This window comes from Dicentrarchus labrax, unplaced genomic scaffold, assembly GCF_905237075.1.
Source record: "Dicentrarchus labrax unplaced genomic scaffold, dlabrax2021, whole genome shotgun sequence".
In the NCBI taxonomy this organism is placed as follows: Eukaryota; Metazoa; Chordata; class Actinopteri; family Moronidae; genus Dicentrarchus; species Dicentrarchus labrax.
Genome location: NW_026136719.1, coordinates 13,001,974 through 13,074,062, shown reverse-complemented (window position 1 = coordinate 13,074,062; position 72,089 = coordinate 13,001,974). Strand labels below are relative to the sequence as shown.

Here is a 72,089-nt window from a genome sequence, read left to right as displayed (position 1 = left end):
AACATGTGATATATTCCTTCTGTCTCATGTTGCAGGCTGTATGAGAGGCTGAACCTAAAAAAGAAAATAAAGACAGAAGTCACAATAATTGATTTTCTATTGATATCACACCTGTCCAGAGAAATAACATTAAATCAAAACTAAATTACTCTCCAAGGGGAGAGGGGGGTGAAGGGAATGCAATTTCATAAACATGCACTGAATACATTCAATGTTAGTGTGACAAATTCACTGATTTTTGATGCTCTACATGTTCTTTCTCTCTCTCTCTCTCGCTTTGTCTCCTGCTTTCTCCACGTGTCCATAATAAGACCAGAAAAAAATATCACACCGTGATTTCACCCCTCTTTCTTTCTTGGGTCCTAGCAGAAGACTACAATTACACACAGTGTCCATAAAATACAGTGTTTACTCATGCTTCAAGTATGGCCTTCACCACAGGTTGAGGACTAGGGATGGGAAAAGGGTAGAATAAAAGAGAGAGGATAGACAAGAATACACATTTATAATAAGAATGTACATCTAAATAATAATAATAATAATAATAATAATAATAATAATAATAAATACATTCAAATTCATTATCAGTTCTAACCAAATTTTCGAAGGACATTTTGCTCCTGAATTATCTCTATATTAAATGAATTTGCAAACAAGTTCAGTGGCAAAACAGCATAGAGCTAGGGTTAGCCATTGTGTTGAACTTTTTTTTTTTTGGTAAGGTATAATAACAGTAAAATTAGTTGTTATATCTTTTTCTTACAGCTCAACATGCCTCACAGTCCACTTATATTTATACAAAATCAATATTGTTGTATGTTGGGTTTTGAAATCCTTCCACTTTCCCCATATTTCATATAACACAGTCAAGATATTGGCATTAAAGTCATGCAGACAGGAAGGCTAAAGAGACTTCTTATGAAGACAGCAGGGAGAGAGAGAGAGAGAGAGAGAGAGAGAGAGAGAGATCATCAACCAGTTCTATGAACACAGTCAGAGTCAGTCCGTTAGTCTACTAAAGCAGCCTTTCACTTCTCCCTCATCCTAAAATGGCCTTGGCCTTGAGAATTAACTGAGTTACATCGCATGGCTTATCTTAACCAGCCTTAAAATAACATGACTGAGGCCTTCAACGAAAACACCATCACCACAACTCTAGCTCAAAAGGAAATTAGTGTAATATATTTAACAAAATTGGCAGTTTTTCAGGAAAAAAACAAAACAACTTTGCACTCTTTTCACACTATGCCAACACCACTACAAGTGATAAGTGTTGAGGATAATCTCATTAATTTCCCCCAGAGAACATTGGTATAACCACTACAATAGATTTTTAGCAGTTACTTTACAGTTACTGGCTGGTGTTACAGATGTTTGCTAAACAGAATGAGACCCTGCAATCAGGGGCGGTCCTAGACCATTTGGTGCCCTAGGCGAGCTTTACTGATAGCGCCCCATCCCCACGAGAAAAGAACTCACGTCCAAAGAATTGCACATTTATTTAAACAATGATAATACAAACAATATAACAACATGTGCAAAAGAATAAACCTGTTCAATAATAAATATGCAAAAAATAAACTTTTAAACATATTTTTAACAGTAGTGCAACATTTGATAACAAAAAGTGCACACTAAAGAATCAGAACAAAAAATTAAACTAACAATAAAATATTGTGTGCAAAATTAGATACTGTAAAATGTGATTCATATAACCTATTTATCAAAGTATAATATACAAAATAAACAAATAAGGTTCAAATTCACCCCAAGTGAATAGAATAATATATCTTACTTCACACTAATATCACGCTTCATTCACAATACAATCTTTCAGGCCTTCCTTGCCGCAAAGTCATCAATATAACCTCCTCGTAGGAAATCTGACCACCAACCAAACAAAGAGGTAAAAATGTCAGTCTTATGACAGTCTTATTTTGACAATATTGCGGCCGACTGCATGTTAATAACGACCAACCCTAGCCGAACGAAGCGGGACGTCACACACCCTCATTGCTACTTAACGTTAGCTTACTAGTAAGATGACACGATGCTACTGCTAGCTAGCGTGATTATATCATGAATGCTCGGTGAATTTAAGAAATATATAATCAAAATGACATACCTTTCTCTTTTGCACGTTTCTCCTGCTCTTCTTTTCTGCGCTTTCTAAAGTGTGCCCCGGATGGCTTTTGCCGTTTCATTTTCCATGGACTGTAGCTGTAACCATGGTAACCCGTCGACACACAGCCGACCGACCGACTGCGCATCAGTGTGCGCGCTAGCATGTTGTGAGCCAAAGGTCACGTAAGAATTGTCATTTCTTTTACTTAAGTTTAATTTATTTTTTATGTCAGAGTATTGCTGTAGATAGAAAAAAAAAATAAATAGACATTATAATTTTAATTATAATTTTCTTTCTCGCCGCATATTTGGTGCCCCTCACTAGGTGGCGCCCTAGGCAAGCGCCTATGTTGCCTGTAGGAAGGACCGCCACTGCCCGCAATCACTGAATCCAAATTTGTGTCATATTTTATTTGTCAAAAGAAGTTTCAGGGCTGATTGCTCCTTCTGTGGTCAGAATGAACTTGTATTTAGGGGCAAAAATGGGTAAATGAAGTAAAAATAATTTTGATATATATACTGTAGATACTGTCAATACATTTATTTGTTAAGATAAGAGTATTACGGTAAAATGTAACTTATATGAGATTCATCTGTTTAACTCCTACTTTATACTACACCACTGTACATATTTGTTGGCCTTTGTTAATCTGAGGAAAACACCACTCATCTCAGCACAGAAATTCATCAGTAGATATGCAAGTAAGATTATTCTTAAAACCTAGAAAAATGTACAAAAATAGAAGGACCTCTATAACTTTAAAGATTGTGTCTGTCCACTGGCAAAGGATCTGTAATATTTTACATGTATTCAACTGAATCTCAAGTGCAGTATAAATGTACCTTATATATTGAATAATATCAGGAACAATGGTTTCTCCCTGTATACAACAAATACAAACATGGACATAATTGACTGTCAAAGATACCAACATATAAAAAGAAAACTCTGACATCATTCATATTATTATACAATCAACACTCTGAATTTGTGCGACAGAATCTTCTATAATTAGAGACTATAGGCTACTCTACTACAACTAGAATCACATTAATACCCTAACCATATGTATTTACTCTCCTTAATGGATAAATTGTACTTTTTGCTTCCAATGTAGGTTTCTAACCCTTTAGATTTAAAGTCTTCTACATTCATTAATAGGTACATATTTGGCTGGGTTTCTTCTTCAAACAATAAATGTACAATTAAATATGGATGCCTCAAAACCCAATATATCCAAGAGGGAGTGAGACAGTGGTTCATCCATCCCAGACTGATTCAAACGTACCTTGCCGAGGACTACTGCCACTGGTCCTGCTCTCACAGATACACAGCCAAATTGCAACTAAAGACAAATAAAAACGTACAAGAAAGTAACTGGACCTTTCAAATGGAATTAGACTTCCATTTTAGACATGGAAACAAACATCCACACCATTATCAGTGACACAAATCAGAAAATCCCTACAAATCATATGGTGAGACTACCATGGCATGTGTGTAGACAGGCTGTTTATGTGCATTGACATCTTTGATTTAGATGGCTTGGAGATGGATTCGTGACTTTCATAAGCAAGGCTTATTAGCAGTCTGTAAATGATCCTGCAAATGGGCTGATCTATTGTATACAGCACGAAGCACTGGCACTTTCAAACAGGTAAAGGGGGGTTATAAAAAGAACACATTTGGAGATAATTACATGAACACGCTGGAAGTGAATTCATAATTTACTTGACATTCAGAATTATTTATTATCTGTTTAATTAGCTCTAGTTTGAGATTTCTCTTAATCAGAGCACTTGATCTGCAAGGCACAATGACAGTGTGTCAGTACAATTTACTGCATTTTCCAAGATAGATAGATAGATAGATAGATAGATAGATAGATAGATAGATAGATAGGTAAATAGATAACAATGATATGATGCCCAATAACAATATTCTCACATGAAACACAAAATACATGTGGGATCATTTAATGGACAGAAAGGCTCTTCTAAACTTACCACTAGATGGTGATAATGTGTTTCCCACCCCATTGCTATCAGAAGATGGATGTTATTTTGTAAACCTTGAAGCATTTAAGGTTAAACACATGAATTAAACATATTCATTTAAAAAGTCTTAGATGAAGTTCTGAATGTAGTAAAAAGAATTAAAAAAAAAAATTCATACATTGCATCTTCTGCAGCCACAGGAGAAAGAAGTATGTGGTTGCCATGGACAACCAAACATTAAAGTATGGTGTAAAGTTTTTTTATTTTCTTTTTCTTTTATACAATTGATGAGGACTGTGGGGATGTAAGAAACACTGAGAATAGACAATAGAAACAGAGCAAACTGAATACAACATATCACCGTAAATAAGCTATTACTTCTTAGTTCATTCATCTTATGAGAGTGCAAAGCAGCTCTGATGCTTGTGGAAAATGTACTGAATGTAAGCGCCACATCCCAGATTATTTTACATGTGAAACATTATTGTGAGTAACACCTATCGTCATGGAGTCAGAAGGTTGTCTCCTGCTGTTGTGTACATCTACTGTTGATGAACACAAGCCATATGCATACTTCAAGGCCTTGAGAGTCTACAAAGACTTGCAGCCGCTCTGGGAATCAGGTGCTGCACTCTCACTTCAGCATGATGCACATCTAAGCGCAGGCACTGCACCGCTCTATGTGGATGGGTTGGAGTCTTTGTCTTCTTTTCAACCCCTTTGATATCTCCTGGTGGGAGTGTTGGGGGGCGGGTCGTTTGCATGTAAAAGACAGACAAAAAAAATGCAGAAGTGTGTGTGTGTGTGTGTGTGTGTGTGTGTGTGTTTGTGTGTTGAGAGAGAGAGAGAGAGAGAGAGAGAGAGAGAGAGAGAGAGAGAGAGAGAGAGAGAGAGAGAAAGAGAGGGTAAGAGAGTGAAGGAGACAAGGTGGGTGGAGAATGGGATCATTCCTTCGCTGATGGGAAGCAAAACATTTGCCTCCTGTTTCACCTGTGCTGCCCAGGATCAGAGCACGGAGCTGCCATGGATCACTCAGTACGTTGTTAGCTTGCTGTTATTTATATCCTGTACTGTGAATAAGAAACATCATGAATAAAAAGAGAAGAACCCCATTATGAACCTTGAGACCTTGTAATAACATCTTGTGACATGCGATCCTGATCCCTGCATTACAGTAGTGTGTCCCATGCCATATTGTTAATAGTCTGTCTATTTATTACTTATTTTTTTTACTTCAATCCACTGTACCAATTTTCATTAGTTATATTGTAAAGATGTTGTAAATGTATTACATACTATGGAATATGTTCAACCTAGTGCTTTAAAGCCACTATAATCAAAACTTTTCAATAAATTAAATGACAATGTGTAACGTGAAATGGATCGGCTGCAGTGACAAATTCATAAAGAATTATCTTCAGACTTAAATATTTTGGCATCTTTCAGCTCATTGTTTTGGTTTTCGGACCCCAAACTTTCCTATTTAGGATACGCTCCTCACACTCACGAGCTTAATTTTCAAATGCAGCTAGCAGGCGGCTGCTTAGGGAAAAGGCTCTGATAAACTCAATGTACCCTAACTCTCCAGCCCCAAATGGCAGACTGGCTTGATGCATTTAAGAACTGAAGAGCCAGATTTTTCCACTGTCCAAAGGAGCCTAAAGCTCAGTTTTATTTTATTTTAGGTTAATTTAAAAATTGTTGACCTGTCCTACTGATTTAATAAGCAGAAGAAACATAATATTTTATAAATCATTACATCCTATCCTTCTACTATGTTTTAATGTTTAGATTTTTGAGAAGACATTTGCCGTAGTAAAGTATAAAAGCTTTTCCCATTAAAACCTGGGCTATAATGGTTAATATTTGTTGAGTGTGAACTGAGAATCTGTCATTTAGCTGCTGTATACATAATGGACCTTTTTCTGATTCCTTTTGAGAGCACAGCAGCTTGATGTGTTGAAGGAACCAAGCTGAGTCACTCTGCATTAATCTCCATACCTGTTCACTGAGAGAGAGAGAGAAAGAAAAACATGTCTGGAAATGTTCCCCAAGCCTGGAAAGCTGGTCACCGTGGTACCATGGTGCAGTGTCGCTCCCATCACCTTTAATGGGTGGGGGAAGGTTACTCTGTGTGGGTGTCTGTCTGTCTGTGTGTCTACTCCCTGACATACAAGCTGACCGAAGTGACTGTGGACCAGATGGACCCTGATGTGGATGGCTTGATCAAGTGGAGCGTTATCAGACCACCCACTCTGGTTGACATAAGCTGTGAGGGCTAAGCGTATTAGGAGGCAGGGGGTCCACGGGGACTATGGAGACACTTCAGAGTAATAAACTCATCAGGAGAGAGACAGATACACCTGTTCGCTACAGGGTGACTGAGACAGAGGGCACAGAGAGGAAAGGAGGCAAGGAAGATAGAAGGAGTGGCTGGTATAGAGCACAGACAGAAAGAAGATAGCAGCTGAGGAGGGGGGAGAGAGATAAAGAGGAAGAGACAGAGACACTCAGCTGCAGAGGGTGAGACTGTTACCAGTCCTAGAGTCAAAATCGCCTTAGACAAGACAAACTGAGCTGGCCTAGTTGAGTCCAAGTCAAACAACAAAGAGGGAAACCTAAAATCCTGTTTTCAAATTCCCAATCTTTTGAAATCATAATGACAATGCTCCTCAGTGTTGTTTTGTAAAATAGGACTATTAAGTGTTCCTTTATTTTTATCATTGTTTCCTATCAGGCAAGATTGAGAGTCATTACACGTAATTATAAAAAAAAAAAAGTGATAAGAAGTGATGGTTTTTCAAAATTTACAATGGTTTTGTAGTGGTCCAGCCTTGACAGACATGGTCAGCTAACACAGACAGGCAGCCATGTATTGAGAGAGAGCAAAGACGATAAAGTCCAGATAAAGTGAGATGAAATGTGGAATAGAGAGAGAGAGAGAGCGAGAGAGAGACAAATCCACTCCCTCCACATACAGAAAGCCCAATGAAACCCAAATATAGACACTCTACGAGGTCACCTATATAAAATTGGTTGGTAATTTTCAACAATCCTACAACACTTGTTCTGTCTGAATTTCCAGAAATAATGCAGTGACCCATATGATTCTCTCCTCTGTAGAAAATCACTTTGACCTATTTTGATGTAAAGTAGTCCATGGTCTTATTTCTTCATATAAATGAATGAATTAGATGAAACAGCGGAACTACTTTACACATGCGTCTACAATATAGACATTTTTCAGTGACATCCAAAAAGAAATCTCCCTGCAAGAGTCAAGTGAACTGAAGCAATCTAAAGCATTATTATTCTTATTATGTATCAGGTTACCTTTGTGTTGTGAAAAGGCAGCTTCCTTCTCTTTTCATACGGCCATGTTCTTTAATATTAGCATGTTTATTAAAGTTTAAATCCAGAAATTCTGGATTATACAAACAACAGCACTTGCTTGTTTTTACTTGGGTTTGTGCTGTTACTGCAGATCATCTGCTAATTGAATGATATTGAAAACAGCATCATTGTATCCTATCACAGGAAGTTGTAGTCAGGGTGAAACTGTTCTACAGTACATGACAATTTATTAATGTAGCTCATGTGAGTGGGGGTGCATGCAGATAGCTGAATTTAGATGTCAACAATACCTAAATCTTAAATTACCATTTTATTTTTTATCCAGAATTCTTACAATGCTTGTACTTGAGTTGAGTTTACCCCTTTGCTTACCTGAGCAGATGGATGGTATATTCCAGATTTAGAAGACAATGCCAGTCATTGTCTGTAGTGAGGCTGTCAGTTTCATTAGTAGATTTTACTTCAGCTTGACATTTCCTTTGTCGAACTTATCATTGTGTTTGTTAATAAAACTCATTTTTGAATGGACTCCTGCCTGTTGCATTGCTCATCATCCAAATTTCAGTTTATTTGGAAACAAGTGGGAGAACATACAAATGAAGGGAAAATGTTTTCAGAAACAATTGGGGAGTCAAGAGATTATAGCTTGTGCATATTTTAAATCAGATCTTTCGATCCTCAAAACTGACTGGAGTCTTTCACAGCTTTCGACTGTAAGCCACTATCACCTTCTTAAGACTCTACATTGAGGTATTTCATACATAACTATTTGTCAGGTGCAAACACTTGAATCAAGCTTGTCCTCACTGTCATCCTTAGTGTCATTCCTTGGAAACTATGAGAGAAATGCTTTGGTTCGCATAACTCAAATTTCTAAATGAACATGGGAAAATGAACATTTATTAGTCCGAGTAGTTTTACATTACGAGGCTGATAGAAAAAATAATAATATCCTGCTAATAAGTGTTGATGAAAAGCTACTGTCTGTGTGTTGTTAGTCAGGGAGCCTCGTCTGACACTTTAGCCCTTTATGCAGTCTATTAAACACCTCTGTCTGTTGCTTTGATTAATCTCTCTAATATTAATAAGCAAAACAGAATTACAGGGAAAGATTTATATAAAGGTGCAGCACTTTGTCAGAGTGTTTCTGACTGAAACAAGTCTGAAGAGAGCAGATGGTTGATGGACATTTACAATGCAGTGGATGATCATCATCCCATGCTTGGGGTGTTAGTGTATCATTTGATGTTAGGCTAACATTTACAAACCCACCTATACCAAAGGGAGCTGTTGGTCTCATTTCCTTGTCTCAACATGATGCCTGGCTCCGCAGGTGAGAGGAGAGGTAATTATTTGCACATCAGGGTGAATAAAAGACAGTAGGCATAACTGTGAGCCTTCCACTCATTACTGCACCAGTTTCTTGTGTCCACTCTCAGCTGGACAGACATGACATTTCATAAGGTGATGCTAAAAAGATATAACAGATGATTATAAAACATCTCTCAATCCAAGGAGAAGCCTGTTATTTCACTAAGAGCATGCTGAGAGTTATAATTTATGCACCTAAACTCAGGGCTTCATTCAAGGCGTCAGCGTAAAAGCACAGGCTGTCTATCAGTTTGATTGGGAAAAACAAAAAGAAAAATCTTAATTTCATTGTACAAAGCAGTTCAATATTTCAATGAAGGTTTCACAAAAATAAATAAAAGCCTTTTCACTGTTAAAATTCCTGATCCTGCCGTCCACCTGCTAAAGCCCATTATGGCTCACAATCCAACAGTGAGGATCGTGATGAGGCAGAATCAGTTACACAGTGAGCATCGATTAGGAAATATTCCTTGGAACGTGCAAACTGTGAACATTTGGTTGACACAAACACACAGGCAAATTAACAGAAACAGGCACACAAACAGATGTAGGTTGTGCTTGATCATTAAACACATTCATCCTGTCCAATAAACTCTGTAAGCCTTTATTACCTGTAGCCGGTATAAAGATACATTAGAAATCACACACAAAGTGTACAGAAAACCGCACAATGCACAGGACATGTAGGGTAGCATGTTTTCTATCAACCTTTTGAATAATAATAATAATGTTTTTCTAGAGGCTTCATGAGACTACTAAGCTAGGTAAGGGATTGCAGAGCTGGAAGAAAAGAAACAAACAACAATGCGATACAGTGAACCTACCTTGGTGGCCTATCTTAATGGGTAAATGCATTTACATCTGACTTGGCTTTCCAATCGTCCTCCTGACCTAGTTGTTTAAATGTGGCTTGGACCCTACTCAGCTTTGATGAACAGGTGCCTCTATTAGGAATTACCATTTTTATTTACCGTTCTTAAGGTTTAAATTACATTCACGATATATATATACACGGTCTATCTTCATGGTTTAAATTTCTTTATGGTGGAAGACTGTAACACATCTTTTATTGCTCTAGGGAAGAAGAAGAGAGAAAGAGTGTAAGAAAGGGAGGAAAAGGGAATTCAAAAATGGGTTAAATAGTGTAGGCAGGAAGAGGCCTGCGCTCTCTTATTACCACCTGAAGAAAGGCCATTGCCATTAGATTAAAATTTAATTTACGAAATAGTGTTTTAATGCAGCTGTTCACCAGCAGCCCATTCCAAATACGCTTTCTGTCAGTGCATTTCCTGAGGGCCATTTAATTGGGCTAATGAAGAAAGTTGCTAATGGCTGGGTTTATCTCTGGCAGCACTAGTGACATTTCATCAAGGCAGGTGATTTTCCAGGCATTGTTTAAGCTCAGTGTTTAGCATTTTGTAGTTGAAGAAGAAAAAAAAAGGCAAAACATGTTTGGAGAAAAAAAAAAAAAAAAGCTGTGGTGGGAACAATGCAGTCTGAGGAAAATGGATAATTCAACTTCATTCAAGAACAGATTTAATTATTTTCTAATTATTTTGCACACATGCCGCTAATCATCTTTCTTTTAAAACAGCTGGCTCATTGTTACTCAGCATTTCGTCTTGGGTTTTAGAATTCTGGGTACGCCCACACAACCTGAAGGTACACTTAATGGACACAATATGCATCACATTTGAATAGTCAAACAGTGCACATAGAGACAGTGATGTGACATTTACCTTCATCAGTTATCAACATCTTGACATTAGTACATCAAACCTGCTGTTTAATAATGAGCACTGGTCGCCATCTGACTAACGAATGGTTCTGACACTCTTGTCAGTCCCTCCTGTCAGACGGAAAGGTCAGTGAGAAAGTCAAAGAGGTTGAAACCCATGTTTATACATGGATCGACTACGAGATTATACTGAACAAAGCTGACATGTTGAAATCGCAATACCAAATGAAGGGCATAAACTCTGACAAAACTATATCTCTATGACAACAGTCATGTCAGAAAATGACTAGATCAGGGCATGATCTGACATTTCTATGGATATGGTAATGAGTTATGATATATCTTTAAATGCCAAATATGTGTGGTATGGTGGCTCAGTGATTAGCAATATTGTTTGACAGCAAAATATGTTACAAGCTTTGACTGCTGTTGTGTTCACCCTGGTGCACTGGCAACATGTAGTTCACTGTGTTTTCATACACTCTGCAATTACTAAGTAATCTGAACATTTTTGCAGTTAATTGTGTGGTCCCATTATAATTTCCTAAAGCTCAAGGTGACATCTTCATATTCCTTGTTCCAACAAAAAATCACAAAGGTTTTCATCGCGTAAGACAAAGAAAAGTGATGAATCCTCACCACTAACAAGCTAGAAATGCTCAAAATGTGACGTAAACAATTAATCAATTACTAAAAGAGTTACCAATTATTTTAGTAGTCTTCCTTCCAGTTCTATAATAGACAGAGACATTATGGAATATGGGTTTCAAGCTAATTGTATAGTATAATACTGAACAAGACAATGCAGATTTTCTTTGTCACTTACCTGCTGCTGCAAACATCAACTCCAAATCCCTCATCATTTCACGTCATATAATTTCCCAGGTATTCAACACTTTTAATTACATACAGAAATGTTTAATGCAATTACTGCTGCTTCTCAGGTGGCATAACAGACCTGCATAATAATGCAGAGTACTCTCACAGATACTGTATCTAGGCACTGCAGGGAATATTTTTACAATAAAACTTTTAATTCGGGTTCAAAAGCACATATCTAAAGTAGAGTTGGCTAGAATATGCCAAACACACACTACATGTAGAATGAAACTGAAAAAACGTGACGTTTTTGATGAAAAAAGTGATGTCTGGTACATAAAAACACACACAGTCCAATCAGTCATCATCCCAAGGTTAACCTTCTTAAGTAACTACAATTATTATTTAAGAATACTATTATAGTATACACATTTCTGAATATAAGGTAGAGAACCCACATCTTACATTCAGTTTCTGATTTAATTTCCACAGAATTTAAATCTGCTTGTCCGTTATTGATGAATGGGCTCAACTGAAATTTCAAATCATCTCAGCCTGGTCGCTACGTCCCTTGGCAAGGCTGTCCAACGCACGGTTTCCTTTATTGTAAACAACAATGAAGTGTGATATTTGAAAAAAACAGATGCGTTACCGGTGAACTGCGAGCCACCAATCATTTGTAGTCTGTACCCAAAGCGGCTTTTGAATCCCTCCTTCTCTTCCCTCCTCTTCAAATCCATTGGCTGCCAGAGGAGTAGCGACAATGTTTAATGCACCATGCGGTGTCCAGAGTTCAGTCAGTGAGAGGAAGCGTTCAATGTGCTTAGGGCTGTTTTACGTGCAGAAAATACTAAATAACGACAGTGCGCATATATTCAAGAAAATCACCATTTTTTCTGACTACTACAGAGAGACTTGCGCCAGAATGCGGGGTTGTTGCTGACCACCTCCTCAGCAGCTGTCTCTCTTTTTCTGTGTGTGGACTTTGACGGGTGGGGGGGTGTACGGCGGACAAGGACAAAATGCCACAACGGGAATCAGTCACTCAGCGCTGTTTCGGACGGGTTGAAAAAAAAACACTGATCGCCTTTTAAAATATCCACTTTGGATCTACCTTTCTACACATCTGGATTTTTTCCCCCCCTCTCCACATAGAGTATTTCTTAGAACAGTTTTCCTTCCTGAAGAACGGTGACTCACTGCAGGCAGAAGGCGAGCCGCTGCATCCTAATCAGACAGCGGAGAGGACTTCAGCTCATTGACATTACAGTCATACTTTTCTGGAGCACTTTTTTTTATTTCCACTGCGCTGCACTGTAGCCTGCGTGTGCATCGGAGGCTTGTGGCGTTTTTCCTGCACAGAGAAGGGAGAGAGGATACGGGTGGTACCTACTGAAGTGGCTTGGGGATGAAAGTCTCCCTGAACCCTGCTGGAACTGACTGTTTTGAATTTCACAGTTATGTTTTTTGGACTATTGCAGCAGTTTCTTTTGGTAAGTTTTTTTTTTTAACCTTTTTTATGTTCTTCTTTAGGTCTCTTCTGTTGTGTAATTTCCCCGCTGGAAGTACTGTCTGTTGTTCAAACGGTTGTTATTTTACAACCATCAATGCATGCGGATGCAACAGCTTCTTCCAAGGACCGTTGAATCTTGCGGAGAGAGAGAGAGGGCGAGAGACATAGAGCACCAGTGGGGAGAATTACGTGGCTGTGCTGAGATGTTGGCAGCTCATTTCCGAATTTTTATAAGGCTCATTGCGAATATCCGGATTATGCGGATTTGTTAATGCGTGTAAGAGGCTCATTTTATACACATTTATTTAAATAGCCGTCACAATAGGCCATCTTCAGTTGTATGCCTGCAGTGTTACCATATTATTAAAGTTGCCCTATTACAGTTTCAGTCAGCATTATCACACTAGGGTCAGGTCGTGCATTGCACATTAGATATAGATTAAAACCCGCCTCCTGAGTATTGTGTTAATAATAATACATGTAGTAAATAAGATACAATGGGAATCATTATGTCCCTGTGTGTCAGGGCTGCGCCAAGTGTCTTCCCAAGGTTAACTAATTGACAAGCTTCCCCCATAATTGTGGAGATGAATTACACATGAGCCCTGTTTCATTTTTGGCTCAGTGGTGGATCTGATTTCTTACCGGCAGGATGGCTACAGTGTAGCTTAGTCTATTTTTATTTGGGTGACTAATTGCTACATATACATTATAACAAATGTATCTTTTTCTGTTTCTTTCTTAGGTTGTATGAGTGAACACTTACAATGACTATTCTGTTTGGAGACTGGATTGCGATTATTGCTCAGATGAGTCTGGGCGCTCAGCTGAATATAAATTAGGTGTTCGGCACTACAGATTGCTGGAAGAGGCAGAGGAAGAGAGAGACAATCCACAAAGACAAATGCCAAGGCCTCACATGATGAACAGAACTCTTTATTTGATCCAGAATAATAGAAATACCAAATTTGAACAAAATATCAACAGGTCAAAGGAGGAGTAAACACAACACCGTTTATTGAAGCTTTTACGGAGTGGGGATGTATCTTTCTATTTTCTTTTTCCTCCTCTTATGGGCTCAAGCCCTGACATTGAAAAACTTAAATTACTCTGTCCCGGAAGAACAGGGTCCGGGGACAGTGATTGGGAACATTGCCAAAGATGCTAGACTCGGACTCGAACAAGTTGGACAGGCAGGACAGGGTAAGAAAGCCAACTTCAGGGTGCTGGAGAACTCCGCTCCGCATCTCATAGACGTGGACCCCCAAAGTGGACTGTTGTACACAAAGCAGCGAATTGACAGGGAAACATTGTGTAAGAGAAACCCCAAGTGCCAGCTCTCTATGGAGGTTTTTGCCAATGACAAAGAAATCTGCATGATCAAAATAGATATTCAGGACATTAATGACAACTCACCCACTTTCCCCTCTGATCAGATTGATATTGACATTTCGGAAAACGCAGTGCCAGGGACCCGCTTTCCCCTGACCAGCGCGCATGACCCAGATGCAGGGGAAAACGGCCTGAAAACCTATCAAATAACACGCGACGACTACAATCTCTTTTCTTTGGAGGTAAAGTCCCGTGGGGACGGAACTAAATTCCCAGAATTAGTTATTCAACGACCATTGGACCGAGAAGAACGAAGCCATCACACCCTTATTTTGTCAGCCACTGATGGAGGGGAATATCCTAGGTCAGGTACCATGCAGATAAATGTCAAAGTTATTGATTCTAATGATAACAGCCCTGTGTTTGATCAGGCCTCATATGTTGTGGAAATTCCTGAAAATTCACCTCCTGGTAAAGTTCTGATCGACTTAAATGCTACTGATCCTGATGAGGGTAACAATGGACAAGTAGTCTATTCTTTTAGTGGCTATGCCCCAGAGAGAATCCGGGAGCTCTTCTCCATAGATTCAAGAACAGGGGTCATAAAGATTCAGGGCGAAATTGACTACGAAGAAAGCCCAGTTATTGAGATTGACGTCCAGGCAAAGGATCTAGGTCCCAATCCAATCCCAGGCCATTGTAAAGTCACTGTTAAAGTGCTTGACAGGAATGACAACTGGCCGTCTATAGGCTTTGTGTCTGTGAGACAGGGAGCCATCAGTGAGGCAGCACCTCCAGGCACTGTCATTGCTCTGGTCCGTGTCACAGACAAGGATTCAGGCAGGAATGGGCAGCTTCAGTGTAGAGTACTGGGTAGTGTCCCTTTTAAACTTGAGGAGAACTATGATAACTTCTATACAGTGGTGACAGACAGGCCCTTGGACAGAGAGGTACAGGATGAGTACAATGTCACTATTGTTGCCAAAGACAATGGAATTCCTCCTCTTAACTCCACAAAATCCTTCACTGTAAAGATTCTGGATGAGAATGACAATGTTCCTCGCTTTACTAAGTCAGTTTACCTTCTTCAAATACCTGAGAACAATATCCCAGGGGAGTACCTAGGATCAGTTCTGGCACATGACCCAGACCTTGGCCAGAATGGCACAGTGTACTACAGCATAATCAACTCCAATGTGAGTGGCGGTGATGTCAACACTTATGTCAATGTGAACGCTGCTAATGGAGCAATCTATGCTGTGCGATCTTTTAACTATGAGCAAATTAAGTATTTTGACTTCAAGGTTCTTGCTAAAGATGCTGGATCTCCACACCTGGAGAGCAATGCTACAGTGCGCATCAGTGTTCTGGATGTCAATGACAACATCCCTGTCATAGTTCTGCCCCTACTCCTAAATGACACGGCTGAAATCCATGTGCCGCGTAATGTTGGGGTTGGCTACATTGTCACCACAGTGAGGGCAGTGGACAATGACTATGGTGAGAGTGGAAGGCTCACCTATGAGATCTCAGATGGCAATGAGGAGCACCTCTTTGAGATTGATCCAGTCACTGGGGAGGTGCGAACAGCCCACCCATTCTGGGATGATGTAAGCCCCATTGTGGAGCTGATCATCCGAGTATCGGACCACGGCAAACCAACCCTCACTGCTGCCGCCAGGCTCATCATCAAGGCCTCTGACGGACGTCCTCCTGATGGACTGCCACGCACGAAGGACAATCAGAACTGGGACATGTCCCTGCCTCTTATTGTAACTCTAAGCATCATATCTATCATGCTTCTGGCTGCCATGGTGACCATAGCGATCAAGTGCAAGCGGGAAAACAAGGAGATTCGTACCTATAATTGTCGCATTGCAGAATACTCTCACCCTCAGCTGGGAAAAGGCAAGAAGAAGAAGATTAACAAGAACGACATCATGCTGGTGCAAAGCGAGGTGGAAGAGCGGGATGCCATGAATGTGATGAATGTGGTAAGCAGCCCTTCCTTGGCCACCTCTCCCATGTACTTTGACTACCAGACACGCCTGCCACTCAGCTCACCAAGGTCAGAGGTCATGTACCTCAAGCCCACTGCCAATAACCTCAGCGTGCCCCAAGGCCACGTGGGATGCCACACCAGCTTCACAGGCCCAGTCACCAGCACTACAGACACACCTACTAACCGCATGTCCATAATACAGGTAAGGGAAATTGCACTCTCCTCCTTCACTGTTATGCCACCATTTTCACATCACAACCCTCCGAAAGCTCCCATTTCCTGTATCAACGTTCGCCCCTTGTTTTGTAAAATGAAAGAAAAAGAAGATAAGGACAGGCAGAGGCAGAGAGGCCCAAGAGTACAGAGAGAGACATAGGGGAGGGAGGGGTGAGCATTAAAAGGATTAAACAGTCATTCTGGTGCTCTTATAGAACAGAGCCAGTGACATCAACACAAATCAGTTGTGCTTGAAATATGTCACGGTAGGCTTTTGAAATCAGTTTTTATGTAGAAATTTTTCATTAATCACTCGATCGCTGTCATTTCATTCCTGCGGACTAAAGAGTTTAGCCTGTGGCTGAGTTATAAGCAGGTATGTGGGTTTTCAGGACCGGTTCCATTTTAAACTACCAAATTATCCCACATGCATGTCCTAAGACTAGATTTATTTGAAAATAAAAATCGTTTGTAAATTATTTTAATAGACCTGTACACAGTAATATTAAGACCTATAATATCACATCATTAGAGAAAAGTTACTCCAAAGAGTGACATACATTTTCTGCTGTTTCAAGCCACTGTTTATAACACTTGTGGGTAATTCTAGCCATTTTAATTCTTAGAGATTAGCAGATTGTACTTATTTTCAGCTACTTTATACGTCTTTGTGTGGAGTACTTGGGTATATAAGCCTCTAACGTGATAACTTCTCTGTGTCTTTGGCCTTAAACCCATTTAAAGTCTGTCGTGTCAGACGAGGATTAAGGCCTGCTTAAGACAGTGGTAATGCTGGGGATAATGGGCAGTTGTAGCAAAATGTTGTTTTATTATGATGTTTACCTATTGTGAGCAAATAAAAATTGCTCCCTGTGAGTTTTATTATTATTAAGTTCTGCCTATGACTTTACACTGTTTAGCACAATGGGAGAATTACATTCTTTCCAGTTACGCCCTGATTGACTGTAACCATTGGTGTCACGCTTAGGCTCGCTGCTATCTTTTTTATCCCACTGTTTGCACTGGACATAGATGTGACGATGACTGTGATCAGATGTGATGTGTTCTCACCAGGGAGGAAGGCCACTGTCTGTTGTTCCCACTCTCAGTCTCAGCCCTGCTTCTATTATGAGCCAGCTGTATAGGGCAAGGGTCAACACAGAGACCGTTAAGGCTTCCTAATCAGAGAGACAGAATAATTGCTGGTCCATTCTGCAGGCTGTTTCTCTGCTAATGTAGTGATGATGAATTAGTCTGCGCAGGGCTGTTGCACACCCATTTTGTGCACTTTTCTCTCCCCCCCCCCTTTAGATTGTCAAAAGGGAAAACAAGCAAGAGCGGCAGCAACACATTCCTTAGTGTCTTGTTTACAGAGGGTCCCCTCGATGCATCAGGCGTGCAGGGTGCTCTATTGTATTATTCAACAGAAACCTGTGTAGAGGAAGATGGCCTGAGGCATTAAGTTTCTTCAGAAGCTGTACAGAAGCGTATCACTTTCCTCCCTCCTCTCTGCTTCTGCCTCCTCTCCCTGTTCGTGTGGACAGTAAGTAACCTGAGTCAGAGAAGAGTGGCTATGGGAAAAATGTCAGGAAACAAAGACAGAATTCCCCTTCCATCGATCCCTAGGCCTCTCAGCCCATCTGTCACTACAGTTGCCACGGGAGGAGAGGCTAAATAGGAAAAATAAATAAAGAGATAGATAAAGTGGGAGCATATCGCCTGCTCAGTCAGTTTCACAAGGGCACCTTAGTGCTCCTGTCTTCACATGCATCTAGTAGGGCTACTGTAAATGCCTGCAACTCCCAGTCTCTCTCCACGCTGCTGCTGGCCTCTAATGATGTTTTATAGTGGTGCACTGGCAGACAGGCTGGGCTTGGTCTCTAGCTGGGAGAGGAGAATAATATGAACATATCAGCAGAGCTCTGCTGGCCTTATCATTGTCACCACCGTGCCAGCACCCGGCCCAGTGGAGAGCTTCATTTCATTTCTAAAGAGAATTCCTGGGATAAGGAGATGGATGATACGTAATGATGCCTAATTCCGCTTAAGGCGTTGAAGGGAATTACTTAGTGTGGAATCAAGGTTAAAACCAATCTGCTGCAAAATTCCTCAATGCTCAGGAAGAAGGGATTTCAGTAATTCGCTCCAAAGAGTGAGCATGCGCCCACTCTGTCTTGAATATGTTTTTCGGATTTTGTCCCACATTAGCTTAAGCAGCTGTGCCGGTCTGTGGCCCACTGACTGGTTCATAGGTTTCTCTGCTGCTTTCTTGCTGCCTTTTTCGAGGAGTTGCCCTCATTGTTATCAAACATTCAAAGACTCCTGTTTCATTACTTTTAATTGGACCATAATTTATCATATTGATTTGTTTTGATAAGTTTTGAGTGTTGTAATTTGATTCACCATGAAACTGTAATTAAAAAGAATCCTGTCTCGGTGGGAGACCATCCATGTTAATAAGGTGCAGGTGGTACAGAGGCAAAGGGGGAGTCTGAAAGGCTAAAAAAACTGCCTTTAGGTGGCGGCATTCTGCCTTGTGTAGGGTGACATTAAGATGAGGGTGTCAAGTCAGCAGAGGCTAGAGACCCCCTTCTCCTTGACATTGTCACTCGTCACTTGGTGAGGAGGCTTCTACCACCCTAATGAAAAATGTCAGCCATGAATACGAAACAAATACGTGGAATATAGAATATTTTTATGGAATTGCCTGCATGACAATATTTTGTTTCAGTTGGTTTGAATTGCAAGCACTGAATTTACAAAGCAGACATCTAATGATGCAATCCATGATTGATGATGAAAGACATAGTTTTCACACTTTTACAGCATATAAATTAGAAAAGCAAGGCAAATTGTAACAAAGTATAATAAACCAAAGTCTTTGAATGGATTCTCAAAATGACTGGCAGGCATAACCCTATTGTGTACTTTTAAACAATGCGGAAAAAAACAGTTAAGAGGTGTGACTGAGATCATTTAAGTAGTGTGTATACAATATAGGAGATACAATTTTCACTCCTTTGATCTGTTTAAGTTGAGCATATGCATGCCAACAATGTAGCTGGAGCAGATGTTGAAAATGAATGCTTCCAGGAATGGTCTTACTCTGCATAATTAAGGGAGCCTGTGTGTGTGTGGGTGTAACGTCATTGTGTATTCCAGGCATGTGATTTAAGCCTTTAGCTGGCAGGCTCCGTGACAGAGCCCCTCTCTTTTATGAGCGGGACAATCTTGCATTTGTCCGAACCTTGAAACACCCTTCCTCCAAGAAACACACACACAGTCGTGCACACAAACACACAGATGCACATGTAACCAGGCTTGGGCTGTTTTTAAGGATTCTACCGAAGTCTTATCAAAGCCTCGCTATATATTGTATTGAAATTGCTCCCACACTTCAGTGGCCACTGAGGCAATGAATAGAAAAGCGCTCTTTATTTCATTTCTCTCCCTCTCCCTTCATCTTTAGATAACTGCTTTCCTCTGGAGCTTTCTATGGAATTAGTTTGGTAAACCTGTATGTACTGAAGCTTGCTTGCAGACAGGATTGAGCAGCTCAGCAACTAGATGCATTCATAGGAATGAGAGACAGTTCAAGAAGCCATTTGTAATTTGTTTACTTTTGTCCCCTAGTTGAGCTCTTCTGGGCCACTAGGCCAGATTTGTTATATTTGAGCTTGCCAGTATATAAAAAAAAAATTATTATCAGCTCGCTTTAGGGTGTATCTTCATATTTCCTCAAATAAACCTGCTGCTACTGTACATAACACTACACGCTGAAATTCTGAATTATTAATGGGGAGTTTTATTTTTCTTTATCTCCCTCAAGCTCATGTGATAGATACAACTGATAGGGAGTGCCTTCAGACCACAGAATGTTGCTCTGGGGAACAACAGTAAATTATGTTATCTCTATATATCCAAAATAAAGACATTTTGTCATTGAATGTTTCATTTATTAACTGCCATTACTGGTGTTTCAATTTGCAGAAGTGCTTGTTTCAATACAGATGCGTTTTGAAGCTGTAGCAGCAGTGTAATGTGCAGCACAAAACAGCAGCTATATTTGCATCCTCTTTCATTAATAAATCATAACGTTTAACAAATCAGAGGGTAGCGGAAGATGTCATGATAAACATCAGAGGTCTCTGGCTATTTGTGAACATGGGAGGGAAGTGGGGGGAAGTGCAGGACAGAACACAGGGTAAGTGGGAAAAATAACTTACTTTCTTATAAGCAGAACTGAAGCATTAATTTACTTGCCCTTTGCAATGTGAGGGAGCATGAGAGAAAGTGGAGATGAGTAATAACTTTCAAGTTTTAAAAAGACAGTGCGTGTCTTTATCTTTTTCTCTTGCTTTTAGTGTTTTCCTTGACCACTATTTCCATGGAAAACATTAAACAGACTTTGTAAAAGATTAACACAATTAATAGTTATTTGCAGATGTATATTACAAGTACACAGACAATTTGTTTGTGATTGGATGGAGCTGTGGAAGTTAATGTTTTATTTATTGCAAGTTCTCCAAAATCTAAGTAACCCTGCTAAATAATTGAATATAGATGTCCCTGACTATGCCCACCACTAGACACAATTTCCAGCTGTAACAAACTCCAGTAGTGTAGATAGAAAGATGGATAGATGACTGAAGACAGTATATTGGTCTTATTGGTCAGCCACTAGAAATCCTTTCAGCCAGCTCTTGTGCATTCATGTGGACACAGCACTTGTCTGTGCTGCATAATTTCATTATTTTAACAGACCTCCCGACCCAGCAATGCAGGGCAACAAAGGAATTTTGTTTTTTTTCAAGTGCAGAGAAAGAGACAGGATATGAGAATACAAGTTGACCTTCGTGATAGCCTGATTGGCCGGACACATTAAACCAATTTGCTTGGTTCAATAGGAAGCAGCCTATTGGAGATGACATGGGCATGATAACAAGACTGTGGATTGTCAGTGGACGTTCAGTCTCAAGTTATTGTGTGTGCGTACTTACATCACAGTGTAAGTTGTGATAAATGGGAAGCGGATGATCAGGACTCCTCTGTTTATTTCACTGACACCGGAGCTTTAAAATATTGCATCATGTTGTCATGTCCTAATTGCCCACATTTATGTTGCATTGCAAGTGCATGCCTTCACCGGATGGATCTGTCTGTTTCTTTTTTATCATTTCAATGTATTGTGTTAAGGAAAAAGAAGAGAAAAAGAAGAATATGTGCACGCCCCAGTAGATTTCTGAAACATTTACCTTGGTTCTGCTGGCTTTGTGCACAAACAGCTCCGGCACAAGGAGCCAACATAGCATCAACTGAGGTCACAAAAACAAGAGAACAAAACACAACCTTCACAGTGAAGGAATCTAAGATTCAGCTGCCGTGTATCGATGTGTGTGTGTACGCACATGCACACATGCTCCTGTGCTACCACCAGCTGCGCTCTGAAGCACCGGTCTTGCTGGTTCCTTCAGATTGGAATGGGCTTCCCTGTAGAGGCTGCCTGCCCCCTGAGGGCTCTTAGATATCTCCTGGGTTCTTTAGACTTAACGTTTTGAGCAGCAGGGTGCTGGAGCTGCAGCAATAGATGTATATATATATATATATATATATATATATGAGTGACCTCACTGTAATGTGCACACAGAAGGCTATAGGTGTACATGGCATGGCGATGTATTCTTTGAACTGCCAGCAGCTGGGTCTCCTTGCTGTAAATCAAACACTTTCAAAGTCAAACAAAGTGGAAGTCGCTCTGCTGTGTCTTGGCATGGGTCCAACTTGAGAGAGCTTTTATTTCTGCCACATCTTCCTTCACTCTGCCCCCTAGGCATGTGCTGTAGAAACAACACGCAGTCCAAAGAATGAGTTATGTGAATCTGTTCTCACCTTCTATCTCATTAGTATAAGAGAAATGATTTATCCCCTTCTCCCTGAATCTCTCTCTCCGTGTCCTTGCCTTCTACAGTTCAGCACTTCTTCAGCTTCATCAGTAATGTGATTAATTGATTGGAGGGATATATCATGAATACCATCTCATTTGCTCTAATTTCACCTAACTACATGTCAAAACAAGGCGGTATAAAAGAGGCTTCATCTCTTTTATACAACCACTGAAGTGTACATTACAGTTGTTCACTTCAGAAACTACAGTGTGCTTTGCAATTTGAGCAGTATTTTTCTAAACGGTGTAATCCTGCCAGAGTACGTTTGCATGTTTGTGTGTGTTTGAGAAAGGTCCGACACTCTAATAGGAGAGATCCCACTGTCTTCCTCTGTTCCTGCTTATATCTGTAGCACAGTTTGAAATCTGACTCCCATGTCTAAAGCCCTGTGTGTGTCTGAAGGGAATTGACAGCCACTGTGTTTTGCAGTGGCTGTTATGTGTTTGTGGCAACAGAGGCGAATGAGTCGGCACTCTCAGATGTTATTGCCTAAACAAAAGTCCCACTAAGTGGTGGGCACACAAGATTTGTCATCAAACGTTTGACTATGTCTGCTCTTCAGGGTAGCAGTGGCGACGCTGAGTGCTAATGGCGTATTGAAAATGGTATATTTGGCCGGTTTCATCTTTTTCTATTGTGCTACACAGATGTACTCAATTGGCCCCTCACTGGGTTTATGTCTTAGAGAAAAATCTTTTTGGGACCTTTAGCATTCAGATCAATTGCTGGTTTGCTCCGTTTCTTATAGATTTTTGCTCTGTTTGGTACTGAAATACTGGATTTCATTATCTATCGCTCTGAGCATTGCTTAGTTAAAAAAAAAGAACTGGTGCTCACTCTCTCCCTCTCTTGCTTCCCCTCGCTCTTTCCCTGACTCGCTTTCTTTTTCGGTTTCCCTTTCTTTCTCTCTGCTCTTGTCATCTCAGATAAGCGTTGCAATTGCTCATGTTACTGACGACCCAAGCCAAATTCATAATGATGAGATTATCTTGTCAACAGTACAGAGTGTATATGTCTGCCGTATTGATCTGCGCACGGTCTTAATAAATGAAGTACCGCGTTGGAAGCGTTGGCTCAATGATAACTCTGAACAGATCTTGCTATTTATACACTCTCAACGCTGCTGAGATGATGAATGGAACTTGTGTATTCTGCCCGTCTCCTCTCTTTTCTCTTTTCTTCCTTCCTTCCTTTCTTCCTCTCTTCTCCTCTCCTCTCCTCTCCTCTCCCCTCCCCTCCCCTCCCCTCATCTCCTCTCCTCTTTCCAGATTGATGTGCTAAAACAGCCCCTCTGTCTGAAATGTGTCCTCTTTGAGGTCACGTTGACATGCTGAGTCGATGTACTCCCAGGTGGAGAGACATGGGTGCTGCTGTGGGAGGAACCAATCAGATAGACTACAGGGGAGGGAGAGCGGGCTGGAAAAAAATTACAAGCGCTGGGGCTCTGGCCTGTGTGTGTCTTTGAATGACTGAGGTTTCAAAGGGAGTTTATCTGTGCATTTCAAGAGAAGGTCAGCTGGGTTTAGAGCTTGAGATTATGTGTGATTGTTTCTTCTGTGGGCTAGCTGATTAATGCTAAAGCTGGTCTGACAGATTCTTAATGCACCATAGATGCACTTAAAAGAGACTGAGAGCAACTGGCATCCAACACTTTGACAATGGAGCATTATCCTAAAGCCTTTTCTGTTTTTTTTTTTTTACCCAGGTGTATGGACAGTATCCTCCCTGTCTTCCATTTCTCCTTTTCCTGGCCCCTGCTTTTGCTCAGATACCTCTGACCCGATATATACAGTAGATAGGTCACCTTGAAGTAAAACTAGACATAGTCCATCTGCCGTGTGCATAGAGAAACAGAGAGGGAGAACGCAGGTGTGTGTGTGTGTGTGTGCACTTGTGCATGTATTGATATTAGACATGTGTGCCTGCATTCTGTGTGTCTGTGTTTGCGTGTTTATTTATCTGCCTCTGGCCTTGGTTCTAGGCTTTGGGGAAATATCTCAAATCCTTTCATCCACGGAGCGGCTCTTCCTCCATCAATTCAAATGGAATAATTTTGTTCTTTAATGTTTTTGTTCACAATCTCTCAGTTCTTTCTTGTTAACCCACAAACTAGATCACGTTTTGCGGACGGTTTGTTTCAAAACTAAATAATATAATGATTGTTTCTTTTGTCAAATTTGATGCTTATACTGGCTACGAGGGCTTAATAATCTCATTTTGAAAAAACAGTAAACGTGTGCTTTTAGCAGCCTGAAAACAGGTTGACGGCGTTTCATTTTTAGATTGCAAGGCTGCAAACACTCTGCTTTTCTTAAGAACTTAAAGTGCAATGCTGGCTTACTGTAAATGAGGAGCATGCTTATCTGAATATCACACCAAATACTGAAGGATATGGACTTATGTTCAGTTTACTTTATGAATGCATTTTTATGTTGTAATTCATTGGGTCATATTGTTCCATTCAGCGGTAATTTCTAATTAGTTGTAGAAATATCAGCATCCCATCATCTGAAGAGGGAAAACATTGTAGTTAACGAAGATTGAGAAGATTGAAACCACTCTCTACCACTTAATCTGAAGCTACAGCCAGAAGCTGGTTAGCATAGCTTAGCATAAAGATTGGACAAAGGGGGGAAACAGCTAGCCTGGCTAGCTAAGGTAACAAAATCTGCCTACTAGCATCTCTAAAGCGCCCTAATTAATTTGTTACATCTTGTTTGTTTAACCACATCTAAAAACAACACATTGGGAGATTTTGTGTCGAGCGATTTCTTGGCCGGAAACAGTCATAAGCAATATCACCTTGAAGTCATATTTAGTTTGAGAGCAGTATTGATCTTCTCAACTATTGCTTTAAACATTTAGGAGGATATATTGGCAGAAATGGAATCTAATATTCAAAGGTTGGGTTAGGTATACTATGTCATTCTATGTAGGGCTGCACAATCAATTTAAATAATATTGAAATTGCAGTATGGCCCTGACCAACAAATCTTTTTCTCCAGATGTAAGAAAACATGTTGTTTGGTACAGACCCCAACAAAATAGAATATGTTTTCAGTGAAAATATTTAACGTGTTAAAATTAAAAAAACATTTTACCATATCGTGCAGCCCTATTCTTCTGTATGGATGCATTCATGTATGCTTCTCTTAAAATGTACAGTATGATAGGCCTCTGTAACTGCTTTGGATTTTTGGGCTGAGTTGGCTTTGGATTAATGAGGGTGAAGCAAGGTCAGTGCTGACTCAAGACTTCAGTTAACGGCAAAGCTGTTGTAACTATTGATGACCAAGTGCTGAATGATTAGTAGCTTACACACCAAGATCACATACTGCTCTCCTCACAATTCAGCATCAAGTAAAGTCCTCTGTCTTCAACTTCTCTTCTTCCTTTTCCAAAGTTAACATATTTTCCTTTATCAGTAATCATAAGACTGATCCCAGCTGTAAACTACAGTGCCCAGAGCAGCTGGTTAAATGTGTCTACACAAAGTAAGTTAAAGTAGTGAGGGAAAACAATAATGCTATTTTAGGAGAGCTGGCAAACTGCTGTGTTGCGGTTTTTTGTGTGTTGAAATAAATATCTGTGCCAAAAGCTACATTTATCATTTACTCCTGGGGCTAAACTGCCACAGATGTGAATTGTGATGATAGGAGTACAAACGCACCATCTCATAGCACCTCTCCTTTTCAGAGCAGAAAAGTTTCCTCTGAGCTTAATTCAGAGGCAGCTGACAGCAGCTGAGACTGAATTGGCTGCAGACTTGTTGTCAGTGTTGTATTTGTAAAAGTTAATGCTGGTAGGAACTGCAGACACACAGAAGTATTACAGAAGATAATTTCAAATAGAACACTGCCTGTAATTTTGGAGTAAGATTAGAATGAGGAGTTTTTCCTGCCCTTTTCAACTGGAGACCAAAAAAAAAAATGTTTTTAAATTAGAGATGGGGTCACAACCTGATCCAGTCAGACTCCTTTTTGTCTAGTGGACTATGATTTAGAATGTTCTTTATTTCATGTCCTATTTAATGATTTTCTTTGTCTGGTGAAGACTGCCTGAACAGACTGCCTCATTATTTTGCACTGCACACAGGTTTGACTGGACCTCATAATAATGGCTCAGGAATAACATATACACACATACTCTCTGACACCAATTCATTCATGTATATTTATGTCATTAAATATGTGTGCTTTGTTTCACTGGGGACAATGCTGTGTTCTTAGGTCTTGTTATTTTTGAAACTTTTTAGTGAATATTTCTGATTTAAAAACATGTTAAGACTGATCGCTGATTTAGTACTGGTGGAGAATGGCAAAGGGAAGCTAAAGAGGCCACGAGCATCGCATCAATACTACTTGTTGCAAATATAAAAATGTTTTAGAACTGCCTTATATTCTGTCACAAAGATATGTGTTCCTTGACTGAAACACTCATCTTGAATTCGATTTATTTGATTTCAAACTAGAGGTGCATTGTAAAATGGGTCACAGTCAAATTGGTTTTATTTTCTTCCATTTACCGAGAAAACGATGTTGACAGTTTGCCGTAGTGTAGAGCCTCCGTTGTATGTTTCCAATGTGGCAGCTTATTGTAATCTTCACCCGAGGGGATGTTGGTCAACATCATAACAGTTTATGGGTAATGTCCTTTTCAGTTAGATATGGATGATTCATTCAATAATAGTTTAATCAGCGCCCTTAATAAAGCAATTACATGCATATGAGTTAAGAAACAGATTATTATATTTTTTTTGTGTAATTTGTGGTAAACAGATTATTATGTATTACTTTATGCCTATTAAGAGAAGCCTTCTGAGCCATTTTGTATATGCAGGATTTAGTTTAGCCCATCATTTGATATTTCATGCATCATGAAATAGGCTAGACTGTAAGATCTCAAACACCTGTAATGGCGTGTGTGTGTGTGTATGTGTGTGTGTGTGTGTGTGTGTGTGTGTGTGTGTGTGTGTGTGTGTGTGTGTGTGTGTGTGTGTGTGTGGACCGTGTGTAAGTGAGAGAGAAAAACAAGTTCAAGGATATGCACTCTCTCAGGAGGTTTGCATTTTATTATTTTCTACGTGAGTTGATTCTCAAGATGATAATGACAGGCTTAAGAATCGAGTTTAACAACGCTTTGTTGACCATCTCCCAGACTCGGGGGGGGGGGGGGGTCTGTTTATCCCTCAGAGTCTTCCTTCCATGCTCTTTAACAGTAATTTAGTATCCAAAATTAAATGACAAACATTATTAGAAAGGATGAATGTGCTTTACAAAAGCAGCTCTTGGAAAACCGAAAAAGTGCACTGATTCTGACTCTTGCATAGCTGTTACTCTTAAAGGCAAATACAGTTACTCCACTTCTACATAAGGGAACTACCTTAGAAATGAGACCAAAGTAGTTGTTTGTAGACAGGAGAGAAAATTATATCTATGCTTGCTTGGGTTCTTCCTCAAAAGGAATACTAAAGTAGCAGTAACTGCACAGGTTGAAGGAAATCAGCTTTGAAGTAGTGTTTTTGTCTTGTCTTTCTTGATGAAGAGATGCAAGCACGACCAAGTCAGCCCTCATTCTGCCCTGTTCATCCCTTCATTTCTGTCTTTCCTTTTTTCTTTTCACCTATTGATTATTTAAGTCCCCTTCTCAGTATGGTGTTGGAATAACAAGTCAACTCTTTCATTTGCATGCCATTTTCCCACCCATGAAGTGGTTTTGTTGAGACTACCAAAACCACCAAAACAATGCTTTTTTCCTGAGCTCATCGGCATCATTAATGACACTGTATGGTCAACCAAAAATAATAGGCAATCAATGTGAGTGGTTGCATATTAATTATGAATAGTGTGCTGGTGAGCAGTGAATATTCAAATCATTCTGTTTATGCAACTGTATATAAAGGCCTCCAAAGTGCTACCCAGCCCTATTTAATGATGGAAAAAGCCATATTGCCCACCAAATGGCAAACCATGATTAACAAAAAGAGACTATTGAGTTGGATTAGAGCTGAGTGACCAGCTTCATTGTAAAGTTTTTACAAAAAGCCCCACTGTAGCTCTACAAAGAACACAGTCGCACTATTTCAAGGCAGAGGCTAGCCTAACACATGTATGTTGGCAACTTTATTCAGCTTGAGTTGTATTAGATTTGTGGTACTGTAGTCAAGCTCAGTACAATTAGTGATGAGGAAGAGAGGACAGACTGTCAGTAAGAAAGATACTTTAAATGACGGATCACTAGGAGCGGGACAAATAATCGATACATTCTGATACACGCTACAGTGATATGTTATGTCTGCAGGAAAGGAAGAAAATACCTCAGTAAAGCAAGAGATGTGGGTGAAATTAGTGCCAGTGTGACAATTTCTGAAATATCCCTTGGTACATAGTGTTCAGTTTCAACTGTCCAAAAAAAAACACAAAAAAAACTGAAACCTTTTCATAAAAAGATGCATCATTGTACATGCATCAAGTCAATTTAGGGTTGCCTTATATCAAATAAGCCCAGAGCTTTAAACATAAGTCACATGGAATGCCAGCTCACACATTCATGTGACAGTTATGGTAACCTGCCATCCTGTAACAGACATTGTGGTATAGAGGAAAATCAACACAGTTTTTGCAAGTCACTCATTGTAGCACAAAACCATGCTGCAATGGCCTATTTATTATCTGTTATGGTCTAAACAGCAAAGAACATATGAAGTCAGTCAAGAGAACTAGACTTTATAAAGTAACAGGAGATGATGCATCCTACATCTCTACATATTTGAATAATCATGGCTGTAACTGTAAACAAATTTCACAGTGGAATATGCACCATGGTTTTGGGGTCAGGGTCCAATATGTTTTCAGTACAGCTGGGAAAACAAAACAGAGATTTGTCGTACACTAACGCTAAACATTGCCTTGTGGACCATAAATCCTGCAGTCAAAATGTAAAAAATAATGGATGTATTATAAGATCTGCTGAAACTAGGGAACTAAAGGAGTACAGTTGAAGCTGTGTGGTTCAGATGAATAACCCAAAAGACTAGGTGTGAATGCTCCCTTACTAGTAATTTTCTGTGCTTCAAAAATAAGTATTTTTCTTAACTTCATCTAGAAGTTTACTGAGCGTGCATGCTTGATTTCAGCTGTGCCTTATTCATACAACTGCACTTGTTCACACTTGGAAGTGACCAGTTGAAGTACTAATTTGTACCTTTCTCCACAACACAGCTCCTTGGAATTATACAAGAGCTTGTGTTTGAGTGTCACTGACATGAAGTAGAATATTACAGAGTTCATTTTTCTTTTTAGTTTGTTATTCTAAAGAGACATACCTTAAAATCTTCAATTGGTGCTGGTTTACAAACTATTTGGTACAAATACAAATCATTGAAAAATCAGCCTCATATATTTATCCTCTAAATAAGGACAAACTAGAGCATGAATTTTAAAGTCATCTATTCAAGTCCATATGCGGCACCCCATTAAAAAAAAAAAAAAAAAAAAAAAAAAACCTTCCTTCCAATATGAATATGGACAAGGCATTCTTAAATACTATGACTGCATATAATCAGCCTGCATAACTTGCCAACACCACATAAACAATGTCAAAACAATCCTATGTCACCTTGAAATCCAAACTAGTCGGAAAATGTGTGAGATTTCTTCTTTCATTGTCTCCTTTATGATTAAGTACTGTCCAGAACCATTAGAAAGGTGTCCATCTGTACTGATAAGACATCAGTGTGGTGGAAATCTGTCTAGTCTCCATTTACCGGCATCAGCTGCACTTCCTTGCTTGTCTGAAAGTCATTTGAACTGGACCTCTTGTAAGTTATTTGGAAGATAGTGGAAGATATTTAGCAGGCAGTAGACTGTGATGGCTTTAAGTTCACTTAAGCCCTCTGATTGATTGGTGCGTTATCTCCAGGAAGATGTATAGGACCAGCTAATTAGATTTGATCACTTACAATTGCTCCTCAGCCACTAGGTAATCAATGCAGTCTAATTATTGTCTAGTTTCTCCGCCCCCTTTTCCTTACTTCCTTTATCATTCTCTCACTTTGCCACTTTGCTTTCCTTTTTCTGTTTTCATCCTTTTTATTTCCTGCTTTTGCTGCACCCCCTTCAGAAATGTGTTTTCTTTCCTCTAAGCTCAGTTTCTCTCTGTTTTATCCTTTACCCACTCTTCACATTTGGCTATTACTGAGCTACTTTCACCGTTTTCCAAGGGGAATAAAGTAGAGTTCCCTTGCTGTTAACGTCACACACACACACACATGCTCACACACAACAGAGACATAGTTTATCAAATTAAAAACTGCAGTCCAAATCCTTTTGGCTTACTGTCAAGGTTACAGTGGATTTGGAACTGCTCACACCTTCTGACACATTAAGAAAGACATGCACTCACACGCACAGTACTCACACAAAGTACACAGAGACAGTAAAGGACAAATGCATGTATCATACCTAGCAGGGTAGGTAGAGGGAGGAGGTGTACTCTGGTTCCTGTGAATAAAAGAGAGCTGTCCAATGATGTGTGAAAGAGAAGCTGCAGTTTGTCCTCTTTCACCACCCCTACCTAAGATATCGAACACACATGTGTACGCACACACACACACACACACACACACACACACACACACACACACACACACACACACACGTATAAGTATAGCCCCATAGAAATGAACACAGCCCCAAAATGCACCAACAAGGCCTGAGAGTAGAATAGCACTCCAATATGCTCGTCCCATTTGTCTCAATCGTCCTGCTGTCTGCTCGGTCAGTCTTAGGGTCTCAATGGGAATACAGAATAGAGTGCAGCTTTTTACACTTACTCAGCCTCACTGTACTCAGTATCTCTCTGACCTTTGTGGCCTTGCTGCATGGACTAGATACAACACATCATTCAGTACAATTCAGCAACATGCTTTTGCAATTCTCATCCACGCTACCAACAAAACTAACCTCTGCTGATATCTCACACAAAGTGCACTGACCCAGAGTTGCTGGATTCATTGTCTATCGAATAGGTTCATTGCTTCTTTGAACCTTTAAGGTCAAAGACTCATATTTTAGGTCAATAAGCAAGTCAAATTTTGAGACCATTAAGGCTGAATATACAGCTGCCACAGTTTGGGTCAGTTCAATTTACAGTAGGTCAGTTTGGTTCAGCTCAAGTTAGTCAGTTCACTTTAGTTCAATTCAGTTCAACTCATTTCAAGGAGTCCTAAAATGGGAAATTAAAAGGCAAGAAGTGCAGGCAAGCAACATGAAATACTCAATGATACTTGCAATGCTAAATGAATTTATGTGCTGTATAATACAGTGCATAATAATGATAATGAAATGAATGGACATCTAGCCAGTATGTATCATTCCTCCTCAAATTATCCTGTATTCATTGTGGGCTCTGACTGGCTAAGTACAAAGCAGCCCATACTGGCTGTTATCGATCCATTAATTGGAAAGTGGCCCATTGTAGTTAAAGGGCTGGGCAGTATGGACAGACAGGAAGAGATGGAGGCTTAAGATCAGCCTGGACTCTAATTGGCAGCAAAGAGGTTTCTATGAAGTGGTGTAATGTGCTTTTTATTGGCTTGTGGGGGGGAGGGTGGAGGAGGGGTGTAGAGCGCATGCTACTTTAAGTGACAAGAAAGAAACTACAATCATGAATACCATCCCATGACCATGACTGACCATACGAGTCAAAAGTGTATTTCCATTTAATATTTATTTTTTATACTAAAGTACAGTGCACCTAAATAATACTATAAAACCATATTCTGCGTTCAAGGATGTAATTTGTTCTACGTGCGCAGGTGCAGAAAGTCAATGAAACCCTATAACAATCAAGGAAAACCTTTTTCTGTTGATGTCCTTTCATCACAATCAAATTCAATGCCAGCAGAGCTGAGTTGATTGAAAAGTATGTCCAAGGACGGGTCCCTGGTCATAAAAGTACAGAAGGGGCACATCAATATAAAGACTTCCATCTCCCATTTTTTAAAAACTCAGGCTTTTATCATTTCAATGCCAAACTATTTCAAACCTTCATTCTTCTCTTAGTCCGTGGTCAGATTCCAGCCTTTGATATATTCTGTAGGTGTTTTCTTTTAATCTTGGCGAAGGCTGAGATGGAATAGAGTGTTTAGGTAGAGATAAAGGTTTTGGCAAAAGCATGGAAGGTCAAAGTACTGAGGTGGCCTGTCTGACCTTCACACACCCTTTTTTCATACTGAGCCACCGCAGAGCACGGATGACATTGAAATACTCTATCGACTGTGAGTCAAGCTGTGCATGTGAAAAAGCCTGGCACAAGGAGACATTACTCACTAAACATGACATTTCACTGCTATTAATTCAAGACAGAGAGTTGTGGACTACATAGCATTATTATTTGTGTTACTGTGATGAATACCACTACAACAGTATGAAAGCTATATCTCTTGAAGGCATTTGTTTCACCCCTCTTACCTCTTCCCAACAGGGACATTGAGATATTCCTCTAATAATTTTAACAAAATATAAACACATTAGTTTTTGTCTTACTGTGTTCTTCGTGGGTTACAGTGAAGTCTATACATCTGATTGTTTTTACGTTAGTTCTCATTATTATAGGTAACTTATATAAATGGCAGAAATAAACTGGGATCTTTGTGACCTTTTATCTCAATCGATGTGATTAAAAACCCTCATATACCGTACTTTGATATAATTAACAAGAGAAAGCGACAGGCTGGGGCAGAGTACTTTCCACTGCCAATGTGATTGATCCACTCTGTAATGCACTGCTTCATACAGAGCTGAGTGTTTGTGCAGTTTATGCAGTATAGGGTTTGTACCAATATTCCGTTATACAACTGTATTTTGTCATACATGCCATGCTGTTTCTTTGTGTGACTTTATATCTTAGACTTTATTGTGATAGTGTGTCTTGGTGGATACTTTGTGTGCACAAGCGTGTATTTGTGTTTTTTCTATTGATCCACATCGCATGAAGCCCCCTGTGTATGTGATTCAGGTTGCCCCATATCAAATAAACAGATGATGGTTCAACACATACAAGCCCCAGTTCCTCACAAAACATTTATGGAAAGAGAAAAAAAGTGTTGAGGCTCAGAGAGTGAACAGTTTGTTACAGGAAGAAACAGCAAATTTCATTTTAATTTCTGTATGAGTGCTGTAATTTGGTTAGTTGATGTTTAGCTGACACTTCAACACAGTTGCTGCAAAGTTTTCTTTGCTCATCAAGACCATTGTCCTAGCGGTTATTGATTATACTATGCTTGCCCGATTTGATGTTCAGCTCTGCGGTTTACTCTCAAATGGCTAATTAGCCTGCCTTATGTGGTTAATGAAATGCTCCAACCTAAACGATATAGAGCTCACATCTCCAGCATTTTATTTGCCCTATTCCCTCCTCTACCTATTTTTTTTCTGCATAATTAATCATATGTCACTAGGAAATCTTGTTTCACAGCAGGACTTTGTAAAGCCCACTACATACTTTTTTTTTCTCTCTCTCTTCTCCACAGACGGACAATTTTCCCACTGAGCCTAATTATATGGGTAGCAGACAACAGTTTGTTCAAAGGTAAGAGTTGGGATCTATAAGCGTCACTACATCTCAGACCATTGTTTTCTTTTCTCCAATAGTCCCAACACAGTACTTTCTCATCAGTAACTAAACTGACAATAAATTGTACTGAGTCATAGCAGGGAGAGCAAGTGCATGTACATTTAATTAGGTTTAAAAGTAGTCACTAATAGTATTCTCTATAATACATAAAATATGATCACACACAAGAGCCTCTTTTTTATCTCTGGGTTTTTTTTTTTAGAAGGCAGTACTGCTGTGGCCGTATTTTTAGAAACATTTTATTACATCTGAAATCCTATTATTATAATTTTTCTGGTTTTGTTTAATCATTCAGGGATGCTCATCAATGTTTCATTCTGTCTCTACAGTTCCACTGAGGGTAGAAAAAATGAAAAGCCTGACAAATTCCCAGACACTGTGTACTAATGCTCTTTTTGTTTTTGTTTATTTGTCTAGTAGTTCGACATTCAAAGACCCCGAGCGAGCAAGCCTCAGAGACAGTGGTCATGGTGACAGCGACCAGGCTGACAGCGACCAGGACACCAACAAAGGCTCCTGCTGTGATATGTCTGCTAAAGAAGCCCTCAAGTTGAAGGCTACAGGCGTGAAACCACCACCTTTGGAGCAAGGTGAGCCCTCATTGGCAAATTTTACTGCATGAGAAATGAAAGATGCCATGCAAGCCAAACACCAAATGACTATCAATCCATTTTCTGTGCTGCATGCGTTATTTGTATTAACGATTGAGCTCTTGACTTGCCTGAACGCTCCCAATCTGAACTTATACTTGGCTACTTTATTCTTCCCTACTTTGTTCTCAGCACTTTTCTCATTTAACGTATGTGTGGTGTGTGTATGTGTATGTGTGTATTTGAGGGTGTGAGCGAGTGTGCATTCTATACACGTCCTCAGTTTATCAAAGCAGACAAGCCCATTATGTTTTTATAAGCCCAACTACTTCAGCCTCTCCATTTAGTCCCCCTTCCCTGAGCACCCGTCTCTGAAACTTTGATAATGGAACATGGAAAATGACTTAGTGAGCGGCAGGCGATGTAGCTTCGTAGTGTGGTGATTAAATATGAATAATTATTCTAAGCGCTGTGGGTCGGGCAGATTACACATGACATGTGTAGAACAATAACTCCCCAGATATGAGTTGTTTCAGTGCTCCTCACCCCATGCCATCTCACATGATTAGTGCAGGGTCAGGGGAGGCAAGAAAGCCAAGATTATACATAGGTATTGAGAGAAATAATGGGAGAGAAGGTATGGTACATTTCTCACTGCAGCTTGAACCAGTCATGTACTGCGGTGTGGGCCATTACCTGCTTGAAAAAACAGATATTTCCACAGAAATTCACTGAAGTCTTTACACCAACAAGTATGTATCTCACTGACTGGATCCAGACGTACTGTGCTGTATCCTGAACATGGATCCTCTGTAATGGTGCTATTAATCCAGGGAACAGAAGGGCTGTTTTACTCCTCGCGGAAGGACAATGACAATTTTTGTAACACTCTGTGCTGCTATATGCAAGTCTGACTAGATAGCATTTTTTTCCTTTTCATTGGTTTTTTGAATGAAAAAAAGCCACACACGTTGGCAAGAGAAATTGGCCAATTAAAAAGCTCCATATGTTTCTCATTTTTAAAATGTTCCCATTTAATTGTCCGTGAGGGACTGAAAGAATCACATTTATACACACAGAACACATGACAAAGGGAGCTGTGAAGAGTGTGTTGGGCTGTAGTCGAGTAAAAACTGTCCCAATACAACATTGATGGATGTGTGCTGCTACTGCCTGATAGTACCCACCACAGCCTGTCCATCCACCTTTCTGTGTGTTGCCTTCGATCAGTATCCTTTTGACGGTCTTGAGAGATTGTCGCACCCGTACACAAACAGACCCACACACACACAAGCCCGGGTGGTGCTGGAAACTCAGTGAAAGGCTATAACCTGCCTTTGTCTGTTCCTCACTCATCGCTGCCCTCCCATTTACTCTCACCCTCTGCTGTGTTTTCACCCCGCTCCACGACTTTCGTTCCACTTCTCCACCTCTCCTTGTTTGGGGAAATCGATCGATGTGAGATTAGACAGTTAACTGGCTGCAGCTGGCTGTGTTTAGCCAATAACATGTGGGCTTAGCTAAGCTATGGGGGAGGGCAGGGGCAAAAGGCCAAGGTATTGTGCAAGAACAGTGATGATGAGTGAGGGGTGGTGAACATCACTCTGGCATGGTTCCAGTGCATCTGCATTAAGTGCTCAAAAGCATCAAATTATGCCTAACTTTAAGTTAATATTTACATGAGAAAACAATATTATAGTGTGATCTTCTGCCTTTCAAAGTATAATGTTATCTGCTGAGAAACTCTGTTTTTATACTTTTATGTCTCCCGGTGTTTAAGATGAATTGCAAGATGGTCACCTTGTGCCTTGTAAGCTTAGGAGTAGTCCCATATGCTAGTTTGTCTTAAGCCGACCCACTCATGTAATTTATTATAGTAATTTTATGGCTTATTAATGAGGCTTGGTTAAAAGTGAACTTAAACATGCGCTATTAAAGGAAATACAATGTATTGTGCTGCTCTACATTCAGGTATTGAATGTCTTTGAGGTCTGTGGTTAAAATAAAGCTCCTTGCACACACATGCATTGCACACATAGAAGAACACAGGTACGTATGTCTGTTATCAGTTTTTAATAAAGGAAAAGGGAGCTTGTCATTGGTCACTGTCCCTGGGGTCGTTTTCCTGCAGGCTTATTTTCTTTACATCTCAGCACTTAGCATCTACTTCATAGGTCTCTCTCTGCCCCCCCCCCCCCCCCCTTCCCTCCTTCATCTCATCTTAAATCCTCTGTTTCTCTCCAAGCATAGCCCCCCCAATTACTCTCTGTAGCTCTCTCTGCTTGCCTGCCAGGACACTGCGGCCTCATTCACTGGCTCAGTATAAACAGAACTACAAGTGCACAAAGCATGTAGTTCAAGTCCCAATCAATCCCCAACCCGGTTTCAGTTCTTAGCCTTTATAGTCTCTAGGTTGTAGCCTTCAGTTTTTACACAATTGTGTTTCTCTCTCCCTTTTTGTTTCTGATTTTGCCATCCCTTTTGGCCCTTTTTTTTGCTAAATATGCCCTCAATTTCACTATTTATGCTCTCCTCTTGCAACAGGCGCTGGTTGAACAAACATACAACTCCCTATTTCCATGTTTGTAATTCATCTTCTTCTCTGATGTTCAGTGCAGTTTTCTTCCAGACAACATAATCTGGACATCTTCGCACCAGGGACCAGTCTCAAATTGATTAATTAGCCCTGCAAAATTGCTAGCAATGTATTAATTAAGCTTAAGTATATCAAATGCATTTTTTGCCAGTTTTAAACAGCGATTAATTGATGCTCCAACGCGTCTGCAGCAGACGCTGATACAGGCTTGTCTGGCTCTGGCAGAGTGGCTGGCAGCACATCGCTCGCCTCTGTGGAGATGACTGCCATAGTCGCTATCACGAACAGACAGGCAGCAGTGGTGTAGGGAGATGTTACCCACTGATAGGGCTGTCCGAGGAAATGGAGAGAAAGGGATGATGGAAGAGGAGGAGGAAGAAGAGCGTGGAGGGACACTGTTTGACAGGGATACTGTTTGACTGTACCAGCTGACCTATCCTAATTAGCTGCGATTGGAGTGTGATAATCAAGCCGTCTCCTGCCTTGTTTTAAAAGGGAGGCATGAGTGGAACAGAGGAGGGGGAGAAGAGGATGTGATACTACAAGGACAGCGTGAATTCAGTGAGGAGAGACAGCATGAGATGTGTTCATATGACAGCGTAGTAAAAGGCGATGAAATTGACTTTTTCCTGTTATTTGTGGCAAGGTGATAGAAGCCCCCACCCCCATCCCTCAGCATATAAATGGCTTAAATAAGAGAAATGTCACACATTGTCAGTTGCTCTCACACATGCAAACTCTTACACACATACATACACACCCAAATATTAATGTAAATGCACACGCAGACATAAATGTATATACAGTACACAAATAAATAATGATGTTTGAAATCCGATATATTTGACTATTACTCCCTAAACCTTATATTTTTATGATGCATCAAGAAAAACCTAAAGTCTTTGGTTCTATATAAATTGTTCTTATAGCTATTTAAATTAAAATGTATTTTCTATTTAAGTCACTAGTATGCGTTAGGGTTTTGCAACCATGGTAGAGGCCTCAAGTGTTTCTTAGTTAATTCTTGATTGGGCTTTTTTCTGCAGTCTTAGTTGACATTTTAGTTATCTGGTATCTGACAATATTGTCACACAATATGTGTCGTATGAAGTCCTGTCCTGGTGACATAACAATATTACAGGATATCTGAAGTATTATATGTCTCTGGTAACAACAATGAGAGCTAATTTATTCCTGTAGACAGAAGGCCGATGAATTTCACCACTTTAAATTTATCATTGGTATTTTCAATTAAGTACAGTAGCCAAAACAATAAGCACACTATATATTGTTCTAAACAATTTAATTTAATGGGTTTTTGAGTATGTCAAAGTCAAGTTTTCGTGTCATTGTGACTGTGTTCAGACCAAACGAACTAAATATTCAGACTTTAATCCATCTTAAATATTTGCCAATCTTCCCTTGTGGCAGTCTTAATCTTAAGACTCTAGCATAACTGTACTTTTACAAAGTGTTTTAAGTCCCCACAATTTCAATCTTTCCTTTTTTATCTTTTTATTCAGAGCAATTAATTTTGAATCACAAGTGAACCTTTGATAAAAAAAAATGCAATTCCAAGATTAATTGACTGGTCAGAAGTCAGATCAGATGCCCTTTTCACACTTGTAGCCATGGCAACCTCTATCCTTCTCACTCTGGCCTTCAATAAACCTTTATCTGACTGTTGGAAAAGGGCATTCCATTCAACATCATTCATATTTCATGGACAGATAAATGCAGACACGATTTTCATAGGCTGGGTAGATGCGTATTACAGCTGTAATTTGAATGCTTCTGAATTTGTATTCAAAATGCAGCACAATAAGCCCGTTATTATTGAGTTTATTATTGACATGTATGTCATTTTTGTTATAGACAGTGCACTTAGGCCAGTACACTCAATACATATCACAATAATAGTTGCAGTTAATAATGTATGTACATGTAATTTGGAGATATTTATGATTATAATTCCCTTACATGTGTATAAGATATCAAGTGCTTTTATTATGACTAACCAATTGTACCTTTATAGGAAGAAATATGCCCCAATGTGGCCAAAATAATGTTAAAAACCAAAATCAGTGATAGGTTCTGCAATTGAGAACTGTCAATAATGCCTTACCACAGTCTGATGGATGAGTTTATATATTGTTTTACTTTGTAATGTTTATGCAGGTTCCTTTTTCAGGGGTAAATTATTGTTTACAGTGTAAAGTTTCCAGTTGAAGCCGGAGAAATACAGGCACAGACTGAGAGACAGAGTGGGACAAAGACACAGTTCAGACACAGCAAAATTGAATCCGAAAAACAAATGAACAAAGCAACAAAAAATCTGGCTGCTGAAAGACAGGCTGCTTGAAACTTCTGAAACATTTCCAGTGGACATCAGATCCAAAGTGGAGATGTGATGGAGCCGTGGCACAGCCAGAACGTGACTCAATCATTTCTTGTGGCTCAGAGAAACTACATTTATTCATCAGTTACTGCAGTTATGAGGGTGAAAACTGCTGCTAGGGTTGCTATTTCTTATCACCATTAATATGTCTTTCTTACCTGTGATATTCGTATACAATATATTTGATATTATAATATTTAATATTCATACCTTTCACACCCTTTGGCCATGGGATCGAGGCTTTATTAGGCTTTAGGCTTTATTGCAATGCTGCATAAATAACTCCCGGTCCTTAGTAAATAGTATATAGTATATATATATATATCATCGCTGACAACAACAGATAAAGCACATAATTTCTCATTGATTTAAAAAATGAATAAAATCAGTACAGCAAAAAGTTAGTTTTTCAAAGCTTAACACAACCTTTAATTATTTATCCAAACGTCTCACTCGCCAGTGTTGATAGGGCATTGCTAATGTGAGATTCTTCACACGATGTTAAAGCAATTGTTCTGCAGGTTAATGGACGAAACATCTGCTGAGAGAGAGGCTTCATTTGAGAGCATTGTAATTAGTTAGTTTACAAACATTACTCCAAACAGGTAGCATATGGAGGAGTCATGGTTTCATGTAATGCTATCACATCTGTCTGTTTAAACATGATTAATTGAGGCCATCAGAGTGTGTTTACACCCGTTGTTCCAGTGGAGACATACGCGTGCGTCATTCCAGTGAACTCTCCCATAGCAACACGAGCAGGACTTGATGTGTTACAGAGCTCCTCTTACCCTAACAGCTCACTGACTGCATGTTAGCTCTTTTAATTAGTAATGGTTAATTTAAAAATGAAGATCATTTCCAGCTTCTCTAATGGAGTAGTTGTTTAAATATCAAACCTTTAAAGAATCTTTCAAAACGTCCGTAGCATGGCCTTTGGGAGTAGATTAGAAAACAAGCAAACATCTGAAAGAAGCAGCCAGATGCTCATGTTTCTTTTTACTGTTTGTGCGCGCCATTGCACAGAGAGGATTTGTCTCTGAGCCTTCCATCTTTTCCTGCTCCTCATCTTTTCAGCTCTACATGGCCTGTCCCTGGCTGGGCTGATAGCCTGATTCATGGCAACATCACCAGCTACTTTTCTGGTGTGGAAAATAAGAACCATCAGCAATCTGGACATCACTCAAAGTCAAATAAGATTTGTGTATGTGTGTGTGTGTGTGTGTGTGTGTGTGTGTGTGTGTGTGTGTGTGTGTGTGTGTGTTTGTGTGTTCACCTCATTCTTAGAGGATGTGGCGGTATCGCACAGCAGTGAGGCGATTTGCGGCTAAGCTAGTGGAATCCTGTGGAAAGCCTAAAATCTTGTGGGGTGAAGGGAGGGGAAATATCACAGTCTTAGGATTTCTTCTCTCTCATTATGGAAGATTTGAACGGATTAGTCTATTTTCTTTAGTACATGAAGTTTTATTAAATTCCATTGTTATGATTGTGGTTCATGAAGGGTAATGTCCATTCTTGTGTCCTTCCTCTTGTGCTGAGTGTGTGTGTGTGTGTGTGTGTGTGTGTGTGTGTGTGTGTGTGTGTGTGTGTGTACAATTTTGGGCTGTGCTGGCTGTGGGGTGTGATTTCCACCTCAGCCCGCCTGCATGGCGGCTCACCCCCTGATCCTCATTCAGCCAGTGAAGCCTATCTCAAGCACTGTGGCACCACAGCATTGGAGAGAATTGATGAATATCTCGGACTCTTCCCACTTGGGCTATAAATCACTGACATTATCCCCTCACCCTTGTAGCCACAGCGAATAATTATAGCATGTTTATGGAAGCGATGAGTAAAAATATGTCTTATTTCATTCGAAGTACCATTACAACTTCTCATCATACCATGATTGGACTTCTTATCTTAAAAAAAACATCTGCGTTAGATCCCACTGAGTGCTTTTCTCCTGCACCTTCCAATGAGAGCTGCTGCCCCTAAAAGCTTACAGCCCAGCCCTCTCTCCTCACACTGCTCTGTAATGAAAACATTACAGGGTATTAATCCAAGTGTGTGCTAACTCATATTAGACACTGAAAAAAACACACAAAGCCATTAAATGCTGTGGAAATGTTATTCAAGGCCCATTAAAAAATGTAGGCACACTGAGTATGAGGATTAGTCCAGAGTCATGGAGATTTAAAGTTAATCACTCTTCAACCATATTGTTAAAGTCTCATTCACTGTCAGGTGCAGTAAAACCTCAGTGATATTATTGTTATTTTTCTTTTTTTATCATTATTAATTTATTTCTTTTTTGCTTGTTTGTTTTTGTCAGTCTTAATCAGCTCTGTGGAAAACAGATTTGACATTAAACACACCTGTTTATGCTGAACGGTAGATCTAACTTTTCATTGTTCTTGTCAGAAGCCCTACCTGCAGATGAATTTGAATTTGTTTGTTTTAATACCTCATTTGTGTGTAATAGAACTCAGAAAATGAGGCTAGGCGGTTTGATTAGTTTGCATATTTCATGTTGACAGTTTATACATGCACACAGACCTGCTTGCTGTAAACACACTAGTAACCTACATTATCATCCGGAGTGCATGTTTGCACACAGTGGAGAGAGAGCAAAACCCTCCTTGCCAAACTTGTTGTACCACACACACACACACACATAAGATATATTCCCTCAGCATCAGAGAAAATCTATGTTTTTATCTCCTCCATCATCACGACAGACATGTTTCGGCTCCCAGTTGTTCTTTTTGTAATCACATGAACAACAACCGTGTAGATGTGGTGTCTGTGCTATAAATGAAATTAATTAACATTGTGTGGCTGAGCCCCATGGCAGTGCAGCCTACGTTTTTTCAGGCATTAACCTCTAATTGAAAAGCGTAGTTAAATTGGTGATAACAAAACACACAATTAGGATGTTATCATAACTTCTGACGCTGAGATATTTTAAGACAGATAGACTGGAGATGTTTTTGAGCTTACTGGTGGTAACAAGTGTGCCTTTTACTGAAAACAGTAAATAGGGTAAACAGTGAATCAGAGTCAATGCTGTGCAGCCTTGTGCCTGTGTATGTGTATTGGTTAGGTACACAGACTGACAGACAAAAATAACTCCTGTGAGACTGATTTGTAAAGGGGCTGAGTGGATGTTTTTTACAATATGTTGTTGGTGTACATTTGCTCTGTCCTTGCGCTCGTTCTTTACTGTATTAAGTCAATCAATGAGTTGTGGGCTATAAAATGAACATTATCTTTTCCAATTTTTGTAAGGGTTAAATGAAGGAGCACTCACAATAAAAGTTAGTTTGTTGTCACAGCATCTCTTTAAGAGTATGTGTGACAGAGCAGCAGAAGCTCTGTTCCAGTATCTGCTCTCAGTGGGTGAAACATGTTGTCCAGCACAGCAGTAGGGAGGATACTACGGAGCAGATTATAATGATACAGAACATCGTCACTTCCTGGACCAGAGCCACTCCACGGCCATCTGTCCTCTGTCCATGGACAGCCGGGCATTGGCGCATTGGTGTATGTGTGTTTAAGTGTATCTGTGTGTGTGTGTGTGTGTGTGTGTGTTGGATGTAATTCTAGACATTAACCACATTTACATATGCTTTGGTAGCCTCTTTTGCTTCCACCCTATCTTTTTTCAGTCATATAAATTATCATTCTCATCTCTTTCAGCATTGATTCACATGCCTTGAAAGCTTCATTGGTTTCAAATTTGTTGTTTGTTTAAGCAATTTATCAAGTAAGGAAAACCAAACAGTTACAGCTTATGAGATGCAAAAATTGAGCCGAATTGAACAAAATGCAAGGAGCTGCTAGCTTTACTCTTCTTCCATTATTTATACATTGAATTGAAATTAGAATAAGTTAGTTGATTAGTTTATATTTGCCATTGTTTGCAAAGTTGTACACAATTCGTTGATTAATGGTGGAAATAAAACTCACTGATACACACTTAATAGTTCCAGCTTTACTTTCCTTGTATTTCTGTCAGTATTGTAGCAGTCAAAGCAGTGCTTTCAGTAGTTTTTGTCTTTTGAGTTGGATTTATTTCAGACCATAAGAAACTAATCTAAGAGTCCATGTCATGAAATTAATTAAACATCACAAAGGCTAGAAAAATGGATATGTAACAGTTGAGGGTTTAGTTTGGGGGTTTGGGGGTTGAAATGAAGATTAAAGCTCTGTGAATTGTACTTAAATAGCCTACTGCATTTTTACGTGTCCTGTTTTCAGTAATATGCTGTAAAGTCAAACTGGTATTTTACATGGAATGACACAACAAGTATTATCTATGCCTTCACAGGCTGGGTACACTTTTTATTGGGCTGAGGATTATGTCATGCTTTAACCTAACTTTACATCTCAAAACATTATACCTTATTATAGAGACAGACAGAGAGACACAACTTTTACTTTTTAGCAGTGATGTATTACATATGGAAAATTTGCACCTGTAGCCTCTTCTCACAATTAGAGGAGTTACTTTTCTCGTCAACTGGTAACAATATTGTGGGAGGTGAAGTCTCGGGTGGCACAGATCTTTTTTTCACACAAATCTGTCTCTGATCTAAACAGAAACGTTTCTCTTGCAATTCCACTGCATGCTTAATGAATTCTTGTCTCGTGTACATGTGTTATCTGTGCATTTTACTGCCATTTTCAATACCAGAACAGTTACTTTGAACAAGCAAACTGGTTGGCACACCTTTTGTATTCTGTGTGGGTGTGTGCCCTTCTCTATCCACAAAAGAGGTTTTTGTAAGCATGCAGTTATAGTAACATGTTTTTGTATGGATTTGGAGGGACAGTCACAATCAGCTGAGGTTTAAATCACACAGTGCAATGGTTTGACTTATATTATGCCCAGTAATGCTATATTGGCTGCAGCAACAATATTAATTGCAAAAACACAAAGTGACAGATTGGTTGATCAATTATATGCAGGCAGTTACAACCTTTGGAAATTGTTCAGCTATGTGAAAATGAATGCCTGGTAAAAATGTCCCTAGACAGTGAATTCAGCACAACTTCCACTGAATCAGTAAGATACAAGTGAAGGTCCCCTTTGTCCCGGCTGTTTCCTAGGCTGATGTGAGTGAATATTTGTGTTGCCCTGGGGCATTGTTTCCCCATGTTACACTGCATCAAGAACCAGAGAGATAAATGGGCCTGGCCTGTCCAAGGCATCAGGACTTCTTCTCTGCTCAACCATAACTAGTAATGTCCTTTCATCCACTGCCTGCAGTGTTATAGATAATGGAGTAGTTGAAGAAGAGGAAACGCTAAAACAAAGAGAGAGGATGTGGTTTATGCGATGACAGTGGATAGGATGATCAGAGATGTCAGAAAATGGGATATATGAAAGGGTATGTGGAGCCATAGTAGCAGGGCTCAAACATATTAAATAAATACAAACTCAAAGAGATGCACTGGATTACTGAAAAAACAGAATAAACAGGGCTGCAATGAAGGAAGGAAGAAACATTTAATAACCAGTGGCAACCCATTGATAAGTGATCAGATGATGAGAAGAAAGAGCTCATGGATGGGATGGATGGATGGATGGATGGATGGATGGATGGATGGAGGGATGAAAAGGTGCGGGACAGCAGGCGGGCTCCATGGGAGATTGGCTTAAGTAGCATGGTGCCTGGCTTCTTGCTGTTACTGAGCTACTGGTTCAAATTCAAAAGAAAACCTGTCAACATAAATGCATACCCTTCTAAGATGCGCCTGAACCAAGTCACATGTGCACACACTCAGGGACATACTTGCACACACGGCGGAGGCATAAAAAGACTGTCATTAGGCTGACCTCGACAGCTGTAATAAATATGCATTAAAGCATTTGCACCAATATAGCTTCGTGGCATCTGTGTGACAATACCAGCAAGCTATACGAATTTCAACAAATATCTTTGTTACACGTGTGGCACTGTACTATTATAGCTTACTTAAACTGACTGAGATTGAGAGAGAGAATGTGTGTGTGCACGTGTGTGTCTCGGTGAGAATGTGTGGATGGCGACTGGGAGTGTTTTTCTCAGATAACCTCAGTTTGTTACTTTTTGATCCTGCTAAATTAAGATAAGGGGCTTGGTTAATTAAACTGTCACATGGCAATACCTTGAGGAATTGCGAGGCCAACACAGCTTTAATTGGGTGGCTGCTATTGTCCCTGCGCTGCCTCCCCTCCCCAGGAAGCAGCCCCACAGAGGGGAAAAACACCCTCATGGCTACTGGCAAAGGATGGAAGAGTTGAAGGAAATGACGAGCTTAAACATTTAAATGAAGAGACGTGGGGCACAGAAAATTATGTGCCCCTCTCAACCTAAAAGGAATTCAAGCCACATTATACACCTAACATGTGATGCCTACAATGGCTGTATGACAGGGTGAGAACTGGGTTAGACTTAACACAAGGAGTTTTAATTGCTACTTCAGTATGCACGAATGAGAGTTGTGTAATTTTCTGTACGTTGCAGTAATCTCTGCGGTGCATTAGTTGCAAGTCTCCAAAGCCCCACGGACAATGTCAGCAAGCTTAAGATGCATCTGTAATTACCAGCAGCCAATTAACAGCTGACCTCACCATCCCACCTCAAACCACAACAAAGATCTATTATGGAGATTTAGAAGGCTTGCCGTGTAAACAACTAAGTGTGATGGATCTTCATACAGTGCTTATGCTTGTTTGCATCTCCTCTTTTGGTTTACACACACTTCATTGAAATTCAGACCACGGTGGGGTAGACAGGATGTGTTGCAGTGTAAATGTGTAGATTTTTTGTATCAGGTTTAAAAGAGAGCACCACTCAGTTCATCAACCTATACATGTCACCCCCACTAGTTAGGACTAGATTCACTCAGTTTGCATTGTTGGAATTAGTTGAAGCTAGTTAGAAATATTGATTAAAATGTAGCAATAGATTATCTTAGCTGAATTGTATTACATTTTAGGTGAAATGCAGTCACCAGTGCACATACATTTTTATGAGACACCACACAATGAATAATATTAATTGAAATGTCTGCAGCTGTATCTGATATAGTTTTTGAGAATAAGCATCACTGTAATTATTATGGGATCATAGGTTGTTGCTGCTGGAGGAAGTATCCTCAATACCTTAATGCCCATTGTGTGATGATGTTTTGAAAATAGTTGTCCATCTGTCCCTGAAGGTGATCAAAATCCTGCCTTGATTAACAAGTGGGAAATCTGGGTGATGGTCCCCCTGTGCTGCCTCTCATCCCCTCCCAAGTGGGGATCAAAGAGGATGAAGTTTTGAGCCTAGGGATAATCTAGTTCCCTAGATTGTGATAATGCTGCTCAGGGTGATCATGTGGATGAGAGCGGGTTTGGGTGTGCACGTGGCCATGGGTTCGTGCTTGCATGTACTTGTGTGCAGCGTGGTGGTCCTTCAAAAGAGAAGAGGCAGACAATAGCTGAGCGAGTCAGTGAATTAGTACACATAGACTGATGGAAAATACACACTCTTGCTGTTACTGTATCCAGGCAACCACATCAGAATTCAAGACAAATCGAACAACAGGTGATTGCCACAATCTTCCTTTTTTGAGCTTTGAACTGCTAATTTATGACCACGTCTACTCAAAGAAAAATTAATAGACAATTCAAGTGACAGTAAAATTAGACAAATCCTACTGTATACATAAGCTTATTTCACACACAGTTGCAGTTTAAAATATAATCAAAACATTTAAATGTAGAGAATCTCTCGCAAATAACTGTGACTTAGTTTTGTTTGTGTTCTTTGTGAATTTTTCTTCTCTTTGCGACTCACAGTTTGTGAAATGACAGTGAGCTTAAGCTTTGCTGAATCTCATTTTAGTTTTAAGTTCCCTGTTGTTCCGCATCGTCTCTTCCCACCCTGATCCGTGTCTGGTGTTGGTGTCCAGCTGTTACATCAGCACGACAAGTGGTTCAGGAAACTCCCTCATTGTTCACTGACCAATCGCAAACACACCAGAATGCTGTCAACGAGCATTTTCCACCCAGTGGTTTGCATTTGCCTGCACCTGTGGTTTTAGCCCAGAGGGCAGGGGATGCAGGAGGGGGTGGCAAAATGGGGAGAGGCTGAGCATTGGGGTGGAAAGGCAGCCAGGGTTGGGATTAGGCTGTCTTTCTGTCTGTTGAGATTAAACGAAATAGATTCATTGCTGAATTTCCCCCCCATTTCGTTGTGTTTTCCTCAAAATGCATCAGAGGACAGCTGAGGCTTACCATATGAATTTGCATTTTCGTAATTTGCATGAACTCATTGGAGCTTGGAGGCATCTTACAGTTGTGTGCACGTAGGCATGCATGCGAGTGTGTGTCTGGGCATGTGCTTCGTAATTTGACAAGCAAAATAAAGAACTTGTCCAAACAATCCAATAGACATGACTGGAAAGAGTCTGCATTGCATTCATGGAAATCTTGCTGTGCTCTCTCTGCCACTTGGACAGTTGAAGCATTTGTTTTCCAAAATTTACTAGAATGTTGAGAAATTACACTAACTGCCTTCACTGATTTACAGCATGTTGTAACACAGTATCATCCTGCAGTAGAGAGTCTACTGTGGAGAGCTAGTAGAATAGATATACTCTGCACTGCAGTGCTTTGCTAGCCTGGGTTGTGAATCTTATCAGGCGGAGTTGTGGTAGTGGATTTTGTGTGTGTTTGTGAGTGTGTGTGTGAGTGCCTGCGTGTGTGTGTCCAGGCCCCTCTGGAGTCCATTAATCCCAAATCTAACAGACTTACTGCAGAGGCAGCCTTTGATGTGTGCTGAATCCCTCTCTGGAATATTGGATGCAGCTTCCATAATATTCACTTCCTATTCTCTCATCAGGAATACATTGTTTTGTTTCCCCCCCTCCATGATGCCAGGATTGTCCAGAAGGACAGGTGGCTGCCGTGTTATGAGTTTGTTTACAATTCAGGTGTGTTTTCACCAGTTCTCTGATCTGTAATTTTACATCTCTGAGCTCTTTTAATCCCATTCTTATCTTGTGTAAGCCTTCTAATCTTTGACCCTAATCTTAAACCACCACACAGAATGGGGCAGCGTGGACTGAGAGGAGTTGTTTTTCTCACCTTCAAATTCAATGCATACATTTGTCAGCTAGAGCTGGGGTCCTCTAGCCTTTGGGTTTTCTTTCTCACGAGCCAAGTCTGCGAGGTACTTATTGCTATATATTTCTTTTTATTTGTGTTTTATTGCAGTGGCCTGGACTTGAACCCAGTCTGTTTTAAAGCCTCATGCTCATAACCCACCAGTCTCAGGAATGAAACATATGGAGAGGCAAAGAAAGTGTAAATTAGATAGTGAGATGGAAAACACATTTCTATTTGAAATGATTATCCCCCCTGACGGGTAGACTAATAGACCGTTATTGCATTTCCGTCAGTTTCTTTTAATCTAATCATACTTTATAAACAGACGAGTGATAGTGTTAGTGTGTGCGAATGTTTATCCACACAGAGACACAAGCAACCAGTGTCTAGACTGGCAAACACCAATTTGGCTGGGGCTCGGAGGAACATCAATGCTAAAGCAATGTTGCTGAAACACTAGGCATGTTCCTCAGTCTTGCATAGAGAGGAGATTGTAGTGACAGACAGACGGCGATAGGAGGAGGAGGAGGAGGTGCAGCAGAAATAGAGAAGAGGTTGGCAGAGCTCACTGTGGCTAATACATCCAAAGTGTGTCAGTTAGCTCTCTAAATGTGTTAGGCCCCGGGGCTGAGAAAGCCAACACCATCGACTCAACCTACCTCTCTCCACCTTTCCACTTAGCCTCTGTTCAACACCCGCCAATATCCTTAGGGGAGCTACACTGCTGTTCATTGGCACAATTGATCAAATGCCTACATGCTAAAGTGTACAGTTTTCCTATTGCACATATTAGTCTCATGAGCACATGTGCTGGAGGATGAATTTAGAGTGGGGTACTGCTGCGTGGCATAGCAAGTAGCTTTACAGGTGGTGCGTCTTCACACTACTCTCCCTCTGTTGGCAAATGTATCACACACTTTAGCAGGAAGTCAGCCTGAGGGTGATCCCATTTCATTACAGAAGGTAATGATACTAGTATTTGAGAGATTGATACTTCTCACGGTATTGGTGTCAGGTATGGTACGAAGAAAAAGTAGGGAAGTGAACTTTACTACATTTTCATAATTGATGGTGTGCATTACTAATTTAGCCAAAACTTGTTTCAGCATTCATATTCCTTTCATTTGCCAAATTACATGTAAATAGTGCATGTGATTCCATGTGATTTAGTGTACTCTAAGGAACTGGTAATAACACACAAATACTATCTACATATAAATGTATGTACTGTATGTGATTTAGTAAGTAAAACTGGATAAAAGTGTCATCCCCTCTCTCTCTCTCTCTCTCTCTACCCACCTTTCCTGTCAATCTTCGGCTGTCCCTATCAAATAAAGGCATGAAAAGGCCAAAAAAAATTACTTAAAAAAAGTGGAAGAAAAATGAAAATATTTACACGGACTAGTAAACAGGCTTGGTCTGTCAGATTAGGCTGTTTGAAAACATCTGACTGGTGTCATATCGGGTAAGTGCTTAAAGTATTTTTACACAGCTGTAGATGCTGTTAGTTTTGCTGAATTAATGTAAGAGAAGTGCACAACAGATCTTCACAAGTGTCACAGCTGCTCTCCTAAGAAATACTAGAGGTTCTGGTAGCGACATCACAGTCTGTAAAATTTAATCTGAAAAATAACCTTGCAAATAATGAGCACATCTGGCTTTTCATGCAACCATAGTTTGGTTTTCTACTGCAGCATGTAATTTCCAAACTTGGATTAAGAATTGTGTTGTTTGGAATTGTGTCAGAAACATGATTTCTGATTTTTTCTATTACTTTTTTTATATGTTTGAAACATTTTTTGGAACCCCAAGTCAGCACCAGCCAAGACCAATTCATTCTTCTAGGTTTTGGCACCTTCTTGGATTGCATTAGGCTCTGAGTGTCAAGTCTCTCGACATGTTTCCTCTACCTACCCTGTCTGTATTGAGTTTGACTTATTTTAGCCACTAGGAGGAAGGTATTGCAAGTGGCAGCTGTCAAATAAGCATAAGTGTTACAACATTTTCCCATTCCTCTTTTTAGCATGATTTTGATGGAGTTCTTTGTCTCAAAGCTAAGCTTCATTCTTAATACAAAACTCAATACAAGAAATGATCAAGGTCATTTGAAATGGAGGACCCTAATGCAAGAGTAAGGACAGCACTGTGCTACTGCACACTGTATGTGTTGTTGTATTACAGTGATGGTTCTGTTGAGAGAGGGAATCAGAAGCACTTTCCCTAATCCTTCTAAAGCAGTACACATGGGAATGATTACTTGCACAAAGCCATGACACCCTGAGTTGTTCAAATCCCTTTGTTCAAAAGGGAGCGACAAACAGAGAGGCAGACGGAGAGAGAGAGACAATAAAAGAAAGTGATTTAATTCAGCAAATGTGACAGGATTGTATGAAGTCTGGTGGATCTTGTTATTGTATGGATTGTCACTGTGTTTTATCCGTGTTGTTTTAGGGCAGTTATCAGGACGGGGCCATGGAGTCTCATTTTAGGTGCTAAATCCAATCAGTTTCAGAAGAGATCCCTCAAATCTATAGTGTTGGAAATGGCATCATTAAAGTAGCACGCTTAAAATGTAGAAATGTGTTGGAGTGAAGCACTTCAAAAGACGACCCTCTGTGAATTAGCAACAAAAGGTTTCCCTTCATTCTTCCTTTAATAGGGTGTTTTAAACCTGTTTTCTCCTTGGAAAGAAACAGGATTTCTGTAATGAGCTGGTGAGTCATAGATTCTCTCGGCTTAATTTTTTTTAATTCCCTGCCCCCTCCCTTTTCTCTCTGTCTTTCTTCTTTTCTCTATCTCTCTCTTTCTCACTTTATTTCTTGCACTCACTATCTTTCTAAATGGGCCAAGGCAACTTTCCTTACTGTCTACTGGGGAAAGGAAGTAGATTAAGGCTATTAACAGGCAAAAGGATGCTGATCAGCCTCTCTGGTCTCATGTCTAAGACTCTTCTGTTACAGTAGGCACCCTTCGAACATGCCGTGTTTGTTTGTCTGTTTGTTTGGCGTGTGTGTGGTGGAGGAAGTGTTGTTTGATTGAAACAGCCCATTTGATTCCCCCAAATACAATCTAAGGGTATCACGCAGCGACCAAAGCAGAAAAAAAGAGCAGGCTCTTGTTCACATCTGCAAACAGTAAGTAGTAGTGAGCAGAAAGAAAACATGGTGCAGGCATGCTGTGTCTGTTTGTATTGCTTATGAGTGAACATGCCGCAATGCACACACAATATAGACAAGACACACACGAGCACGCTATTTAGATGACAAACTACCATAAACCCAGGCTAAAGAGGGAAGAAATAAACAAAAGAGAGGAGAAAAAGCAAGGCGGTCCAGAAGCATCCCCTGTCACGGTGCAATCCCCCATGTCCTAATTACACAGGCTTAGAGGAAACGGAGGATTAGCCACAGATTCACCACGCTTCTCGCCTCATCTTCTAATAAGTCCCCTTCTTGTCTCCTTGCCACCCTTTGTGCCACCCTCCATGTGTCTCACCAGGTAAAGGTAGCAAGATACTATTGACCTGTGGCTTTATGTCTCTCTTTGTTCCTTCTTACTAACATGTCTACCACAGAACACGCCACCTAATCCCATTTGAAAAGGTGGCTGTGCAGTACACTTGTTTTGTGAGCTGTTCTCCTCAAATCATGTTCAATATTTGGATATAAGGCAGTTTTTACATAAGTAATACATAGGAGCACATTCTTATGTTTTTCTATATTATGCAGGGACAAGCTAAGAAAAGTAGTTTACATACCTTAACAGACAGTTGTCATGTTTGCATAAATTATTTATATTTTTAAAGCCTTGTCATGTAAACTTTTTGATAGGTATATAAATAGCTTGATGACAGCAGGAACGATATAAGAGTTGTTCCTCTCAGACATCTATATCTAATAGGTTGCCTGTGGCTTCTCTGCTGCAATCGCTCCACCATTAGAACACTTAACGAGTGAGAGAAGAGGAGAGGAAGAGTGAGCTATAGCCAGAGGAAATGTGAATTATACAACATCTTAAGTCACAGGTTGGAAAAAAGGTTCAAGTTTTTTGATTGGCTGAAGCAAGATCTACCTCGACTGATCCTGCAATATTTATTGGTTGCCTCTGACCACAAACGGTGAATGCCCCACGCTGCTGTGAGCACAACGAGAGAAACAACGCAAAAATAGTTCATTCTATGTGGTCGTTTTCTTCGTCTCTGTTCTTCTGTCCTTAGCAATGAAAGCACTTCAAAAATACTTAAAACTTGTTGAATAGGTTGCTCAAACACAGCAGTGGGAATTTTCTAAAGAGTGTTGTCACACGTCACAGATGTGCTGATAACATTAGTTTGTCTGTTCTCAGCACTTTTTAGCCTTGGATAGGTTCCCATGGCCGTTCACAACTGTTGGAAACCTGTTTATTGTTTTCCCAGTCTGTGGTCTGATTGTCAACAGATAACAGAATGGTGAGATACCCACACCCCCACCATTTTTTTTTTCTTTACACAGTTGTCTCAAGGCCGACCATCAACTAAGAATTAAACCTTGCAGAAACATTTGATAGTTGAGATTATAGCAGGCAGCATGTGGCTTATCTGTGGATGACAAGTTTAAAGCATGTAGTGAAAACACACACAATGCAAAGAAAAGCTATTCATATTGTAATGGAGTATCCTTAAATGAGCTTCATTAAAAAACAATCAATATGCTCTCAAGTTGAAGACATACTGACACTAGCAGAGTCTAAGTGCACAGTCGGCTCTACACTTTTCAGACAAACAGGAAAATACACACACAGGAACACACAGGATGCAGCCTTTTTATAACTAGGTAGGTCACTTGCAAACAAATTTGTATTTATAATGACCAAATCATGCGCTTTTGGGCACTCATTGCTGCTTTGTGTTAAAGGGAAAGTGCTGTTTGAGAACATCAATCTGGCTGTCCAGATGCCCCTCATCTGTACAACTCACAGACCTTTCTCGCCACCCACAGCACGCAGCCCTGCTTGCTCATCATTGATTAGGCTTTGTGTGTTTGTTTTTGTTTGAATATGAGCTTATGCTTCCTCCTCCTCTTGGGTTTTTCATCTCTCTCTCTCTCCCATGCATAAATACTCTCTCCTCGGGGTGTTCTTTGAACAACTTAGCCAGGCATTAGCTGATGGAAGGGGCCTGCAGTTTGTGAGAGAATGCCTGAAGAGAGGACGTGTTTGATCCACAGATATATGTCCTTGATTCAGTCTAGGCATTGCCAGCCACCAAGCACCCCCACCACTGCTGCCAAGCACTTCCTGCTATGCATCGGTATTCTCTTGCCTCCCACTGTGATAAAAGCCATTACACTGGAGAGAAGTATCCTTCTCATTGTGCTAAGCCACCCACTGCACCAAATAATATAGACCTATACCCTTGACACACAACCACACTCCAACCAGTGAAGGTTTATATTTATAATTGCACAATAACCAACAATTGATAATGTAATATCTTAAAATTGTTTTAATTTGGATACCATTATTTACATTATAAAATTGAGTGCAGGCTCTAATACCAAGGAGAGTTTCACCAGAAAAAAAGGAATAAGTGTATTCCGAATTACCATTTTAAATCACATCACAGGCAAAATTTACTGTTGTTGATACATTAGAGTGGAGCAGTAGGCCAGCATAAAATGCAGGTCCCACAGCAAAATATGTTGAGTACACCAAAACAGCAGTTTGATGGAAATACTATTGTATTGCAACCACTTGATGTATTGTTGACAAAACAGACTGGCCAACTGTAGAAACCAACCTGTTTTCCCAGCACAGCTCTGTTTTAGAATCATAACAATATCAAATGCAGTAATATACTTGAGTAATGCTCTCGTTTTCACCCCATCAATGCTGCGTAAGGAGAAAGGAATATAAACTAGATTGGTCTATATCCGAAGTGATGAGAAATATAACATTTTTATTTATTTGGGTCTGTGTCATGATAAAAGATTCATAAGAGAAAAGTTTTAGAAAAGTAATTTTCACAAATTGAAAAAGTGGTTACTGGATCTACCTCAACCATAAATACCATATTGATTGATAGTTTTTTGAATATAGCCCCAGGACAAATCGGCCCTCCGGTCTACTTCGTAATTTCTTAGAAAACAAAATCTAAAATATCTGATGCACACTCATTTCACCCAGACCCAAAGTTTTAAATGATCTCTCTTTTCTCTCTCTGTTTGCTAGACTGGCGACCTGAGAAGTCATAAGATATTTACTAAACATTAGGCTCAGTCAGAGTGGAGACTCTCTCATCTGTGCAGTTCAAATATTTAGTCACCCTGATTGGCTGAGAATGCGGGAGGGTGGTGGTGGTGGGGGGGGGGTTGCATGAATCAGCTGGGCCAGATAGCAGTCGGTCAGGAGATTAAAAACACAATAACACACACACATGCACACACAAACACACTGTGAGCTCCCTCAGGTGAACAGGTGCAGTCATGGTCTGTCACAGATGCTCTGCGCGATTCGTCAGCTGCCATTCCTCCTGTCCACCTTGGGTGGGTTGGGGCATACTCACAGCAACACAACCTCAACACACAAATACACACTCATATTATCTCGGCTCATTCTCCATCCTCATAGTCTCCTTTGGTAGCTCATAGAGCTGTCTAATGACTACCCAGGTGTGCATGATGGTAAAATGATTCACCACCAGTGTGATGGATGCAAAATCGTTATGTGTTTGTAGCTTTTTACTCTTCTTGCACTTTGTTTTTGAACTTAGGGAACACACTACCGCACTATGAGTTTGTCCTGTATTCGGGGTTGCTGCTGCTTTGCTAGCAATAGTCTGCACGTACAGCTCTCTCTTGGTTCCTCCCTCCCTCCCAGGGAACCACAGTGTGTGACAGAGGGACATTAATCACAGGGCTGGGTAATAAAGCGAGAAGGGATGGGCATGTAGGGCCAGGGGGGCAGGCGTCTGGAGGGAGAAAAGGGTGTTTAGGGAAATCACACCAGGCTTTATGACACACACTGATACACAAGCCACACTTTTACACTCACAGGTTTAGGTGCACATCCTTCACACACCATACGGGAAGCTTCCACCACTAAAAGTTTGAAAAATTAAATTGAGGAGAGGAGAAAAAAAACAAAAAAAAACACAAAACAGGGATTCTGGGGATGGTGACCAGTTACTTTCTATCAGTCTGTGTTGAGGGAGGGCCATGTCCCTTCTGGCTGACCTATGTGTGATATTACATGGCCTGTAGCCCTTGTTAATTACATTAATTTAGTAAAAGTTCTGGAAGGAAAACAGAAGGGTGCTTTTTTTTTTTTTTTTCTTACAATTTGGAAAGAGATGAGAGGCATTTTAAGGCTCAGTAGATGAAGCATCTTCACTGTTGCTGTGATGTTGAAATGACTCCAGGGTGTTTTCATGATACTGAAAACTCTCATGATGTGAGATGGTAATGAAGTTTGGTTGTTTGTATGTGATTACTGGCTAAATGACAGCAGGACACACAATTTAGTAGTCCACTGGGTTTAACACTGTATTAAGTTTTTTTTTGTGTCTTTTTTCTTTTTTTCCTTTTTTTCTTCAGCATTTATTTCTGACCCCTTTGGGTTATTGAAGTATCGACCTCACTCCATCTTGACATTTTACAGTGAACACCGTGTTGTGAATCATATCAAGTGTGAGTTGTGGTAGTGAATATTGTGGGTAGGTGGGTGGGTGTCAATGTCTGTAAGAGTATGACCCACCATTGTCAATTCTTTGTTGTGAATTTTCTTTTGCATCTGCACTTGCACAGTGCTCCTCAAGGAGGATTAGAAAAGGGTAGGTTAAAAATGAGATACCAATAATAGTTTCCTGTTCTTGTAAATCCATTATAACTGCACAACAGGCTCAGTGCTCTAGAAAGATCAGGGCATACAACTAACAGAGAGTAGAGAAGGACAGCGCTGTGAATCAGAAAACATTACTTTTAAAATTATTAGGAACACTAGAAAGTAGATATTTTTTCCTTTGTCACTGATGAATTGCAAGTCTATTTCTTTTAGAGTTTTTTTTGTCTTTTAGTCATAAAATTCATTCAGACCCTACCAACATACATTATGCAATTTCAACGTATGTACAATGCACTTCTCCGTGTTTTCTCTTCGCCTTCTTAATACATCCGGCAGTCATTACACACTGCTTTAGATTCTCTACCTTGCTTTTAAATGGAATTCCTAATTGAAATTATTCATTCAAATTATTCATAATTTATTCAGCAAAAACTGCCTCTAAAAGTGTTCCAGTCACTATAAAGAGATACACGTAGAGACTGATTTTTACATTTTAGATAGGGCACCCCATTGGTTCAGAAAGTAATTAACAAATTCTTCATTCATCTATCCTTCTCTTCCACTGGCCTATCTCACCCCAGCTCCTGTTACGAGGCAGAGCAATATCTGATGTTGACAAATAACACAGTGAACCAAGATCATTTACTACTTCTCCTTCGTTTTCCCAATGTTGCTTAATTAAGGGTCTCTCTAAGTTGGTAACAGTTTCTTTGACACAGTGTGTCCTTTAGCCATTGCTCAAAGATTTCTTAGAGTAGCTTTGCTACTTTTATATCTGTTTCATGTGCTCTTAGCAGTAAAGATAACTGGCAGCAACACAGCTGTACTATCTAACTCATTGTTACCCAGCCTTGCTATTCTGCCCTAAAGCAAGGCAATTAACCCTGCCAGAGGTAGTAAGATAGCTCTGGCTGCTCATTGTTAAAAAAAGCATCCACAAGTACAAAAGAGTGTGTAGAGTTAATTAAACTTTTTCGTTGGCAATAGAGGTGTAATAAATATCTGATTTCAATCAGGCATTCAGGTCAAGTGTCTACAATAGGGCTGCAAAGATACAAACATCCACTGGATGCCTCCTCACAATTTGATCACCGTTTCAGTGAGACTTTCCTGGTAAAGAGCTGAATTTAGCCTTTTCTTTTCTATTTTATGTCCAAAATGTTTTAGTCATACTTAAAACTGAGTGATCTAACATTCTTGCTGCATATCATTGCACCTTCCCCTGATTTTTTCATTTGTTTCCATTTGGTTCAGGGCCAATGTGGTTATAAGATGCACCGGCCATTTTCAAGGCTTGTACGTGAGATGAGATTTAAGGACACAGTTTTTCTTTAGCCATACAACATCAGCATCCAAGATTGGAAATTTGATAAAAGAATGAACACTGAAAGATAAAAAATACTGTGTGCCTGTTGTAAACATAGATTGATATCTTGAAGTTCAAGCTATCTTGAGGTTTAGATATGTTTCCGCTGAAAAGTGAAAGCAATGATGTTGCAAAAGTGAAAAAAAATATTGCTATGATACATTGAGGACAGGATAGCAGCACAAAACATAAAAGTGAGTGACCAATATAAACTACGTTAATATCTAATATGAATCCTTTTTTTGATGATTTATAGTAAATTCAAACATAATGAATAAAGCAGATTATTAGTATGTACCATATCAAATCATTGACTGAGACATGAATCAAACTGTGACAAATGATTGCATGATTCACTGTATCTATCAGTGTAATTTATCTTGGACCATAGGCAGCCCTGAGAGAGAAACTGAGCGGGCACGACTGAGCACGCCCCCATAGCCAAATGATCACAGGCAAATGTGTCCTTGGTGGAGGCTTCTGTTGCCCATCCCAAAGAGCTGGTGCAGCCATGGTGAAGATACAGAGCGAGAGACAGAGAGGGAGGGAGGGAGATGAATGTCACCCTTGCTCTCATATGTCATATTGTTAGCCATAGATATGAGGAGAACGCCTGAAGGTTGAACGTGCAGCTGAGACATGAATAATCTATCAGAGGTTTCCTCCAACTAAATAGAGGGAAATGTGTCTGGATGGATTATTTATGCTTTAATATGCACACGGTGAATGGACAATCACCTCTGAGAGCACGAAGACATTGTAGGGGCCAAGTGAATTGTGTATGTCTGTAATGCATGCGTGTGAGTGTGTGAAAGGTAGTGGTTGGCCAGCTGTTCAGCCTGGTTACACGTAGGGTCTATATTTTGTGACTCTGTGATGGATTACAGTAATAGTGTGTTCTGGTTGGAAAGTGTATTCAGGTTTGTATTATGTATGTACAAGCTTTCGACCATATCATCGATCTCTCGTGCTGTGACATGTTGTTTATATTTTCTTACTCTAATCTCAAATCACTCTTGCACAAACACAGGCACACACACACACACACACACACACACACACACACAGACACACACACATACACAAATGCTTCTTGGTGCATGCAGATGCATTCGCTCACCCCCACACTATTTAAATGTAGTCCATCTCAAACTGGTCTGGCCTCGGCTTTCTAGCTCACCTTATTTCCTCTTCAGATGACTGCCTCGACATGGGAAATGTCAGGCTCTCTTTGCCAGCGCTGTTTGGCTTCTTCAAACATTTGTGAAGTGTTAAGCTCATCTCTACAGCTTAGGAGGGCAGTCTCTCAGGAATCAAGGCTGCTGACCCGCAACACAGCAAAGACAGCCTGGCCAAGTGCACTCAAGCACATCCACTCTGCCCGCTCATTTGCATCAATGAAAGATTGTATTAGTCCCAAGTTTGTGGTCTTTAAAGCAGCACTCTCGGCTTGCTGTAAAGGTGCATGCATCACATAATGGAATTGATGGAGTGGCGTTACAGCTCCTAACAGTAATGTTGTCTTCTCACATTTAGTTGAGAATAACAGCGGAGAAGCTGTACAGCTCTGAGTAGCCTCATTCTGGCTCCTTTTAAATGTTATAAACACAGCCTAAGAGGACACGTAAATCCCTGTGTTAACATATCCCTTAGAGTATCACCTATCACTGACTTTGGTTTCAGACACAACAAACTTGTTAAAGGACGGTAGATTTCACTGATTTAAATGTCATTTTGGTCCAAAACTTAATGCATGAGGGCAAGGATTGATCAGGAGGAATCAAGGTTTAAACCATTAACATTCAGCAGGGGAGGTGAAGGGTGACAAGAAGCTGTTTTCAGTTAATTATAAAAGCAAAGAATTGTTAAATCTATGACTGTATTCTAGTTCAAATATAGGCTCTCTGTCACTTGTGCTTCTGACACTTTCATTGGGCTATACAAACATTAACAATGCAAAAATTAAGCTCCTATGAATAAACTCCCATGAATAGGATTCCTCTTAACAAAGAAAGCTGCCTCAGTTCTGTTGCAGTTTGTTTTGTACCAAACAGTGTATTTTAGCACACAAGGAAGTGTTGCATTACTATAAGAAATTATAAGTGTGGTGTTTGTCTGCAGTGTTTGGCTCCACAAACGGGCAGGGATGCATTGCATATCTCAAAACCAATATGCAAATTGACCCGAGCTGCTACATTTGTTTAGAAGCCTCAGCAAGCAACCTTTGGATTCTGCCGGAGAGCAGTGTTGAATGCTAGGGTATTTTTGCATTCTTGGGTTTGTCTAACTTGTACATTGTAAAATTTACACTTTTTTAACTAATGGAATGATTGATGGAGGCCTGTCAAGGCAGCAAACAGAGAAGCATGTGCAAATTGTCTGTTTGTACACGCTGCGGCAGAACCAAACATGATACACAATAAGCATTTTAATATCTTTTCATAAAAAAATTTTGTAACTGACCACTTGGAGTCTGATTTGTGGATGAGGATGAGAAACGATAGGAAAGGAACTAGATGTACTTGTATTTCATTCCTATAGTATTAGTTAGGAGTTAGGATACTGTCTGTCTGTGTGTCTTCTCTTGGTTTCATCCCACCCGGCCAATGGAAAAATTCCATTTATGGGACAACAGATGCTCCAATTTTTTTCTCTCTCTCTGTTTTTTCACTTCACGCCCAAGAGGAGAAAAAAAAGTGCTCATCTTTTATTTTATTAATTTTTTTTTAACCAAGTTCTGGATCTGTTTGACACAGGCATGAACACTCCCATAATCAGCCAGTGTGCATCCTTCTGAATAGAGATGAAAGAGGAGAACACACACTCACACTTATACACACATGCGTGCACACACAACAAGGAGCCCACAAATAAACAGGCACAAACACACGAGGAAGAAGCACGAGCCATTTGGCATAGTCGCTCTGTCTAGGGAGGGCTTCAAAGCCCACTGACATGAATTTATGATAACGGCACTATGCCTTTGCCAAACCTCAACTGTTGTTGTTTTTCTCTCGCTCCCTCCCCATCCCTTCTGTATGCTCTGCCATCCCCTTGATCAGAGCTTTGGAAAATGCTAGCAGGTGTCCCCCAGTCCCTTGGAAAGGTGTGTGTGCATGCGTGCGCATGTGCATACATTTACAGTGTTTGGAATGGGACATCCTTAGCTGGCTCTTCCTTTTTTTACATGATTTGATTAGGCTTGGCTCTGCTTCCCCAACTTTGGGCTCCAACTGTTTGTGCAGGTCGGTTTTATAATAGTGCTATGATTCTATTACCCTCTCCCTGTGTGGTTTAATTCTATTCTATGCACACTACTGACATAAATACCACTTTCTTCTCCATCCATCCCCTCCCTTTGTTTCTCTCTGCAGATGAGGATTGTGTGAATTGTACGGAGGAGTGCCGAGTACTGGGTCATTCTGACCGCTGCTGGATGCCCCAGTTCCCTGCTGGAGGAAACCAGGCAGAGGGTGTCGATTACCGCAACAATATGTTTGTTCCAGCGGGGATGGAGACTGTGCCCGAGATGGAGACCTACGAGACTGTCAACCCCAATGGCAAGAAGACGTTCTGTACTTTTGGAAAAGAGAGGCGTGACCACACCATCCTGGTTGCCAATGTTAAGCCCTACTTGAAGGCGAAACGTGCCCTCAGTCCACTGCTCCAAGAGGTACCCTCAGCTTCCAGCAGTCCTACCAAGGGCTGCTCCACCATGTCTCCCTGCTCCTCAGTCAAAAGCCCAGCTGATGGGGCTGAAGGCAAACCTCCTCCTGCCACCTGCTCCGGCCACTACGGACCTCCTGATGGTCAGTACCTGTCACCAACCAAACAAACCAGAGACCAGGGGGTCTACCCACCCTTGCCTCCCTCAGACCCAGTGGCCAAGGTGCTCGCAGAGGCCCGCTCCAGGATCAGCCAAGAGGCAACTGGTGAAATGGAGTGTGTCCTTGAGCAGGTGGAGCCCGACGCGAACCGTGACAGAATGGACGCTGACCAGGTGGTGAGAGACATCGACAAATTATTGCAGGACTGCAGAGGAAGTGAGGCCACGGGCACACTCAGGAAGTGACACGAAGGACTGCAACAAAAAGAAGTATGAAGGTAGAGAGAGGAATAGAATGCTGTTCCAAAAACTCTCACACCAAAACTGTCACCAAAACAAATCAAAAAGGTTAAATGGCTCTTTTGATAGGAGCTATTTTCACTGTATTTGTTGTTGAAAAGTACTGACACTGGACGGACAATGGGAGCATTTAATATTTGGCACCAATTTTGGTGCTAAGATCCCTACCATCAAAAAGGAACTGGGTAACAGACATCTGAATTCTGCTGAATTTATAAACTCTTTTTGTTTTGGATTCTTAAGCAAATTGCAGAGGCTTATGCCTCTGGCACCTCGCAAGCTATTATCTAAGTGCCCACCAGCTCATAAGTGTGTTGTTCATGGTCTCTCGTGAAATCCTACATATCTAAGTGTGTGTAGGTGGATTTCTGTTATGTGTGATGGCCATAGAGACTGAATGGAAAAGGACTATTTATGGTCAGACACGACAATCGATGTGGAAGCAGAGAAACAAATTTTAATCTATTTGGGACAGTGACAGATTGAAATACACAAAACAACCTTATCTTTTCTGACTTTAATATAGGTGTTTAATGTGTGATGGATCCTGTATCTGAACATGAAGAGATTGGTTAATCAGGGGTGTTCGCAGGTGTTGGTTATGGACTTGGGGTTGGAGGGCTTAAATGCTACGCTGAAGGAGAATTATTAACAGTGTAACCATGTTTCACCTGTCATTTGTAGCCACATGTGTAAGTTGTGTCTGTCTCACGCCTCTATTTAAACATTCATGTTGCTGGCCAGTGTAGTCGCACGCACCAATTTTACACATGTGCACTACACTTTGCACATACACATGCTGACACACTCACATGCACTGATGCTCCTACACACATGCAAACACACACAAACACACTTATGCTTACACACAACTGGCCATCTGTGTAATTGTCTTATACATGAACATCATCAGCTTTCAGTCCCTTGTGTACAGTGAATTATCATGTGCGTGACTATGCCTTAAGGCAATCACAAGTTGTATAAAAAGGGACATTTTTCCTCAACTGTGAAAAGATGATATCTATATGATTATATAGATGATTATATGTATGAATCCATGTATAGTGTCCAAATATTAACAAAATATTTATACATTTTATAAGAAAAAAAGAAATGAGGAATCTCAGTAAAAAAGTGTCCTCGAGTTATGGTCAAAAGCGGGGTATTAACTCAAAGAACTGCAAAGGACACTGCCATTGTTTTTCGAAAACAAATATCCAAAAATATAAACAAACAAGAAAATGTCCCTTCACATTATCACTATACATAATATCATTATATGTGTAAGTGTATCCAATTTAGATGTGTTTACATCAAAAAATTGACATATTTTTATTGATTTTACTGCAATTTCTGTGCATTTGAGCCAAATTGTTATGTGTACAAAAGCTATATTGTGTATTTTATTAAATTAATATATAGTTGTGTTGCAATATACATGGGCTTATATTGTATTTGGCAAAAGTTGCCTTAGTAGCTGTCGAACTCTGTGAGTTTGCTTTAGTTTGGGTTTTTGTTGGTGTTTTTTTTTCCTCTCTATTCTGCATCTTTGCAGGCTGGCTTCAGTGCTTTTGAGATGTCGCCTCTTTTTACCCTGAGATCCAGCTGGATCAAATACAATAACTGTTGAAAGCTTAATGAGCCAGCTGATCTAGAATACAATTCAAACCAACAACAAAAAGCAACAACCACAAGATAACAGTTTGAATATTTTTACTGAGCAGATTTTTACAGGGCAGCTATTTTCTTTAACAATGACTAGTATGCGTATCTTGTGTTCATTATGTTTTTACTTTCTTTCCAAAAAAGAAACCTGCCATATGGAAAGTGGAGTGGTTTCCTTGGTGATCATAAAACTGCCTTACTGTCTCTGCGGAGAGCTTATTGTATCTGTGGAGCTTGTGACTGCTTATAAAGCCCTGGTCCACCAGAATGTGCATTTTCTATAAAGGACCAAAAGAGGTTCTTTTTCAGCAGTCTGTGTTGTTTATGTATGTACTCCTTCTCTATACATGTTAGAATTCTCATACTTTGCAGAGAAACTTGACATCTGAAATTCTATCTGAAGTTACTTTGGATTTGATGTCTTAGCTGTTTAGGTACACGGTTTATATAACCAAGTGTCTTCACATTCAGGCTTTCTTAAAAAAAGAATGATACAGACATTTATTTTTGAAAATTTTGGCACATTTCGGCCACTCTCTGAAATAAGAATGGGAGGTGCTTTTTCTAATATTCTCTGACAGTAAAATAAGCAGAACAGTAGGCTATTAGACTAGATGTGTTCTGGAAAATACTACCACAATCACCAAATCTATGTAAGATGCAGCCATGAGAGGGAACAGTGACTTACATTCATATGGCTCCAGGTTGTTTAATATAAAATGTATCCGAGCTGAGTTGGAATCTTGACAGCAGATATAACGCATCCTACAGACATGTCACATCTGAGTGTTTTGGTATTTCTGTTCTTGTTTCTTTTTCTTAATCGAGGTACATGTTTGGACATTCTCCTGTCATTCTGCCATTCTGCTGTATCTTTTGCCTGCTTGATATCTTTTTTTATTTCACTATTCATTTGCTTACTTTTCTCTTCCTCAGCTGTTTGCTTTCTCGCCTCTGAGGAGCGAAGTAACTGTTAGCTTTTCTCCCCTCTTTCGTCTGTAAAGTATTTGGTTACGGTTTACCCTTGCTCTTTTCCTGGGAGATGGCAGAGGCTGTTTTTAGAGAGAGCTTGGAAGATTTGATGCAGGTGGAAAATATTTATGGTTATTTTTAAATGATACTTTTTGTCATCTCTCACAAATATCTGGATAAATCAAGCAAGCCTGACATTCACATCATACAAACAGCACAAACAGTTAAAATGCTGTTCAAAGTGCACTCTGCAACTGTGATCCTAACAAAAATGCTGTTTTTCACACACCCAGACACACACAAACACACACAAACACCCAGGCACTTCAGCAGCACACTGCCTTTCATTTAAATGCGTAGTCCCTTAAAGGTAAAGGGGAGGCTGAAAGAGGGGGCAAAACACTACCCAGACAAATGTGTCACTTCCACACTTGTCTTCATGCTTTATTTTCTTTTTATCTCATTGTGCTCAGTCTTCATGCTGGATCAAGCAGTTTGTACTAGCAGTGTGTGTGTGTGTGTGTGTGTGTGTGTGTGTGTGTGTGTGCGTGTATGTGTGTGCATGTCCTTGATTCGCTTTCACGCCCTCATTGTTTGACAAAACAATTCCTTTCTTCTAATTTAATTTATGTTACCTGTGTACTATAGATTTAATTCCAACTCACATTAAACCTCTATTGCTGTGGTCTCTCTTTACTTTGGGCATTAATTAAAACAAAGTGCAGAGGTCACCCCAGGATTCTTTTTCTCAGTTTGGCTGCCACAAACAGTCAGTGTCACAGTTCAGGCACACTTAAAGTGCTGTCCCCTCTAATGGTGTTGCCCTGGTCTAGCCACTTTATGTACACTCTCATACTGTGGGCAGGAAATGAGCTGGGTCCAGTGGATGGAAGGTACTCTTTTAAAGCCATGCCCCCTCTCTCAGGCTATTTGCTGTCTAATAGAGCTGAGGCTGCTGCTGCTGAGGTCAACACAGTTGGAGATTGAGCATAATGTAAGGCCTCTCATTATTGTCTAATTATACACTGTTGGCATCATACACTGTTGGCAGTGCATTATTCAAATCTAGAGTGGGTTATTTTGCCCACTTGAGATTGTTGGTTTTACCAAGTGATTAGGACAGGGTCTTGTTGAATGTGGCTAACCGCCTCTGGTCTCTGACTCACACTGACGCAGGTGCACACAGACTCAAGACAACCACTGCTTCACACACATAGAGACAACATGCCATTTTGGTTAGTTAAAACAAGCACCCAATGTTTGTCAGTGTCGTCCCCTCACCCCCAAGCCCACACTGATAGCATAGGGCTCCACGCTACAATGGGCAACTGGTGAAAAGACCAGAGACATTCATTTGTATGGATTATTTCAACTGCTATTGTCTAAAAGCTGTGTTCATTGTGATCTATCTGAAAAAAAAAGATGAAAAGATCAAATAAAAAAGCAATTACTAATAATGTTTGCACTTGTCCTTGTATGAGTTGGTTGAGGAATGGATAGTCATGGCTTTGATTTAATTTCTTTTCTCCCAAGGGATAACACCGCACACCCAATATTTTTGCTCTGCTCCTTCGAGTATCTTTGTGGCCAATTTTGCCTTTTCAAATAGGATTGCACTGTTTACTTTCAAAGTGCCAGCTTATTTTAGCAAATATAAAAATTTGCTTTTTCAATCGTATTCTTTGGATGTAAATGCACATACGTATGCATGCACCCCGTACTCAAGCATACACACACACATACACTGACTTAGAATTTTGCTTTGGGCAAGTGATTCTTCATTCATTACATTAGTTCACAGAAGATTACTGCTCATGCTCTGTTTTTTTTTTTTCTAATTGCTCAGAGGCAAATAAATTGGTGCTTGAAATTGTGTGCACTAATGCTTCTCAGATAAGACGTTGCACTCCACCCTAGATTCGCATTCAGAGGCCAATTTGAAGTATTTTCAACACTGGCCTGTGGTTAGAGAAATATACTGAATGCTTCCCATTTGTTCAGTCAAATCTGGTTTGCCTAATTCGTAATTAATGGCTATTAGGTGTTCGATGCTCAGAGAGGAACATGCAGTGGCAGATGTGACCTCCCTCATGGTGTTTATTTCCCCAAGAAGAATAGTAAACAAACTGTTTAGAGCTGACTGGTGCTTAAAGTATTAGTGCTTTGGAATGGCTTTTTAATGTCCTTTTTCAGTGTTTTTCAATACAAAATGACAGAGCATGCAAGCTAATGATACACCATTACATTTTCTCAGGAAATTATTCCATCATCACTGTTTAATTGTAGAAGTACATATGGTTGCATGCTTTTGTGTCTGCACGCATCGGCATACTGCTGTCTAAGGATTAAAGTTAGTAATTTCCCAAACTGTAGTCCTTCAAATTGCTCATTCAGGACCATCACATGCTAATTGCACAAAAACTTCCCATAACCTGACAGTGAATTTTTTCTTGGCACCGACGAGATTAAATATTTTGAATTTCTTTTTTGATTCAAGTATAAAACTAAAATAATTTGATGGATAACTCATGTCTGTAGTGTTTGTAATCTCAAGATCCATCTTAATACACAACATTTACTGGGATGGGAATATTAGTGCTTTATGTGTACAAAAATTCTGTGCCAAAGAGAACTCATTCAAATATATCAAGATTAATTATTTGTGGAATTAATTATTATTTGAAGAGGACTCGATCAAATTAATTTTCATTTTGACCACAGAGAGGGAGTGATTTACCCCATACTGGATTTTCGGACCATTGGTATGCACCAAGGTTTTTTTCTGTTTGTATCTAACTAGTCGCCTGAAGGCAGATATTAATTAAAAAGATAGCAGAGGTACTTTCTTAAAAACACCACCTCTAGGACTGCAGTGCCTACATGCAGCGCTGTCTCATTTGGCCCAGTAGAGCTATCTTTAAACCTACCCCATAGCTCCAAAAAATATCAGCCTCTCCTCTTGTATGTGCCTATCACGTTCAACCATAGTCTCTCAGAACTTTACAGATCTCACAAACTGTCAAAAATGTGAACCATCAATGATATGGCAGACCATGGGGTAGAAAAAGTGCAGCAGTAAGTACACAAATTGTGACAAAACCTGAGAAACTGTTTTTTTTTTATATGTCTGACAATACATTGCATGCATCATCAGCAACAGATGCATGCATTAGAAACAAATGTGATAATGTACATGATTTGTTTCATTTGTTACTTTAATACATAGAGCAAGATCATTTCCATACAGATTTGGTGTATAATATAATATCTAATATTCATTTAGTTGTTTAGTCTCAGCCAAATTGAGTTAGAGATTTCAGAGGAACACTAGATAGGAAAATCATATTTCTGCATTTTAATCAAGGTCCTTGATCCAAATAACTGTGCTAATGGGATTTAATCAAGTACTGTTCTGTATTGAGCTGGCTAAAAGGGCAAATGAAGAGAAGATCTTTTCAACATGAAGAAGAGAAGGTATTCATCATATATGAGTTAAAGAACAAGGTTTCTCCTTTTATTTGTGGCAGTGTTTGAGAAGGAAGGCAAATTGAAAAACACACGTGTGTAAGAAGGTAGAGTGTGTATGGTTGTGTAAATGAGAGGCTGGAAATATCAATGTACGTCTCACAACAGCAACAGTAATGTGCAGTGTCTTTGATTTGATGTCACTGACCGAAACACAGTAGGTATCTATGGCTACAGTGCCTCAGTGGGTGTTTAAGACAATCACTTTTCAGAAATTATGGCACACGCAATCATGGAAAACAACGTCAAATGCCTAAATAACAATGTATGGTACTGAATGAATGTGCCACGGTGATAAGAGTTTTTGTGACACACTTATGTAAATGTGCACCCAGACTCTTCGTTGTCTGAAATACAGCCATCCTTCAGCCTGTATTAAGTAGAAAAGGTTTTTATGACCTCAAAAGAATACAAATCTATATAAAATGACAACTTTTATTACAAAAACCTGGTGCGTGAATATAGTATGAAGACACAAACACAGCAAGAAACTTTTACAAACTGCACCAAACACCTCAGACTGCTGGGTCTATTTCACATTCAAACCCTCCCTCCCCAGTCCCCTCGAAGTAAAGCAGTATATTAAGCGTTCAAGTGTTTTTCACTTGAAGCAGAATAGAAAGCAGCAGAATAATGGCTCTAGACAGCTTCTGTGAAGGGGCCAGCTCACATCAGTGAGGGAAAATGCTAGATGAAAAGGTCAATAAGCAACACGGGAAACTTAATATGAAGTAGACATATGAATTCCATCACATGGATTAGTGCCCCTGGCAAAGTGCAGGACTGACTGACACTGCTGAATCAATTCAGAAATATCCAATGTCTGGTGTGTAAGACACTCAAGAGCTAAGAGGACCTTTTACTAAATGCCACCTGGACTTTTAAACCAATTCTATTTAAATCTATTTTCTTTCCTGTTGCTGGTAAATTTTTCACTTTTGGTGTTTCTAGACAAATCGGATACAATCTCTGAGATTATTGCCATTGTAGTGTTTCATTGAGGTCATGTCCTTAGATGTTCAAGGCTAGAGTCCTATTTTTCTTTAATTGTATTATTATTATTATTATTATTATTATTATTATTATTACCTGGTTTATTACCTAATTCTATGGCTCCTTAATTATTTAGCTTCACATAAACAGGCGAACACAATGTTGATTAAATGTTAGGAAGACACTAAAGACCATGTTGAGCACCTACAGTGCATTATTGCTTGTAATTTATAAAGCTGTGGGCATGAAAATTTCCATTTGTTTCCCAAGGATCAGTTACTTTAATGGTCAGTACTCAAGTTATTTTATTGTTAGACTTTGATAACGTTCACAGAGGCCATCACAGAGAGGATGTGTTGGATGAAAGAGAAGATAGATACCTTAATGGCTGTGCAATAACAACAGGATGTGATTTGGACAGAATGTCAGGAGGGAACAGGAAGGTCAATATTACAGTAACAGAATATGACCTTGGGGACAAACATCTTACTATTGAAGCTGTTCTCCTTTGGCAGAGCTGCAACATTGATCCTTTGCACTTATATCAATTAGCTATGCCATCATTAAGTGAGCTTTACCACAATGTCATTTTGACAACTTTCTTTGGGATATATCCCAAGCTGCCAATTCTGTCTACTCTATATTTAAACCTTCTTTGGGAGGCTCGTGGAAATGATCTTTGCAAAATAAATAATGTGTTCAGATTATAGCTAAAAGCAAAGTTATAAAGCTTTGCATTACATAATCTCTTTTTTCCTCTAGGAGAAGAGTTATAATCCAGTCTGAGGTCAATGTTGCCCAAGAAACAGAATATTTACAGTGAACGTGTACAGTGCTGTGTTACATTTCACCCATATAAGTATGCATGCATAAATATAAACACAGACACACATACCTACACACACACACACACACACACACACACACACACACACACACACACACACACACACACACATATCCTCCCCACTCCCTGTGCTGCAATTACTTTTGCGGCATGTGAAATTAGCCTGGCAAGTAATTAAATTGTAATTACCTTACTAGATTGTGACTGTTATCTTTATCTGATATAATGACTTTCTTTGTTAAAATAAGAATATAAAAGAAATTTCCAAGCAAGTATGTGGTTCACTATGTGGTAGAGAAATACATACCTGTGTGACAGAGATCCATAGATTCTAACATGGATCTAAATTTGTTGATTATTTTTAGTTCTATTATTTACAAAATTAAGTAAAAACAGCAAGATGTGGTGTCAATAAACTTTAATATTTTTATTAATGTAGTTACAAATTTAGTGATATTTTTCTAATCATAAAGTGTTTCTTATATTCGATGACTTTTTACACCTAATAAACCATTTAAAATGAACTAATAAATGCATTTTTTAGGGGGCAAAGTTGAGACATTTTCTCTATTTGTCAGTCAACTGTAGTGAAGTTATTGCAGCTCACCGAGAGTCTACTTAGTTAGAAGAATGCTTCTATCAGTACAGTACTTCACTTTGATGGCTGAGGACTTTGGCCTTGAGAATCTATTGACCAAAATGAACATCTTTAAGACAATTGTCTGTTGGCACCTTTTCAAATACTCTTGGTCAAACCAAACTTTTGCATGGTATGGTAGGCCCTACGTACAAGAACGGCAACTGGCAACTTTTAGTCGGATCAAAGCCTTCCTCCCTTTGTTTTCAAAGTTTATGTATCTCTAGTATGAACACAGCAGTGGGTATCATGCAGGGACGTCGGCCCCTTTCTGAACTCAGAGACAAGGCTGACAAAGACGATTAAAGCCTCTGACAGCATGCCTGCATGTGATTAGACCGTCCTTCAGAGCTTTGAACCACCACCCCCAACCCCAACTATTCCCCAACTTATACACTGAAACACTAACAAAAAAGCAACACGCAGTCCACATCAATGAGGAGTGAGGAATGGAACGATCAAATGGGAATCAGCAAGGGAAAAACAAACAAAGAGTTGCTAAATAAGCTGGGCGACAGGCAGAGGCCTTTTCCTCGGCTAATGGCTAGTGCAAATAGAATGGGCCTTGAGGGATTTAAAGGGCTGCGGCTGACAGTTAAAGCAGTCTAAAGGCTGATCTACAACAAAGTGAGAATGTGATGCATCCGCACAGCACCAACCTAGACAGGATGAGAGGGTGTAAATAACAGGCAGTCCCCAGAGATGTGTGCCACATAACACAAAGACTCCCTGGTTTGGGTGTTTGATTTGTTTGAATGCTATCTGACATTTACTTAACCAGCTGCAAGGAAATTACCTTTAAGGATTCTCAATTTGGCTCAACAATGGTACTAGCTTCTGTCTGTCTTTCTCCATTTGAGGTGCCACGGTGTAAATGTGTCCTACATATATTACATTAGAATATACTACACAGTATGTGTTGGTTGTGTATGAAGCAGTAATGGAACTTTATATAGAAAGCTGAGGCACTGCTACAAGATGAGCATTTGGAGTCACCGTGAAATCATGCTAGCCTCAGGTTATTCAGGGGAAAAAAGTGTTCCATTTCCATTTATGTCTCTTTCTGTTCTTAGCTGGTCCTACATCCCTGCCATCACATCTCCTTTACCTTAATGGATAACATAAGAGATGCCCTTCTAATGTTTCCACCTTCATATATACTGCACTTCTGCCTCTCTCTGTCTCTCTCTTCCTCTGGACCACCCAGACCATCACAGCAATTGACATGACTGTGTGTGATTGAGTGTGTAACTGTGCACGTGTTGTGCATCTGGGCTAGTGTTACAGCTCAGATCACAGCCCAGTGCACATCTGAACACCCTGTTTTCAAGTGTGAGTTGATTGGCAGAAGGACAGTGACAGTGCTGTCTCAGATCCGGT

The 72,089-nt window shown here is 39.9% G+C and overlaps 1 protein-coding gene across 2 annotated transcripts; it reads left to right on the top strand.

Moving 5' to 3' along the window:
* Positions 1-12,179: 12,179 nt before the first annotated feature.
* On the top strand, positions 12,180-66,164 carry pcdh17 (protocadherin 17). Of its 2 annotated transcripts, none has more exons than XM_051378261.1 (5): positions 12,180-12,897; positions 13,663-16,453; positions 33,946-34,004; positions 34,470-34,639; positions 61,319-66,164. In XM_051378261.1, the coding sequence occupies exons 2-5, from the start codon at positions 13,958-13,960 to the stop codon at positions 62,014-62,016; spliced, it is 3,423 nt and encodes a 1,140-aa protein (XP_051234221.1). In that variant the 5' UTR covers positions 12,180-12,897; positions 13,663-13,957; the 3' UTR covers positions 62,017-66,164. The 2 variants fall into 2 exon arrangements, with proteins under 2 accessions (XP_051234221.1, XP_051234220.1); XM_051378260.1 differs by having other exon boundaries at positions 34,467-34,639.
* Positions 66,165-72,089: the final 5,925 nt, after the last annotated feature.

What these genes read in the sequence shown, in the direction of transcription:
- pcdh17 (XM_051378260.1), top strand. Translation starts at nt 13,958, where the DNA reads ATGTATCTTTCTATTTTCTTTTTCCTCCTCTTATGGGCTCAAGCCCTG. An exon ending in ACCGCATGTCCATAATACAG is followed by an intron (nt 16,454 to 33,945) that starts GTAAGGGAAATT and finishes TCTTCTCCACAG; the next exon opens with ACGGACAATTTTCCCACTGA. An exon ending in AGACAACAGTTTGTTCAAAG is followed by an intron (nt 34,005 to 34,466) that starts GTAAGAGTTGGG and finishes TTATTTGTCTAG; the next exon opens with TAGTTCGACATTCAAAGACC.